This window comes from Dreissena polymorpha, chromosome 6 (assembly GCF_020536995.1).
Source record: "Dreissena polymorpha isolate Duluth1 chromosome 6, UMN_Dpol_1.0, whole genome shotgun sequence".
Taxonomy (NCBI): domain Eukaryota; kingdom Metazoa; phylum Mollusca; class Bivalvia; order Myida; family Dreissenidae; genus Dreissena; species Dreissena polymorpha.
In genome coordinates, this window is record NC_068360.1 from 83,610,509 (window position 1) to 83,682,597 (window position 72,089).

A 72,089-nucleotide genomic window follows, 5' to 3' on the forward strand; every position below is an offset into this window, starting at 1 on the left:
TGGCATGCATGTATATCTCATAGAGCTGCACAATTTGAGTGGTGAAAGATCAAGGTCAAATATATGGGAGACATAGTGTTTCACAAACACATCTTGTTGAACAAGTAATACATGCACATAGCATTTACTTGGTTCTAGTATCCTAGCGCACAGAGCAAGCAACCGTTAGAAATTAGTTTCTATCAATGGATGCGTTAATAGTGTAAACGTACCAAGATATGTTAAATGTCGTGTTAACATTGCGCGAACATTATGTTTATTAAAACAATACACTTAGTATATATACAAGTTTACGCAATTAAAAGCTGTAAAATTTTAAAACGTTACCAATTATTGCACGCCTAATCAGCAATATTTAATACATACGTTATACCTGTTATGTCTAACTTCAGTTGACTTGAATCAAGACTCCTCTATTTCTTTCATCCATGACCTCCGCATTCAAGTGAGCTCAAGTAAGCTCAAGTGCGCTCGATGGCCGCAAGTACTAACTTATGGTTTGCAGTAACTGGACAGTTGCAAAGCGTCGTATATCCAACGTGGTTACATGTTGAATGTAAATAAAGAGCTTTTAAATGGTGAAAGCAAACATAAATTAAACCAAAAAATAACCATAACTTTATTTTGTATTTGTTTGGCAATTATTTAAAAAGGATAAAATCAATTTCGTAGATAAATTTATCAGTCATTTCTTCGTTTCCAACGTAATGTTGAGTGTACCTTTTTGTTGTAAAACCAAACAAGAATAGAACGTTTGAATTTAATGCGGTTATACGCAATACGAACCATACAAAAATTATCTTCTACTTGAAATAAGTACTAACCAACAATTCCGAAATTTGACAAAATTATCAATTTCAAGCAAAAATTTCAAATTAAAAATGTGGTTATTCAAACGGAATCCTAAGCCATCAAGTTTGCATTTCTGGTGAGTACCGTTTTGTCAAATCCAAAACAATGAAATACAGATATTGTAATCGTACCTGAACCAACTGTGCGTTATCAGCTAAAATGCTAAACGGCAATACATCGTACCAGACGTATTATAAAAACATTATTTGTTTGTGTATATATTTAAACAGGATAAAAAAACATCAAAAATTGTATCTTTGTTTAAGAAGAGTAAATGACAAAATACATGTTTTCGGTTATGGTATGTGGTATTTTCACAAGTTGTATAAGATCATATTTAAGAACAAGTGTATTCTTTTTTCAACTTAAATTATCAACTTAAATCAATATGGTTTCAAGATATGAGACACTTGTTATATGATATTCGTATGATACATGTTAGACTTAATCAAGTTGGTCGGAAAATATTGATGATTTGATTACGAAAATGGTATTTGACCGATATCAAAATTCTTGTTTTGTTATAAATCATTCAGCTTAACCTATTAAGCTTCGACACAAATACAACTTATGTTAGCACAATTTATTTTAAGTTAATGATAATATTTGGTAAGTGCGAATATATTATGACAGACAGACAGACAGACATCATACAACAGTACATCGTCTTCAACTCAAATATACACATTATTTTTGTCACGTGAATATATATGACTTAACAAAATAGGAATGGTACAAACCTATTTTTCTTAGTTGAAATACTGTTGGTATGTTTAGAGATGCCTATTTACGAATATGAATCATCTGCATCTGTGATTTGTATTGAGAAAACTCTTTGAAAACATGTTGTCTGTACTTGAAAGATGGTATTTTATTTAGAAATAAGATGTAACTTTTTAATATTGAATATCAGATCGGAAACATGTACGCCGAAGGTGTAATAGTTTAAACTATAATTGAGATAAACATTGAAGCTTGAATGTCAATTTGCTGGATTATTCCAGACAGTATTGATATTGTGTAATTTATTATTTTATATATAATTGCAATATCATACTTCAATTCATGTTAATATATTATAGCTAAGTGTCATGTTTAATTTTGTCAATGTTTATCATGTTTATATATTTAAGTACAACGTGTTGTTCTCATGCACTTTATGTTATGGATAACAACCTCATAATAGTTTTTCTATGATGTGATGTCAATGAACGTATGCGTTGGTGTCATTGACTGCACTTTAGTAGCGGGGAATAACTGATTGCACAATTTATCGCAAAACTAAATATATCATATTTAGTAATTGAAGAGGGCTGTAAAATGAAGATAATTGAGTCGTATGTACAAATCAGCAAGTAAACGACGTTACAATAGTTACGTAGTATACATGCTTTCTTGAAACAATTCTTAGGAACAATTTCAGCACTGAACGATATCGGTGTCAAAAGCATGCGAGAATATTGTCACCATGCGCCAAGTCACCATTCTGTATTCGAGCCGTTTGTGTAGGATTGAAAACATTTGGATTCACTAAAACATTATTGCGATACATTTCAAAAATACCAACTGAAATGCAATGTTTGTAACTGAAATTCACCTGATTAAGACACACTTAATTCAGTTAAAATATCTTCGAGTGTTTTTGTCAATATCTCGAGTCTAGTTTCTCATTGAATACATACCATGTCGTCACTACATTAAGACGTTACTTTCATCTGTATAACAATGCGGAATCACACTTATCAAGTGCATATATACTGCGATATAGTACGCGAAAGAATTAAGCAATAAGTTCGCAGTTTTGTCAATAAATTTTCCTGAAATGGAAGATAAGGCTCTTAACCCATGTCAAGACAAAGAACGGTAATTCGATAAAAATAATAATCACTCACTAACTAACAATTATAATTACTAAAATGTAAATCCTTGTTTTGGTTGTTCTTGAGGTGGTTGACCAGCTCGTTTGTGGAACCATACTAATAACCATAACTAAAAATGTACGTGTATATATAAAAAACTTACAAATGCAACGAATGAAGTTACACAAGGTTAGTTTGATTAATGTTTCTGTAAAACTATTTTACAATGTAGAATTAAAAAAGAGCTTTATTTCGCCATTTAACGTTCACAAAGCCCACAAATACAATAATATTTTAGTTGATAATGAACAAATAAAATACATATTAAATAGCTCAACCACTTACATCAAAACGCTATTATTGCATTAATTCAAACCATCATGTCATTCAATTTCAAATGTATAACTGTGACAACACAATTGAACATATTTTGAAAACTTAAGACTATAATTATAAAATAATAAATTAAGTAATATTGAATCCGAGACCTGGCATATAAATAATTTCATTGAATTCATAAACAACTATTTGCAATTCTCAACTTGCAATTCAGAAAATACTCAAGAAGAAAATGTTCTTAATGTTCAAAAGTTATTTCGTTGCAAAATCATTTATTTTTCGATTGTACATATATATAAAAGGATCTATATTTTATTTTAATGTAACAACGTACTAAAAAAAGAAACGGCTTTTGTCTCTCCTATATACTGCATGGAACACTTCGCTTAACATGTAATGAAGATTAGAACATATTGGTTTTCCGTTCCCTGTGGTGAGTAGATTTAAGTCCGGGCAAGGCAATCAGAAAACTCTGTAGTCCGGCTTTGCATCTAACTTTTAAAAAGCTGTAAACAATTTCTCAAAATTCATGATGAATGTCCCCTTTATTAAAACTAAGCTCAAGCACATAGACAAGAAAATCAATATTTAAGTCCAAACAAAACACATTAATATTCTTATGTCCCCCCGTCTATACTTTGGGATATATTGTTTTTGCCCTGTCTGTTGTTTTTTTGGTTTGTTTGTTTGCATCAAACTTTAGCATTTGCCATTACTTTTGCAATATTGAAGATAACAACTTGATATTTGGCATGCATGTATATCTCATAGAGCTGCACAATTTGAGTGGTGAAAGATCAAGGTCAAATATATGGGAGACATAGTGTTTCACAAACACATCTTGTTGAACAAGTAATACATGCACATAGCAATTACTTGGTTCTAGTATCCTAGCGCACAGAGCAAGCAACCGTTAGAAATTAGTTTCTATCAATGGATGCGATAAATAGTGTAAACGTACCAAGATATGTTAAATGTCGTGTTAACATTGCGCGAACATTATGTTTATTAAAACAATACACTTAGTATATAGTTTTTTAGTATAGTTTACGCAATTAAAAGCTGTAAACTTTTAAAACATTACCAATTATTGCACGCCGAATCAGCAATATTTAATACATACTTTATCCCTGTTATGTCTAACTTCAGTTGACTTGAATCAAGACTCCTCTATTTCTTTCATCCATGACCTCCGCATTCAATTGAGCTCAAGTAAGCTCAAGTGAGCTCGATGGCCGCAAGTACTAACTTATGGTTTGCAGTAACTGGACAGTTGCAAAGCGTCGTATATCCAACGTGGTTACATGTTGAATGTAAATAAAGAGCTTTTAAATGGTGAAAGCAAACATAAATTTAACCAAAGAATAACCATAACTTTATTTTGTATTTGTTTGGCAATTATTTAAAAATGATAAAATCAATTTCGTAGATAAATTTATCAGTCATTTCTTCGTTTCCAACGTAATGTGGAGTGTACCTTTTTGTTGTAAAACCAAACAAGAACAGAACATTTGAATTAAATGCGGTTATACGCAATACGAACCATACACAAATTGTCTTCTACTTGAAATAAGTACTAACCAACAATTCCAAAATTTGACGAAATGATCAATTTCAAGCAAAAATTGCAAATTAAAAATGTGGTTATTCAAACGGAATCCTAAGCCATCAATTTTGCATTTCTGGTGAGTACCGTTTTGTCAAATCCAAAACAATGAAAATACAGATATTGTAATCGTACCTGAACCAACTGTGCGTTATCAGCTAAAATGCTAAACGGCAATACATCGTACCAGACGTATTATAAAAACATTATTTGTTTGTGTATATATTTAAACAGGATAAAAACATCAAATATTTTATCTTTGTTTAAGAAGAGTAAATAACAAAATACATGTTTTCGGTTATGGTATGTGGTATTTTCACAAGTTGTATAAGATCATATTTAAGAACAAGTGTATTCTTTTTTCAACTTAAATTATCAACTTAAATCAATATGGTTTCAAGATATGAGACACTTTTTATATGATATTCGTATGATACATGTTAGACTTAATCAAGTTGGTCGGAAAGTATGGATGATTTGATTACGAAAATGGTATTTGACCGATATCAAAATTCTTGTTTTGTTATAAATCATTCAGCTTAACCTATTAAGCTTCGACACAAATACAACTTATGTTAGCACAATTTATTTTAAGTTTATGATAATATTTGGTAAGTGCGAATATATTATGACAGACAGACAGACAGACAGACAGACATCATACAACAGTGCATCGTCTTCAACTCAAATATACACATTAATTTTTGTCACGTGAATTATGAAAAGTTTAAAATAGCCATTGGCACATAAGACACAACCGAAACAAATGTGAACAATCACACAAATAAAAAAAAAATCAATAAAAACAAATAACAAAAACTTGAAACGACAGATATTAAAAATAATAAAACATTATAATAAGGTTGCACAGCGTTCATCAGAAAGTATACTAGATAACAGAGTAATCGCATGCTGATTTTAACGGATATTTTTATTCAAATGGCATGTCCATTTAGATTTGTGACTTAGGCGTATATGCTATTATGTTTAAGATAAACCATCCTTTTATGCAGTATACAACAAATACTCAAGAATAATTGTTGAATATATAAATACGCATACATTCACACACAATCAGTCGAGCGAACTTCGGAAATGCTTAATTATAATTATGACATCTTCACATAAAACATAACAAAGAATACCACAATAATTAAACAAAATCCTCAAAATTGTTAAAATGATTAACATTATGTTGTCGAATATAGCCCTCATGCATAACATAAAACTCAAAACAAAACAAATTGTGCGTTAAAAACACGTGTTTCAATCGCAGTCTACTCAATTTGTTTTCATATACTTAAATAATAAAATTGCGATTTGTTTCTCTATTATGCATTAAAAGAGTTGTGTCATAAACGTTTATCTTAAAATAGGTGTTGTTTATTTGATAGTGATACAACAAAATGGAATTATTCAAGGTTTCTGTTATTTTTTAACAATGTATAAATCATTTGCACGGTTTCGTTTTATTATTATTACGGAAAACGTCTTGAGAACTACACATATAGACATTTACTAATTGAGCGGTACATGTTTTAATAACAACGGGTAAACATTTAAACATTACTCTCAAAAATAAAACCCATGTCTGCCTCGAAAATAGGCAAATATCTATAAAGAAACAGTCATTATCTATATGATTCGTAGTTATTACCTATCGAGCCATCAGTGTCAATAAACTTCAGCGTGCGTCTGTACATTCAATCTTTAGAACAAGATCCACACCAAATAACACAATCATACATTGCTTTTCAAACACTTTCTTTTAACATATATACATGTACATACATATTTTTTGTATGTGTCTTCTATTGGAACTTGTAATTGCAGTCTAACTTATATTTATATTTATATAAATATTTATAGATATTGTCCAATATATGCCTTTTTATATATCAATACCCTCTGTGAAGGACGTCACATCTAAGAATAGATCTACAAACCTGTATAATCAAACATACCAAAATTTAAAGCTATTTTAGTCTGAATAATTAAACTTTCGGGAAAAATATATATTTCACTCTTTGAACAAATTGTAAGTTATACAAAATGCAAAAATGAGCTGGCAATACGCATTATTTAATCGTTATTTCACTGTTCGCGGCTTCACAGCGATGGTAAGATTGTCGGCTGGGACAGGCATTGGGGCGAACCTTATTTTCGGTCTGTCGTTCCTCAGTTGCCATTCACACTGCTGCACTAGTTCTATTATGAAAATTTTCAGTACAAGCTGGGCAAACGTTTTTCCTATGCATCCGCGCGCTCCATAACTGAACGGCAGAAATTGAAACCGTGCTTTGTTATGGCCGTGGGACGAGGACGCATCGATGTCCGCCCAACGGTCAGGGTCAAAATCAGCCGCGTTTTCGAAGACAGGCGACGTGATGTGCGTGTCACGGATGCCATACATGACAACCCAGCCTTTCGGTATCAGGAACCCCTGCAGTAATACAAATCGGACGTGCATTTACAAACCTTTATTGAATGGAACTACTATTTGATGCAACCATGTGTTTGTTATTACCGCTCGCTATAAATTTATACACCCTTTGTGTCATTTTGTTCTAAATAATTTTTACTAGTTAATATAAAGATAAAACATATGTTGATCAGAAATGTTTGTTAAACCGATATATTTAGACTTGTGGCAAGAGATTGTGGCTTTTTGACAAAAATGGATATTTTACATATGCGCCCAGTGTACCTCATGGCCATCATACTCACACAGATAAAGAGGTACGATGTCCTCTATAAAGAAACGCAGGGTTTCATAATCCCATGAGCTGACATGATAGCTCCGCGAAGTCTGGTTTAGAGCTACTCTGGCCGAATGTAGCATAAAACCCATTTGTGCATGTCTCGTTTCAATTTAACTTAATATGTTTAAAATAATGATATTGTAAAATTGTGTTATTAATGTCTAGGCAGAGTAGGTGCTTTATAAACATGTTTTATTACGAGACGTTTTCATACTCGAAACGCTGTCCTGCTTTGACTACTCGTTATAAAAACTGTTTTAAATGATGCTATTCATGAAACCCACTGGACCATTGACATCACTCCTGTCTTGTCCCAGAAGTAACGACATGTGCATTTTCAATAGTATGAAGCATATATAGGTTCCACTAACCCCCAGCTCGAATGATTTCAGCACTTTCCGGTAGCCGGCCCCTGCAGGCGGCAACAGACGGAGCACCTCGTTGACGACGTTGTTCAAATACTTGAGTTCATTAATCTTCTGAAATGACAGGCTGTCGGTGGCACAATCGTACCCGTCAACGACCATATCGTTCTGTTCATAACACAACTTATGCCTGATTTCGTCCAGTAATTTCTTCACAACGTCTTTTCGTTGCCCTAGAAACATGACGGAGTTCGTAGTCGCACTCGCCAGCGTCTCGTGGCCTGCAAAGAGCAAATCGACCACAACTTCGATCAAACTCTCTTCACGGTCTTCGCCAAGGGCTTCGCTTGATTTAAAGATGGCCGTCATCACTGGAGTAGAAGGCCCCTTTTGTACATCAGCTATTACCTCACGAATAATGGCATGCAGCTGTTTTTTCGCCTTCAATGCCTGTCAGAAAATAATATAATTGTATGCATAAAAAATATTCCACATTATAAAACAAAACGAAAGGGTGTTCTGAAATATATGTACTAGTAATGGTCAGCATTTTGATGAGGACAATAAAAGCCGACACTGACGTAACCATTTTTTCTTAAGTGACTAATACCTTCAAGAGTTTACTGGTTAATGAAAAATCTTCTTTGCATGTCCCCGAAAGGAAGTATAGGGGAATCAGGGGTGGCGAAATGTCCCAATTGCCCGAATCGTTCATTTACTTGTCTGGGCAACTGATTTTTTTCAATTAAGTTGTCCGTGGACAAGCAGTTGGGTCGAAGAATACAAAAAAAATACATTGTATTAAAGCCGTTATTAAGTTTTACAAAACTGGATGTTGACACGCGATTACATTGTCAGTGCTATTTGCGGAGCAATCAAGCTACATGTAAAATACGGGCACACTCCTGCGCAGTGATCTCACTTATTCTATAAAAGACCGGGAGCATGCCGCATTTTCAACATTCGGCACAACTATTAGAAAGTGTACAGGCTGGTTGCCTGGTTGCTTTATTATTACAATCAGACGGAAATAAAAGTATCTAACTAAGATAATCAAAACACGGTCTACATGTACATTGTTATTTCAGACGACTTAAACGTTACAGATGGAACTGATGAGGTTCACATATTGGACTAGTTTAATGTGTTAAGATTACGATCAGAGCTCCAGATAATACTATTATATTTAGATATTTCACTCATGACTTTTTTAGGTGGTAAGTAAAATACAAAATCAAAGACTTTTGCGGGAGAATTCAAAATACTCCAGGAAAAGTCTTTGTGTATTTTATAAAAAAAATTAAACATGAACATCCAGAAAACATGTATTAATAATAAAAATTATCTACTCTTTTTTACATAAACATGAATTTTGAAATGGCTGATAAAATAAACCAGGGCACTGTTGGTCCAACTGATAATTGAACAAAATGCGTATGCCAATTTTTTTTTGATGATTTTTTTCACTCAACAAAAGAATAATTTGTGTAATGCATGTTAAAATAACACTAGCTTTGCAAGATTAAAAGTCTTTATATTGTTTATAATATACTGCTATAATGAATGTACCATGGAAATAAAACTATAACTAAAACAAGCAAATTATACTCATGTTGATATAGTCCACATTATTTTACATTAATCAATAAATGCGTTTACAATTTATATAAACATAAACGGATAGTGTAGTTCAGCAACGGACAAGTTAAATTTCCTAATGATTGTCTGTGAACAAGTATAGTTTATTTTAGATATCGCCACCCATGGAAATCGCATCGTAAGTCCCTTCGTCTATCGGCCTTCCCCCCGTCAGTCGTTTCCGATTATAATGATTATAACTCATCAGGTATTGAAGGGTTCAAATAAAACTTCATATATTAGAATTGCATGTTTTAAACCAGAATTTATAGAAGAGGTAATTGGTTGGTTTTCTGGTGGCAAGTTTGCATTTTTTATCATGATGAAGAGCCACCTACCTGCCGAAACCCAAATCCAGGAAAGTTCACCGGTATAGAAAATATACTTCTGGTAAAGTCCTCAAAAATCTCGTGCATTTCTCCAATCTTATGCTCATTTGGCTTAATGCCAATCAGTGCGCACGCCGAAATCCGAAACGCCATCTGCTTGCATTCTGGGTAGGTGACAATATCTCTTCTGCTTTTCCAATCAGTCAGAACGGAAGTGACACAATCCTGGATAAATGGAATCATCTCTTCAAGCGTCTCCCTACTGAAAAAGTAATTTAAAATGTCAAAGAGAGAGAGAGAGAGAGAGAGAAAGAGAGAGAGAGAGAGAGAGAGAGAGAGAGAGAGAGAGAGAGTGAGGGGGAGGGAGGGAGAGAGGGAGGGAGGGAGAGAAAGGGAGAGAGAGAAAGAGATAGAGAGAGAGAGTGAGTGAGCTTTTAAATGATCAGGCTTTTAAATCATAAAAATATGCATAGAATGGATATTATAGAGCATGGTTAATTTTTAGTATTACTTTTTCCTCTCAAATATCATAACTACGACAAAAACTTGCGAATCTAAAACACTTTTTTTATTTTGTAAATATACCAAAACAAGACCTTCAATTACTACTTTCGATTGAACTGGGGCGTTTTCCAGTTCTTATTCGATCAACAACTTTTAAATAGCCGTTTATAAATAAATCCACAAATGTAAATAAATATCAAGAGAATGTGCAAATTGAACATGTATTTTATATACATGTATTTCCATTTCTAAAATGTATTCATACTGAATAGTTATACAGTTATCAGACTATAAACTGGTGTGTTAATAAATCACATTAATAAAATGCATTAAAATGTGACTAACCAAAGTTCAGTTGTTGTTATTTTCGTTTTTATCAGCGGTTTCATTTAAGACCAATGTGGCATGTAAGTCACCATGTTATGTTGACAGAACAGAACAGAACAGAACAGAATAGTTTATTTTTGACTTAAGCATGTGAAGCTCATCGTCATTAACATACATATAAATAACAGCATGCGTTGAAGTACACACAAAAACACACATCATTTTAAAGAATAAATAATCAAAATAAACACGAAATAAACATAGTTCGTGAACATATTTCGTGAGAATGGTACATGGATGGGTTTAATACACAGTGGTCACACAATGTTATGCATATAGGTTTACAAATATAGGTATAATTACATATTTCTGACCTTATTTTTTTGTAAAAATGTATTTCTATTTAACACTACATATATATGACATTTTCTCTTATTTTAAAGCATGTTAAACAATACATGGCTAGCTTTCTTAATACAGTTTTGTTTGAGCTATTAAGTAGTTTAATAAACTTGAACATATTTGGCTGGATTCTATAATAGTTCGGAATTAATGCATTCCTAACATCATTATAATAAGGACATTTAAGAACAAAGTGAAATTCATCCTCGATTTCATTAAGGTTACATAATATACATTTGCGTTGATCTCTGTCAATATTCTGGTGTCTGCCCGTTTCTATGGATAATTTATGAGAGGACAAACGTAATTTTGCAATAATGTTCCTATGTTTGTTGTTGTCAACAATATCAAGATACGATGATCTTTCAAAAACCGGTTTGAGTTCCTTATATAGGATCATTGAGCTACACGACGTCACACTGACATCCCAGTTGGTAATATACTGGTCTCGTAATCTGTTTTTGAATAACGGGATAAAGTGATCATTGTTAACAGATTCGGGGAATAGCCATACATAGGTGAAACCGGTTTGGTTAAGAATGTCCCGTATTTTCGATGACCAATTGTTAGCATTATTTTTACGTTCAATTTCTAATCTTTGTAAAACTACAACTTGTTTAAGAATACAATTTCCCTGTTTCACAGTATGTAATTTCAAAAAATATTTAACCATCCTGACATATCTGTCGATATGCAAGGGAAATCGACCAACTTCGGCATATAGCGATAGTGAATTTGTTGACATTTTTACGTTCAATAGTCTTTTACAAAAATATTGAATTTCACCCGGCTATTTGCTGTAGGTAAAGCTATTATTTAAATGAAGAGTATATTCTGCTTTTCGTAATCATCCGTTTACGTAAATTTGTTATGAAACCCCTTGTTGTGAATGTTGATTTTACACGTCTTTGTTGTTTAAAACATATTTCTTATCGAACAGTTCAAAGAGTTGCGATTAGAGATGTGACCGAATATCCGAATATTCGAATATTCGAAAATCGGCCAAATAATCGAATCCACAATTCATAATCGAATATTCTATTTTATGCAAAGATACTTCCAACACAGTACATGTACAAAGTCGCAGTTTTGGTCTCCATTATAAGTCATTGCTTTGATATCATCTTCCATCAATGAACAAGATGATAATGGCAGATTGGATGGTATAAGGAGAGGGACCAATCGTCGATTTACTATCAATTTCGAGTTATGCAATGTGTACAAACTATTTTCTGAAAATCAGTCGAAAATGAAAGTAAATTTATGTAAAACATTAACGTTATTGATAAACATTAAATAATTGTGTTTTGACAGATTTTTAAAACTCAGCGTCAGCTGTATAAACAGTGGTTCATATTAACTTAAGTAACTTTATTAACGCAGTTATTTGCATGGTTATGTTACCGCAAGATAATTGTATTTGTATAAACGATGGTTACTTCGTTCTTAGAGAACCATTGCTATTTGTTAACTTACCACAGTAAAATTACCAACAATGCAACCCTAAAAATGACGTCGTATTCGCGCAATTTGTCAGACGAACAGTATGGCCTCTGACTCTGTCACAAAAGAAATAAGCGAAACACGGACTAAACCAATTAGTAACCGAGTGGTGGATTTGTTTAAGAATTTTAAATTAATGAAAGAAAATCTTCATAAACTCAAAGCAAACCAAAGCGGTCACGCGTTACCTAATAAGTAATGGACACAATGCTCGTTGTAGTCAGAAACTTGGTACAAGACATTATTTAAAGCCCCATTAACACTCAAAATCAATGAATATTTCGTAAAATATTTCATAAAATAAAGTTAACCTATACAAAAGAATTGTTCCTTACAGCAATAGAGCAATAGCCAAAATGTGAACGCTAGATGTGGATTGGTAACGTAGATTTAACAAGATGCATTGTTACAAGACCACATCTAGCGTTGAAATTATGGCTATTATATTCGGAACACAGATGTTGTATGGGTTAACTTTATTTTACGAAATAATTAACTAAATATTCGTTAATTTTGAGTGTTAACGGGGCTTTTAAAGGATCTGTCTGGTTATGAACGCATTGAATCGCAAAACTCATTAATTTATCGGGATGATATAACTATTGTGGTTAGTCTACATTAGCGACACGGTAATTCCCATGGACCGAAGTAGGATGCAACGAAGCAAAACAACAAAAAGAACACATACTTTTTTAAATATGTTGTCACAAGATTTATTATCGAATCCCGGTTTAATACATTTGCACGCTTTTGAACATAATTTCACAAAATGATGATCGAATTCAAGCTGTATAAAGTTTAAAGCAATACAAGTGTGCGTTTTGCAACAATGCGTTTTGCAAGATAGAATCTATATTTGAAATATGACATGAGTAAATAGACATCAAAATATTTTTTTGGAACAAAATCGTTTGCATTGAGTATCAAATTAATTGAAGTTTGTATTTAAATAGCTAATAGTTATTTTATGTTCATGCCATTAAGCATAAATATTGGAGACTTAATATGATAACTTCATGCGTTTCAAGTGACCGAATTAATATACGTAAGATCATTAAAATTATGTTTCAATTAAGCTTTATTTTATTTAATTCTTACATAGTTGATAAGTCTACTTCTTGCTTTGTTCACTTAACTTACTGTCTCTTATACATATTGAAGACTACGGAAAACAGAATATTGTTTAAGCTTTGAAAATGCTGATTTTTTCTCGCGATTAGTTAACCTTAAATCTTAAATGCAGTATAACAGAGCTGTCTACGCCTAACATACCGGTAATGTTGCACTCGAGAAGTAGAAGTTGGTTGTCAACAGGGGGCAATAAAGGGATAAACGATGGTAACTTTTAGCCAGACAGAGCTTGAATAGCGAATGTTAATGTGAATTTATAGAACGTTTTAACAAATATCTGGACAAATTGTCTCATATCGAAACGCCGGAACAATCACCAAACTGGCGGAACTGTCCCGTCGAAATCTGTCATGTATGTTTTAATTCCGTTATCCATATATCAAATCAATGATTATCTAATCAGAATTTAGTTTCTCAAATCTAAACACATTAAATCGTTCTTAAATGGTTCTTTATTCCAGAAAAATAGCGAAACCAAAAGCATAAATATTATCGATAAAAAGTAATCTAAATCAATTAAAAGTATTACAATAAATTAGAATTAGGAGAATGTTAATTCCTGAAGTATCTTAATTTTAATGAAACTAAACAGTATTTATTTAAAAAAGAGTATATAAATAAAGGTGCTTAAAAAACTCTATCCTGTTTTTCAGAGCCGCACATAAAATACGATTTTTAGTGGCATTTGTGGCAATCAGGAACAGAAATTTGCTCCGGACGGTCATAATTTCGAACATTTTAATATAAGGTTAAACATTCGAATATTCAAATTTATTCGAATACTGGCAAACGAATATTCGAATATCGTTTCCAGTATTCGTTTTCATCCCAAGTTGCGATATAGGTAACCTATTCTAGCTGGAATTATTATTTCGTGACGGGTCGTGATAAACAGACATAACACTTAAGTTATTAGTATGTTAATCAGTTAGTGTGCTTTGCAAGACCAACCCGTAATCAAAATCCGAGCCTAAGAGTAAACAGACTAAATAACATCATTGCATTGACATAAATTGATAATTTATTTAAAAAATGATGTAGAACTTATTATTTCTATTTTGAATCAGCTTACGTAAATGAGCTTTTAGTTGCGCCAGACATTAACTACTGAAGTAAAACAAAATCCGGTACAAGAATATTGTTTGGTTTGATAATGGACAGTGTATGGGCTCAATACATGATAAGGCGATTGGTCAATTATGCAAATATGATTAAATATCATATGCGTTTATAAAAGGCCTCTGTTTAAATAAGCGTCGTCTACGAACACATAATACAGACAAATTTAATATTGAGTCTAACCTTAACGCGTGCATGACGTTTCTTCTTTTTATTTTGTGGACGTAACCGGAAGTCTGCGAGATGGCTCCCTCGCCGATCAACAGCCGGACACTTTGCGGCCAGTATGCCGTCACGATTGTGTTTTCTCCCATCAGAATTTTCTTCACGTTGTCTGCACCGACGACCCGGATGATTGGATTGAGAAATAAGTGACTCTTGTATATGCTGCCATAGCGACGCATTTTCTCGTTGCAAAAGCCTTCTTCCTGTACAATTTAAACGGCAAATATATAATTTGGTTACGGGGTCTCTGATTTAGAAATAGGCCGTGGGGTTCCCACTTTAAACACATGTATATCCATACCCTTTTTTACCCGATATAAACACGAAATAAGGTATATAGGGGGACCTTATATATTATTATATATAAATACGTCATTTATTTAACGTGTTATACAAGGAAATATAAAGCGAAATTAATTGCGAGATATATAAAATTTCAATTTCAGACGTGATTGTGGTTTTAGATTTAAGACCTTATTGTGACATTTGATTGCATTACCTCCCCTACACCCCCTCATAGTAATTAAAGGTGCCTAGAACGCGGGGTTGTATACAGACCCCGTTTTTTATACTGACCTCGTAAGTATACTCTGAAAACTACCGAGACCGCGTAACTGGCACTATGTATTAGTTTAAATAAATAAATTAATACATAAATAAATAAATAAATAAATTAAAAAAAAAAATATATATATATATATATATATATATAATAACAGGTTATTGTCCAATCGTTTTGAAATATATCAGGCGAGGCTTAGAATAATATAACGGCGAGGTTTGCCTAGCCGTTATTTTATTCGTGCCTAGCCTGATATATTACAAGACGATGGGACAGTAACATGTTTTTCTGTTTATCATACCACATTTTCCTACAAATCTGCAAAACAATCCATTTTTTAATATGTAAAATGTACGGATCCCCGCTGATTGTGCTGATCCGGCTTTTACACGTTGACATACAAGTAGCAACGGCGTTCGAAAAGACGACACGAATAATCGCTTATTTTAAACATCGTATAAAGAAAAACAGTTGTTTGCACTACGAATGGGAAGAGTACTCCCGCTTTAATTATAAACGTCTTGAATTGGATATCAGGAATAGACTGCAGCGACATATTGAATCGAAGAACACACTTCACCGAATAGATTGGAGACGCCATTTTGAAGATGTGTATTGAAATTGACATTTTGATGATGGTGTCAATATTGACATAAGCGTGTTAAATCGTTTGTTTAAATAGTTGAGGATTAGCATACACATATCATTTGGCTTGACTTTCTGTGCAACACTTGCGAGTGCAATGACTATATCGATATTTAAGATGTATTGTCCCATTGATGACGTCATTTAACTTCTGGAGTGCGGGCTGTATGTGATTTTTTTTTAAATAAACGTTTTTGCGATTTATGACAAATTGTTTGTTTTGTTCAATCTGATTCATGTTGATACAAATAGTTGACTATTAAAATCCCACGTAACTCCAAACTTTGACTGATATAAGAACTTCCTGTTGATCATGATATCAAAATATATCAGGCAACGTTATATCAGGCTGATATCAATGCGGTGGTATAAAAAATATATATATGAAACCGTGTAACGAAAATAACAAGTATAATGATAGATATTCTTTTCGTGCACTTAAGTCATGTTTAAACATAAATCCCTATTTCTAAGATGAATTGTTTACAAAACGTGTTTCTCACAATAATCTCCTAATAAAGATCTCATAAACAGTAAACGTAATACGAAAAATCGCGAATACCAACAGGAACAAAACGACGACGCCAATTAAATATCTATCAATGTTAATCTGCTTACATCGTTCAAAAAGTCCATGGTCTCTCCGATGAAGGGGAAACCCATGTCTCCAGGGGGAAGGTCAAGGTCGGGCAGCTCCTCACGTGCTACCCTAACGACGATGTACCATCGCCATAGCAATCGTATGATGCTGAGCATTGAGTTCATGCATGTAGAAACGGCATGTGATAACGTCATTAATACCATCATGGATACGGCCATTACGCCTGTACGCTTGGAAGTGCAAAGTTCTGTATTCATGTTTCTGTAAGAGAAGGCGACATATAACGTCAACATATATGCCGAATTAATATGATTTCAACAACCATACCGATGTTGCATAATTGGCGCAGCAATTTTGAAGAACTGCAAAATGCGTCTGGGGAAAAAGTCTTAACTCTTTCACTGCTGGAACGGAATTTTGAAGGCCTTTGCAAACAGTTTGGATCCAAATGAGACGCAATAGAACGTGGCGTCTCTTCAGGATCCAAACTATTTGCTATTCTGATAGTATTCTTTGTAAAAAAACGAAGAAAATGCTAATTTTAGAAATTCAGCAGACGACATTTTAACAGACGACAAATTTCCCAGCATGCAAAGGATTATTCGGCTCGCGTACCTCAAGCAAGCACAGCCTGTGTAATCGCGTAGTCGGGTAAGAAGATTCGCTGTCCGCTATAACGTCACGCAAGGTTTCCTGGTCTCAATAGCCATTAACATTCCAAACACTTTTCCAAATCAATCTGCAATATAAGTATATGTATACAGAAATATAATTATTTTACAAAGATATTTTATAGATTTCTGTCACAAAACAATTTTTGTATTAAACATTGGAACATAACTTGAGTGTAGTAACAAAATAAAGTAGACACAAAATTAACAATTTCTGGGTCAAGATTGTCTGTTGTTTCTTTTCTTCGCTTTACGCGAATACGCATCCGAAAGCGGCTACCCCAACTGATAATCCATTTCTCGGAAAGTTGCTTAGTAATCATTACGTATGTAATTGCTATCTTTTAAATTGCCAGGTACAGTTAAACTTGTAAAAACAAAATGAAATCCGAGACGCGAGATATCACGCGACTAGCCGCTATCGCGTTTCTTAATTTGCCATTGTGATTGTCTCACAGGCATTTACAATATACAGGTAAAGGAAAAAGTTAAGATAAAAGATAAAAAGTTTAACCGAATATTTTTTTACGAACAAGTTTTATGGGTTTCCCTGCTTGTACCGGTGCTATCGCGCTGTAATGTTACACTAAGGACTGCACTATTCAGAAACAGACAAAACAGTTCTGGGTTCAGCTTGGATGAAATACAGGCGCGTTACAAGTGCGTATAATCACACGGGTGCTGGTTGACATGTCTCATTTATTTAGTGCCATGTTAAGCTGTTAATTAAAAACGAAATGCAATAATTTAGCGTCATTGTCCCCTCTTTAGAATGTTTTAGCATTAAACAGGGCATGGGTCAGAGTAAGGTGAAGATTGATGTCACGTCCTTTAAAAATAATATAAATTTAGTTCGAAATAATTGACTATAGGACGATAACTACGTAAATATTGTACTTATAGTAATATACCATGTACTCTGCTTTTCTGTTTTACATTTTCAACAAATCGTGAGGTTTTCTTCTAAATAAACTTTATTGTAAATGGGGTTATGGTCCGCAATAGAAAGTTCAATAGCTCTGTTTAAAGATTTTTTTTTTCGGTAATCCGGGCATACTGAATGTACGTTAAGTATCGGTCGACTACTAAGGGCCGACACTCTCCGAATAGAATGGGTTCTCGTGTAGAAGAGACTTCCTTAGAACGAACTATCCCGTTAAAGCCGAAAATATCGTAAAGCCAGCTAGTAAACTAATCATTATTATAGTGCTCTGCTCGTCCTCTTAACGGCTGTATCAATGTAAATGTGTGGTAATATTGCATTATATACAGACAGCGAGCAGTGATGTTTGGCTGATCGCAGCTCCTGTGTAAATTGCCTTTTATTATAGGAAATAGTGATAGTACATAGTGAAATTCGGTATTAGGCAGTAGGTAATTGTGTCAATAATACATGGAATAAACTACTGAGTTCATAAAGTGGACGTAAATGGTGATTTTTAGTGAAATTGTGGAATCTTCTGTGTCGTCAAATTGGATTTTTTAGTGCATTTGTAGTGCATTGAGAAGACCCCTGGTCATATTGAAGCTATTGAACCTATTCAACAAACAAAATAACTAATCGGATTAACATCTTTACCTGTAGACAGTGAACCGTTTAATAAAAGCAATACTGACTGTGTAACCTTCTACACTGATTGGATATTAAATTACTACAATCTGCAATACAGTGACAATATAACAATATCCATTAACTATGAGTAGTAACGGTAAATTTGAGCAAACAAAACTTAATTTCAAAGGAAAAAAGCCCGAGACAAAACCAGCTAACAAAAAACAACGCGCTGACTCAAGCAATAGTACCAATACAAGCATGGACGACCTGTCCAATATAAATACGCTGCTCGAGAACATGACTGAGGGGTTAGCGGAATTGAGGGAAAATTTCAAAAGTATGCTAAAGCGGGAAGAGATAGAAGATCTTATAAAGAAAACAGTTTCCACCATCATGAACAAAATCGAAGTTACAATGATTAAAACAATCGAAACCGAAGTCACAAATAGGACCAACACATTAAATGAAAACTTAACAGGTTTGGAATTCGAAAATGAACAATTGAAGCAAAAGGTGTCCGATCTTGAGAAAAATATCACCAAGTCAATTACTGAGCAACAAATACAAATTGAGAAACATTATGAAACAAGCAGAGAAGCCCTAAAACTTGCAAACTACAACGAACAATACTCAAGAAAGAACAATGTTAAAATCATGAACATCAAGGAAACATCCGATGAATCTGAAACCAAACTCATTCAAACAGTCTCAAACATATTGAAAACAACAGCCGACGTTGACCTGAAACACGAGGACATAATGGCCATACATCGCATACCATCTAAGATGGGGACAACCAGGCCAGTACTCATTAAACTTAAAAACAACAATGCGAAGTCAGCCATCATGAAGAAACGCACTCCAATGAAATCAAAAGGGTACAAACTTGTAGACGATGTGACGAAACGAAACCAAGGACTAATAAGCAGGTTATTTCTTCATCCCGATATCAAAAACGCCTGGTTTTTTAATGGTGCAGTATTCGGGCAAACCGCCTCGGAACAAAGAATCAAGTTTGATATATTTGACAATATAAATGACACAATCAGTGACTTCCGAAACAGGAGTAGGAAGTTTTAGACGGCAATCGGTGTTTTTGGAATGATGGCATTATGTTCTCATAAGAGTATCCTACAAACGTTGGAAATTTAACTTGTCTACCTTTTAATCGGTATGTAATTTTGTTCTTATCCAACTGTCTACTATACTGTCTTTTACAATAGAATTAAATATTGTTTCGCTCCTTACGTAAAATAAACTTATTTACCGTTCTTTTATATAGTAGAACTAACTTGAATTGTTGTATGCAATTTGTAACATATTTTCTTTACAAACCCAATATAGAAAATACAAACATTGTTTTTGTTCCTAATTAAAAACAATACTTCATTATATATCTCGTAACCATCTATGACCGTTCGATAAAATTTGCATTGTATCTTCTTTTCTCTAAAAATCATACTAATGTAGACAATAAATGTACAGACACTCAGTCTTTTACGTAAGAGCTTGTATTTAATGTGTCGCATATTATATTGCATGTTCGTCAAAAAGTCATTTGTTGTTAAAACTATTGCCGACTCTAACCTTTAATCTTGACTTATATATCTAATTGAAATGTAAATCATGCAAATTGACGAGAAATTCATGGCACACGGCGATTGTTTTTGCACAACCTTCTGATTTATCAAAACATTATATTCTTTAGGTGTTAATCCCAACTGTTATAAACTAAATGACTTGCTAATCTTGCACTCATATACAGTATACTTCCTAATTTTCCCCGTGGTTCCCGTGAATAGCTTGTCAGTTGAGATACTGTTAAATTATGGCTGTTTTACACGATTTTTACTTAACAAGCTCGTAGTTTCAATAATTATAAAATACAAAAACGTCTAGATCATTACAATACATACTATATTATTAATTATTTCCTAGCTAGACAACATCATATATCGGTTGTTAAAAAATACATTATCAAATCGTGATATTTGATTATCTCCAATCATGTTGTATCCGTGTATGTTTTCTCAACGAATTACAAAATGGAACACCTCATCAATTACCACAATTTACAATAACGGTAAAAATATTGAGCGGGAAATCAATAGTCTGCGCTGTTCAATTAGTTTTACTTGTTTTTCAACTTCAATGCTAGAGCGCCTTTCCGATATCTTTGGACTTCTTCTCTATTTATCTATTGTCTAATTTATCTGAATAATTTTTCTAAATAATTATTGAAATTATATAGCCTATATGGTATTCATACCAAACGCTTTATTGACAACAAATTACAATAATTATTAGAATAAGAATAGATAATTTCTACACGAAAGCGTTTTTTTTCTTATCTCCGAAAAACAGAGTCGAGATCGGTGCGAAGTATACTAATTTTCCTTAATTGAGGTAAAAATACATGCCCACCTGAATATTATAGCCTGTTCCAACTAGTTGAAAGCAAATATCACCTATTAATAGTATGTGATACGTGTATACATGTTGTTGTTTGATATATAGATTAGTAATGATTTGAGGTAAAACTACATGCCCACCTGAATATTATAGCCTGTTCCAACTAGTTGAAAGCAAATATCACCTATTAATAGTATGCGGTACGTGTATACATGTTGTTGTTTGATGTATAGATTAGTAATGATTTCATACATGCCTTTTTGTCGCTAGTCTTTTGGCATACATAAGCATTCGTTCTATCTGTGTTACTTTTTTACTTCTGATGTTAACAAAAAGCTGACTTTGACTAAAAAGCTATTTTTAGGATTAATGTTTACCATAAAAGCGTGAAATTATTGATCTATAAAATAATGGTAGTGATATTTTACGTTTTGTTAAAACTAAGCACTTTTGAAACAAATCATTTTATGCTCACAGCATATGATATATACACAGTGTACAATAATATTGTAGTGAACTAATACTTGTAAAACAGTATCTGAAATACCATAAAATGTAATTGTATTGCTTAATTGTTTAACGTGTCTGTTGTTTACAACACTTACGTTGATATTATTTTATTTTTTTTGACCAACACTTGTTAAACATACTCCTGTATATCACCAACTGTATTTGTATTGTTTTCATGCTTAAACTTTTACGTTTACAAAACTAACAGTGGTAAGGTTTTCATAAATACTTGTTTATCAGAACCCGGCTTATCATCAAAGGTACTTGTTATATGTATTTTTAACTACTCTGTAATGAATATAGCATAAATATGTATATTCAATTTATGTATAATTCCTTATATATGCTATATAGCTCAAGCATAGAATAAACATATTACATCTTTATGTATACAAAATTAACATTGATATTGTGCTTATCAATATTTGTTAATGGAACCAAGCTTACCACCAAATGTACTTGTATTGTATTTTTTAACTCTTCTGCAATGGATATAGTACACATACGTATATACAATTTATGTATACCACAGTATAACCATATTACGTTTTATATGTATGCAACATTGACATTGATATTATGTTTATCAATATTTGGAAATCGGAACCCTGCTTACCACCCAATATACTTGTATTGTGTGTGTTTTTTTTAAACTTTATATGTATACAATATTGACATTGATATTGTGTTCATCAATGTTTGGTAATCGGAACCCGGCTTACCACCTAATATACTTGTATCGTGTGTGTTTTTTTTTTAACTCTTCTGTAATGGATATAGTACAAATACGTATAAACAATTTATGTTTAAATCCTTAATTATGCTCTTTTGTTAAAACTTATAATAAACATATTACAGTGTGACATTTAATATGAATATGCATAAACCTCAAACATATTTATTTTTTTATTTATATATATATATTTTTTCTAAATCTTACATACCGGACAGTAACGTCTTATACTTAGTAACTTAATTACTTAAACTTAAAAAAATACATACTCAAGTGAAATTCTTATTATTACTCATACCCACCTTTTTAAACTTCCGTTTTGAGAACATTAGATACCGATAATTTATGTCTTATATTTAGGGCAATTTACCTTGCATAAGCACATTTGCTTGTTTTTGTGTGTTCATATGTTTTATTTTATTCTTTTTTTTCTATGTCTCTACTAGGGACAAGTCTTTTATTGAGTTTTATTCTTACTTTTGTGATTATCTCTTTTTACTTTTTCTCTTTTTACTTCTTCAAGTCTATGGAATATTCATCTTTTTGTATTCCTAATTTTTGTTTTCTATTTTTGTTTGTATGTATGGACATCTTATGTCCTATAATAGAAACAAACTGGACATGTTTTAAGATAGAAACTAACTGGACAAGCACATACAATTACCATTTACACACCCTCCACCTACTTAAATGATTAAATTATGTACTTTAAATGTTAAAGGATTAAACAATAAAGACAAACGAATAAAAATCTTCAAATGGTTAGACGAAAAAAAATATAGTATATGCCTTTTACAAGAATGTCATTGGACACCTACTTTAGCACAAACCTTAAAAGATGAATGGGACGGAGAAATCTATCTCAGTGGAGAACATACTAATAAACAAGGCATTGCCTTTCTGATAAAAAATAATATAGGGGTCACAGTCGATAACTTTAAGGAAATAATAATTGGTAGACAAGCAAGTATAGATATCAAAATACACGAAACACAAATAACACTAATCAACGTCTACGGCCCTAACATAGACGATTCCACATTTTACGAAACATTACAATCCTTTATAATTAATAACCAAGATAAAAATATTATAATCGGTGGTGATTTCAATACTGTCCTGAACCCATTATTGGATAAAAAGAATGGAAACCTTTATACTCATACTAAAAATAGAAACATTTTAAATACCATAATTGTAACCTACAATATGATAGATATCTGGCGTACAGTATACCCAAACGAAAGCAAATTCACCTGGCACTCAAACACAAAGCCAACAATATTTTGTAGATTAGACTATTTTTTAATATCTGAATCTCTTTGCAACATTATTGACACATGTAACATAAAACCAGGATTTATGACTGACCACTCTCTAGTTGAACTTAAACTCCACAATATACAACCTGAAAGAGGCCCAGGATACTTTAAAATCAACAACAGCATTTTATTAGATACACAATATCAAACACAAATAAAACAGGAAATATTAAATACAGTTCAAAATAATAAAGATGCAAACCCAAACACCTTATGGGAAGTAATTAAAGGAAATATACGTAACACAACAATTAGATACACATCATTTAAACAAAAAGAAACACACAAACTTGAAACTGACACCATCAAAACCATTGAAACACTTGAAAAACAATTGCATCAAACAAACACAAATGATACCACCGACATTGAAAATGAAATAACATTAAAAAAACAAATATTAGATGGAATCTATCATACACATCTCAATGGAATAATACTAAGAGCGCGTGCACAGCATGTTGAACACAATGAGAAAAATACATAATATTTCGCAAACATTGAAAAACGTAGAAGTGAACAAAAAACTGTACACAAATTAGTAGTCAATGGCAAAGATATAACAAACAGAACTCAAATACTAGAAGAACAACGTTTATTTTTCGAAACCCTCTATAAAAGAAAAAAATGTTGAAAATAACACCCTTTTTAAAAATACACATCACGCTTTAAACCAGGAGGAAAAACAACTGTGCGACGGATTGCTTAATGAATATGAATGTGGATTAGCCCTAAAAGAAATGCAAAATAACAAAAGCCCAGGATCTGATGGCATCACAATCGAATTTTATAAAATATTCTGGAATGATATAAAAACACATCTAATTAATTCACTTAACTATTCATTTAACAACGAAAACTTAACTACGCTACAAAAACAAGGTATTATATCACTTATTCCAAAACCTGGAAAAAACTTAGAATCATTATCAAACTGGCGCCCGATAAGTTTACTTAACAATGATTATAAAATTGCAACTAAAAGTATAGCAAACAGAATAAAAAAAATATTACCATCAATCATTTCAAAATCTCAATCTGGTTTCATAAAAGGACGTTACATTGGTGAAAACGTTCGTCTTATCCAAGAATGCATAAACTATTTCAACAATTCAAATAATCCTGGTCTAATATTCTTTGCAGACTTTGAAAAGGCATTCGATTCGCTTGATCATTCATTTATGTTCTCTTGCTTAGAAAATATTAACTTTGGTGAAAGTCTCATTCAATGGGTCAAACTATTCTATACCGATATTAACAGTATAATCATTAACAATGGCTTCTTTTCAAACAGTTTTAACATCGAACGAGGGGTTCGACAAGGATGTCCACTCTCATCATCCCTATTTATTATTTGCATCGAGCATCTATCACATCACATCCAATCAAATAAACACATAAAAGGCATATCACTAGAACCTGACGAAGAAATCAAACAATCCCTATTTGCTGACGATGCAACTTATTTTTTAAATGACAATTACGATTCTTTCCATAACCTTATAGAGTCGCTAACCCTTTACGGAATGACATCGGGTCTTAAACTAAACAAAAGTAAATGTACTGTGCTACGAGTAGGTAAATTAAAACAAAGTAATGTTCAATATAATAAAGAAATGAAATTTAATTGGACATCCGATGAAGCCACAACGTTAGGAATTACTTTCACAAATAATGAAAAGGATACAGTTCTAAAAACATACTACCTAAGTTACAGAATTTTAAAAACTGCTTAAAATCATGGCATCATCGTAAACTTACACTTATTGGAAAAAACACAGTATTGAAAACGTTTGCACTTCCTACGTTAATATATGTATTTACAGTTCTCCCAAATCCACCAATTGATGTTATTAACGATATAAAATCAGCAATATTTAATTTCATATGGGACGGTAAGCCTGATAAAATAAAAAGAACTCAGCTAATTCAATCTGTAGAAAATGGAGGTATCCAATTAACGAACATTGACTCATTCTTGAATGCAATCAAATGCAGCTGGGTTAAAAGATACCTAGATAGTACCAATACGAGTAAATGGAAATTATTCTACCAGAAAATCCTAAAAAAATATAGTGACTCCTTACTCTTTGAATGTAACATCAGCAATACTATCTTACATGAAATTGCAAACGAAAACATATTTCTGTCTGATGTTCTATCAGCGTGGAGTGATGTCACTCATAATTTAGAAACCCAAACCAGCAGTAAAACAATAATATGGAATAATAAAGACATAACGTCAAACAATAAGACGTTTTTCTATAAAGACTGGTTTGAACGAAGCATTAAATATGTCGACCAACTATATGACTACAGAATTAAGGATTTCTACTCTTTTGATAATATATGCTACATATACGGAATACCTTCAAATAATTTTCTGAAGTACTACACACTAATCAAAAGCATACCCATACATATTAAATCTGAAATCAATACAAATAATACACCATGTACTCAAACAACATTTGTAGAAAACATACTTGGGAGAAAAAACAAAACAAATAAAATATTTTACACACTACAAATTAAAAACCCTACAGAAAACCCCAAAATCAAAAATAAATGGCAAGTCCTTTTTGGAGAAAATGAACTAAATTGGAAACACATATTTACCATGCCATATAAAGCAACAATTGAAAGCACACTGAGAAATTTTCAATATAAATACATCCATAGAATTATAGCTACAAATAAATATCTCTATAAATGCAAATTATCTAACTCAAATCTGTGTGACTTCTGCAGTGAAAACATTGAAACTATAGAACATCTTTTTTGGGAGTGCAAACACATCCAGCCTATTTGGAATCAATTAATATCTTTTCTTGAACAACATCAACTAAACATTAAACTATCTTTCTTAGATGTAAGTTTCGGAATTAACTCATTGAAATCAATAGACTGTAATAATATTGTGAATTTTATGGTTATATTGATGAAATATTTTATCTTAAACATGAAGTACAAAAAACAAGTACCAAATTTTAATTGTTTTGTCCATAGTCTTAAACTAAAAATCCAGATTGAGAAAGAAATAGCCCTCAGTAATGACACATTACAAATCTTTGAACAAAAATGGAATCGGATTAAATTCTCATAATGTTTTGTCCACTAATATACATTTCACTCTAATGTTAATTTATCCCTCTAAAATAGTTTTGTTTATTTTTTTTTCTCAATCGGACAAGATCATTGTGAATATACAACAAAACACACAAGTCCAGTATGCTTTCTTCAGACTTTATACAACTCATCATTGTTCATAACTATTTCTCTGTTGTTCTTTTCTTTTCTCTCTAAAAAATATATATATATATAGTAGCATATCTTGTATAACATGTCTGAACTTTATTGCTTTGTACAATCACTGTGTTGTATGCTCATATACATGTTTACATTGTATGTATGATATTGAATAAAAAAAATTAAAAAATATTGCATTATTGTTGATCGGATAGTCTATACAAAAGTGTGTAGTTATCCGTACAATACGATTGTTACTTAACACCAAAAAAATAAATGTCGAGGCAATATGGCCAATCATGGTTTGCGCTTTCTCGTACACATAGATAAGACATGTCATCCTAATGTCGTGTGATTTATTAACGATCTTGGCCAATGCGCATTCAGTTATGTTGTCATCTGTTAACAGGATTGCACAAATCACACTACCTACAGAATGGTATAACAGCTCGAGTTTTGCTGCGATACCCTTTATTTGTATGTTATTGCACGTGACATTACTGCTCTGAACCGTCTCAAAGCCTACTATGAGTTCGTGGCTTCTAATTGGCTGAACTATTTTGGAATGTGAAGTGCTTTTACTGTAAAGTTGTTTGTGCCAGGACTGTAATGGATGGCTGAAAAACAATGACCTTGTCTTCGTTAAATCAATATGCATTAATTTTTGGAATAAAATATTTCATATATTCACAGTCTGTTTTTTTTTTTCGTGCACGTTTTTCACAAGTTTAATAAGACTGGTAAATAAATATATTCATGCTTAAATAGCATGGCCTGGTTAATATCGGCGAGCTATAAAATTAGCAAAAGTCATTTCAAACATACTATATCAGAATGTTTAATGTTTAATAAGCCTCACACACAAAAGATGGTTCGTTCAACGTTATGGTTTCGTGCATCTCTACAGTGTGCACATTACGTAATAGTAATAACGTTTGCTCATGGACAGGACAGATAAAGACTGTTTGTTTATAAATTTAAAATAGAATATCACTGTATAAGCTGCTTTGATAACCGTCATTGGAAACATAGTTTATGCTGAAATTAACTTTTTCGTAGTTTTTTAGATAATCTTCACTGTTCTCATATCGTTCAGGAACAGAACAGAACAGAATATTAATTTTGACTTAAGCATAACAACCTTATCGTCACATACAAGTGCATGATTCTTTTACAGACATGCGTGCTGAATATAAATAATTACAATGTTCAAATTACATTCATCAATTAATAACTCACTTATCACTGGAGAGTGAGAATGTTCTAAATTACAAGTTATACGGGCAAAAGCCCGCGAAGCGGGCGTTGACCGTTTATTTGTATCACTTTTATGAAATACAAAGAGACATTACCTTATAGGCTATCAAGTCAAATAATTCCTGCCGTCACCTATTTTCGCGATGGAAAATCAAAGACCGCTGGAGCACATAGACACTTCGACAAACGTTATATGACACGCAGATGCATTTCTCATGAAATAATACGACATGGCAGTAATTATTAAGTAGCGAATCGTACTCTATGTTATTGTATTATATGTTTTTGACCGCCAAATGCAATTTTTTGTTTTTCTTCCGGTTTGCCTGTTTACCGGCCTTAAGCCGTAACGGGCAACAAGTCATATTCCACAGACTGCTATTCTAAATTTCGCGTTCACTTTTTCCAAACATAATGTTCAGAAATATAACCCGTCTAAAATGTATTGCCTAAATCCCGACGCATTTAATCGAATAAGATTAGTCTCGAATTTATTTTATTCGTTCAATTCTGCACCTTATTTTATTATTATCCTCATAAATTAATAAAAAATATATATTTAAAAAGCCTTTTATTTAAATAATTAACCCCAGCGTTGTTTTGAGGTCTTAGATTTAAAGGGAGGTCACCACTGCCAAAATAACAATAACGAAATCCAGCATCCGGTGTGTATTCCCTAATTCCGGTCGCGAGCGGTGCATTTTTGGTATTCGTCTGCAGCAAATATTGAGGGAAGAACTGTCCTGTTGAGAACTCCTGGTCTTGGTATATTTTATTAAATAAAAAAGGTATATTTATGAATTATACGGGCAAAAGCCCGCGAAGCGGGCGTTGACCGTTTATTTGTATCAATTTTCTGAAATACAGAGAGACATAACCTTATAGGCTATCAAGTCAAATAATTCCTGCCGTCATCTATTTTCGCGATGGAAAATCAAAGACCGCTGGAGCAACATAGGCACTTCGACAAACGCTACATGACACATAGAAGCATTCCTCAAGAAATAATACGACAAGAAATTTATTATTTTGTAGGTAATGGTACTCTATCTCCTTGCATTATATGATTTTCTACGATCAAAATACGTCTGTTTGCCTCCCTGTGTGAAACTTCCTGTTTCCCATAATGCATTGCAAATTGAAAATTGCTCTAGATGTTGTTAACAAAATCTTAAAAAAGATAACCCGTCTAAATTATTTGCGTACTTCCGGTTTACAATATCGAATACGATTAGTTTCGAATTAACTTCTTCAATGAACCCAATATTCTATAGTTAATATTATCCCTTTACATTTATAAACAATTGTTTAAAAGTTTAATTTGTTCACAACATGAACGGCCGCGTTTCTTTCGTCGACAACTATGCATGTCTGTGTGACGTCACTGCTTTCGTCAATACGTCATTAAGAAGTGAAAATTGAAACTGACATACTCTGGTGGATGTTTACATTGTTGAAATTTAATAAATTAATGGAATGCACTCGAATGGTAAGTAATTATTCAATGAAAATATTGCGTTCGGTTACATAAAACATCAATCTATAATTATATTGCTAAAGATTACCTTTGATAACATGGGAACTGTTTTCGGCATATACAAAATTTCGCCGATTTAAAATTTAAGGTCAAACTAATGGAACATGAAAGTTATCATTTTATTTAGTTTTGGAGTTATTTTTTTAGTATAGTCTACGTGATTATTCTAAAAACCCTTTCTTTTGTGATGTATTAAGTTACGTTGTGATTGTAAATAATATTGCATCTCCGACTCATACTCGATCATTTTCGTACCAAACTGTTTCAAACTGTAAAAAATCAAACGGTGCTTAAATACACATTGGAAATAGACTAATTCATATGTACATTTTATGGATTCTCTTTGATTTTCTTTAAGAAGCTGCTCTGCCAAATGCTGGACTTCACACATTCCATGCAGCATTCTGCTGAGCAAAACTGACTGCGTGCTTTGTACTCAACAACAGAAGCAATTCTGGACCTATAAAGATTGACCGGGACTGAAACATTAGCAATTGTGACTCTGTAATATTCAACGTTAGTGGACTGTAAAGAAACTGCAATTATTGTGAAGAGACTTTGTATGTCTGTAAGCAAAAAGAATATACAGCATAACATATATCAGGTGTGAAAACAATGTGAAAGAATAGTGAAATTAACAATTTGCAATCAGGCATGTCAAATGAACTGTTGATATTAAAAATGATAGTTCCCAGGCAGCTCTAGACGTTTTTTTCTGTATTTCTATTACTAGTATTAATTCATAAAATGTATGCCACAATAAAAAAGCACACTCTGTTTAGAGACCATTGTATTGTCTCATTGTGTGATGATGACTTTGAGTAATACATTGTACATTAAACAATATCTACTAAGTTGTTTTTAAGTATCAGATTTCTTGTTTATTATATAAATGAATGTTAATTTTTGCTTAAATATAAATGTGCATAATGCAGTGTCAGTAGCACACTTTGCAATATTTTTATTACAAAAGAGTGTGTTGTACACAAAAACTTATACCTATAATTAATAATCCTTGCATAAAAATTCATTTGACACACCTGAGACCATGTTGTGTATTACCATTATTATTTTGCACATTATGCTGACATTTTGAAAAAATTGCAAATAAGCGAAAAGCAGAAGTTTAGTCTTGTCAACTGTCTTTGATTATTTTTTTGAAGACCATATAAGAAGCGAAAGTGTAGGATACGGTATTCATTTTTTTTTATGACTGCTTGTTATTATTTCTTCATAGAAGGCGTACTGGATGAGTGGAGTATTTTTTTTGGTTCTACATCTTTGATGAAGTCAACTCATTGACATTTAGTGCCATGACTGAGCGTGTTTTTTAACTAACAAACGCGTGGTAGGAACTTACCGAATATATGCAAACTCATAACAGTCTGTCTAATACTACATGTGTTGAGTGCACAGAAACAAGGGCGAGAAGATAAGGGTATAAATGAACATACTGAATGTGTTATTTTGTTTATGAGCTTGAACATTCAAAAACTTGACTTTAATCAATAGGGATGTACATGCAGTTTAATAATCGGGTTGTTATTTTATAATTATATTCATGTGGAAACTGCCTCATTCACATGCAATACCCAGCTGCTGTCTATATGTTTAATGCCACATTTCATAATGACTGAATATCTTTACTTTCAAAACATGAAAATGATTTAAATGCAATGAAAATAAACGAAATAATGATATTAAATTCAGGTGAAAAATATTTGATTATATTTTATTTAAATATGGTTTGGTAAATTATTTACTGGTAAAACAATTCTTGTTGATAACAGTAAATTCGTGATAATAAGTATGTTGTTGTTTATTTTTTTGTCTCACACATAAAGTGACAGGTACACTCATATATTTAGCGTTAAGCTTATGATGTGGGTCTTCATCATAAATCTAATTTTTTGCTACTCGTATTTTCTCCTTAGCACCAACCTAGTAATGTTCAATCTGTGTATGCCATAAGCGATAGTTTTTACCAATTGTTAATTCCTGAGGATTCAGAAAAATACAATAAGTTTACCACATTTTATGACATAAGCTCTAACAAAGCGGAAGATATGCAAAGAGTATTGTGTCCAAAGCCAAAGGTGATATTTCTGGTCTGTGTAATTTTGCGCAGAGAATGAGGTCTATGCACTTCTTTCAAGGTAGATGCAAACACTCCTGCAAGCATTGTTGCATTTATATGTTTATTAACATTAATTAAGTACAAAAAGTTTTTCATTTACATATGCAGGGGATACATTTACGATGTCGATGATTTAGACATGGGACTAAATAATGAGGTACGGCACTTTTCTTTTTTATGCTCAAGTTAAATAAAATCGTTTTAGAAATAATCTCGCCCTAAAACATAAATGGCATCCCTGCATATGGAAAACATCAATAAAACACAGTTTCGCGAGATTTTTTTGATTTTTTGTTTAAAATTCTAACATTGTTTTTAAAAGTAAACTAAAATCTAAAATTGAAATACATGTTTAAGAGTTTAAAAACAGAACAAGGGGTTACTATACATAAAGCATAGCTTCATAAACTTGTTTAAGATTAAAACAAATTATATTTTTTGCTTTGCTAAATAACATATTGTTTTGTAAAGAAATTGAATGTTTTGTTGCATGATAATGTGCAAACATATATTACCCGTGTTATCTTTAACAAACATCAAATACGCTTTTGCCCGTAAATTAGGTAGCACCTATTATCATATTATTCATCCCCTTTATGATCTAAAACTTTAAATGTTTACTTTTTAATCAGTAAAAGATATTGTTAGTCAGCGTCTTTGAAAGTGACCGCAATGTAAAGTTCAGGCGCGAACTATTTTTCGTCTGTAAGCTAGGTCTTGGCGTCTGATCAGTATTAACATTATTGTTTTTATAATTTAACAATAATCCTTTGAGAGTATTTGGATGTTTCGCCGAGATACAGCCTAGTCATTTGTTGCATTATATTATAAATGTACATATGGAAATTTAGACCATAAAATTACATAAGAATACCATAGAGGGATGCGTCTCCAAAATATTTGCCACGCGACATATATTTTCGCGATGCTATTTATGACCTTTAACAAATCAAAAACACTTTGACATATGCTAAATCACATGTTAATACATACCTCAGGAAAAATTATATCAATGACATCATAATTGTGTAGCGAATTGCACTAAATATTATCGCATTATTTGTTTGTCTTCGCAAACGTTCCAGAATTAGGTCATTACTCAATTGACTCCCCTGAATCCTCTCCTTCAGTGGGTACAAGCCGAAGACTGGTTCACTACATATAGTGACAGTCTTTACCAAACACAATTTAGGGGAACATAACCCGTCTTTAATAAATTGCCTAATCTCAGATTTCTGTCGAATTTATTTGCTTTGATCTTTTCGATATCTAATTGTTATTATTATCCTGACAAATCACAAACGCTTGTTAAAAAAATATTGTTTTAAACATTATAGTGGGCATCTCTATTCTTCCAGTATTCTCGCGGTATTTCAATAACGACACCCTACTGTTTATTTGTTAGAATTTGTGACGCATTTTCCATTCGCTCTCAGAAAGAAGTTTTACGTGTGATCATTCAGCAATATTCTGGTAAGTTGTCGTTGTTTTCCACCAGAAACACATTTATTCACAAAATTTGAAGATATTCCGATCTAACTTTTTAGTCTTTTAGCTTTAATTTTCAACGTATTAACACCTCGTCTGCTCGCACTTTACCGATATCCCGTCAGGTTACATATCACTATAATTAGTTTAGGCCTAAAACCACAAAATCCGATACCGTTGGAGTTTCGTACCACAATCTTGCGTACAAAATCTTCCAGATTCGAAATCAACAAAAAACAAAACATTTACAAATTGTCTGCATTATTGATAAATTTTTAGATATTTGTTGGTTTTCCGTTTTTAGAAGCTGTTCTACCAAGGCAAGACCTGGGCATCATACAAGCCATTCTATCCAGCAAAACTGACAGTTTTGGTTTTCAGAAATCAACAAAGGAGGGATTCCTGCACTATCGAAATTTCCAAGTTATACACACAGTTAATATCTGTGGTGATCTTTATTGCTTCTGTTAGTTTACTTGGATGAAACATGTGTGAACTTTTATAGAACTTTGATAAGTCTATATATGTCTATCTATAAACAAAAATCAGCTATGGTATAATAAGATCAGATGTGCAAACAATGTCAAAGGGTTGTTAAATTGACAATTTGAAGGCAATTATGCTGAAAAAATATGAAAGTTCCCATGCAAATATTCTCTGTATATCGACAAGTGTCTGCCGATAATTGTCAAACTAGTAATACAAAACTTACCACAAGTATGTAAAAGCTCTAAGTACCTGTTGTGATCATTTTTAGCAACATAGTGTAATTCTAAATGGTAGCAAATAGCTTGTTTAGTAAATGCATAATGCAATTAATATGATTTCCGTTATATTGTGTAATTAATAAATTGGTTGTTACTTGTTAATCCATGATAAACGTTTTATGGCTAATACAAAACCAGCAATGTTAATTTTTATAATTTCATATACGTAAATATTCTTGAAATGTAGGTTGATGACAGTGTTTTAGTTTAACTTATTTTGTAACTATTATTTTGTGTGCAAATAAATGATGTGAGGTGTTTTGTATCTCCACACAATACCACATACATTTTATATATGTACTGTGTTATGTGTTATTTGAATTTTTAAATAAAAAAATATGGATGATATAACATGATGCATAATAATATTTGCATTCAAATTGTAACTATTGAGCTAAGTGTATGCAGTTTAGACAGTGATTCTAGAATTGCTACAAAATGGCTAGTTTTTAAATGGCGACAAAATTTAAACTATTCAACAATAGTTTGCGAAAGAAAATTAGAAACCTGCAAGATACCTGTATTTATTAAATATTTTAATTGCGAAAAAGTATGTTGTTATGCTGTTACACATAATTATAAATTGATAATAAATAAGAAGACAATTGAAGTGGTGAAGTGGTGTTAACGTTTCCCAACAGTAGAAATTATTCTTCTGATGATGTCAGTGATATACAGACGAAAGCTCCAGGTATGGCTTTCAATACGTAGTGCTTGTTATTTGACAGTCTAAAACGTATTGGATTAAAAAAAATCCTGTCAAATTTGTCAATCAAAATTGATTTGACACATCACATGATTTTGATTATGTTAAATCAGTGTACTGTATGCTTAATGCAGCTGCTTAAGCAAGCTGTCAAGTTGAATTGAGACATTTGATGATACAAACTGTTTCCTGGGTAGGACCAGTACTTAGTGTCTATATGACGAACCATGACGTCGAAAGTCTACAAGAACTACTAGGTAGAACGAGAAATGTACTTCGACGTACAATTTTCACCGACCCTTGAGTGTTAGCCAATCAGCAGACACCTTACGTCTGTTGCTTTTAGAGATATTTGACATTTAACATAATATTATTATTATTTATACCGAATTATGCGACTATCGACCGCTTACTCATAGATATTGTGCGTATTTATTAAACATTATTATTATTATAATTTATACCAAATTATGCGACTATCGACCGCTAACTCATAGATATTGTGCGTGTTTATTGACCTGGCGTGGCGGAATTAACCTCTGACTTATGCAAGTTATGGTTATCACAAAATACGACCAACGGGGAGGTTATAATACATTATTTATCCCGTTAATGATTGGTTACTGTTTGGTTACCGTTGGGAATTTCCTGCACAGTATTGCGCTTGACGGTCGTAATACTCCGCCCCGCATGATCAATAAATACTCACAATACGCTGAATAATTTTAATTTTAAAAAAGGTAACAATTTAATCTTCTTCAAATTTGTATATAATCTATTTCAATGCATTAAATACTTGAAACTTCTATGTGCTTTTTTGCCATTCTGATATTTTTATTCATTTTGTCCTCAATTAAAAAAAAGATTTTAAACATTTATTATGAATAAATCTGAAGGAAAAGCGGCTCAAGAGACAAGTGTTTTGATTGGTTGTTCAGAAAATGTGTACGTAGAAGTACAAACATGTATGTCGAAGTACAAATTGTACTTTGACGTACACATATATACTTTGAAGTGTATTTTATATTTATGTCGACGTACAATTATTGTACTTCGACGTACATTTCTCTTTTTAACTTGTAGGTCTCCTAGACTTTCAACCCAAATGGTACGCCAAAGTATGTCTTTAGGGTTATCTAAAGAATGCTCCCACTTAAGGGATCAATACATAGACCTCACAGTGACTAAGCCATTTAGCAGACACCCCATCCATTATACTACAGACACCGAACCAGCTATAAATTCCTGTGGCTAGAAAACAAAAAAAATAAGATGCTAGATCTTTAAGCTTGAAACATGTAACTCGTTTTAAGATTGATTTTATTTGGATGCATTACTTAATTATTGCAACAATTATAATATTTTGAACACACTCATGTCCATATATTTATTAAAAATACATGGTTATCAAAAAAACTTAAAAAGCTTTTGCCCGTAAATTAGGAAGCACCTATAATCATATTAATGTGACATGGAATACATATATAGGTCCAATACATTTGATACATCCATGGTTAACAAACAACATGTAACAAGCATAGTATACTCAATTATTAGTTAAAATAATCGTTCTTCTTTACATTTAATGTGATAATAAACAAATTGTTATCTCTTTTTTGAAACATGTTATACAATAGATTGCTAATTTTCTAAGTGTCGATTTCTTACTACTATTTAGGAGTTTAATAAATTTGAACATAATAGAACGCTTGTAATATAATTTTGGAATATATTTAATTCTTTTCTAGGTATTGCGGACATATTAGTATGAAATGGTACGCATCTTCGATATCGTTACAGTTACACATGGAGCCTATTCTTCCGTCCCTGTCAATATAATGATGTCTGCCTGTTTTAATTAACAATTTAAGGGATGATAGACGTATTTTGGCAATAATCCGTCTATGTTTTTTTTTTTGTTTTCAATTATATCTAAATGCGGCGACTTTTCGAATGTAGGTTTTAATTCCTTATACATATTTAACGATTTTGAAGAATCTATGTAAGTCCTCCATTCAGCTACATATTGATCTCGCAATCTTATATTTAATAAAGGATGAATTTGTAGATATTAATAAATTCAGGGAATAACCCTTCATCTCCAAATCCTGAGTGGTTAAGTATATCGCGAACTTTTGATGACCAATTCACTGTATTATTTTTTTTAGCAATATCTGTTCTTTGCATATTTAAAACAGTGTGTAGTATACAGTTACTTTGCTTTGTTTGAGAAATGGAGTCTAGCAGAAGCCTTAATATGTTATTTTGAACAAAGGGCAATGACTCCTAAAAATATGCTGACCAACTGAATCAATTCCCCTATTTTCAAGACGATTGGTTGTGGGTGGCTTATGTACGAGATAAAATAATGTTTATCAGCCCTTTTCAGTAATATTTGAATAATTTTGTTTAACTTGTATATTACTGTCTTTTCAAATGATGCAGGTTAGTGGGCTATAATAAGGAATTCAAAAAGAGCGGAGGAATTAAATACAATGCCCATTCATGGACCTCATGAGTTTAAATGTAGAATATGCCAGAAAAGAACCTGCAACAGAGCCGGACTTAAACAGCAATTAAAAACACACGAACCAAACAAAACATGTACAGCTGATGTTTGTAGTTTTTATTTTTATTTGATTAGGTCTACTTAGAAACGTCTGATATATGATTGCTATAAGTGCTACGTAATTACACGTTTCGTTCCGTACATGTCATGATGCTTGTTTCTCACGTTCTTGTTTACTTGTGTTACGTAATTTCTTCCCGATATGTCTCGGCATACATTTTAAAGTGTATTTAGCACTTGCATACATGATTCAAACTTCCGTTGGGACGGAATGTATACGATATACATATGACATATTAACATAAGTTAAGATTAGAAGGCAATGTTAAGAACAAACGAAATTAATTTTCTAAGTGAACCAATGCTTTTTTCCTCAATACAACAGTCTAAAATAATTAAATTCACATAAGTATAAAAGAGAAAACAAAATTACATATTGATCACTACTACTGAAATCAAATCATGTAATGCATTATCACAAAAATATATGTTATCAGAGATAAAACGGCGTCGGGAAGATGGAATAATCGTGATTGTAGTTATACATTTATATACACGCGCGACAATACTGTGAATTATAAGAGAACATGGTATGTGTACGTCCTTTGTCTCGAAAGTCATGTAAGTAGACAACATATTTGTTGATTGTTTCCTTCGATAGCTTTTTTTTATCCCGACGTCTACGCTCTTGAAAAAAACGAGGGAAGCACAAAGACGGTAGAGCCGAAACGGCGTTTTTCATTTAAAAGAAATATACATATAAACATTTAAAAGAAATATACATATAAAATTGCTTACCAAGTAAAACATCCGCTACTCAATCACACAAAAAAACTAAATAACCTCACTTGAACACTCTAAGCTCAATGCTGCAATGCCCCCCCCCCCAGTTACGTTCTTAATCAAATCACAAAGAGATATGACATAACCTTACAACATTTGCCTAAACATGTCACTGTCCGCAATTTGGATCTCGGCCAAGGTCTGATAAAGTGATTATACAGCAGCTAAGTTATACAAGATAGGTCGTCCTGCATTCGAGGTGCATTATGAAAAAAAGGAGTGAATTAAAGCTAACTCGACGGAACGACTTACTAACTAGTGGGAACGGGTAAGCTCTGCCGTGGGAACGACTTACTAACTAGTGGGAACGGGTAAGCTCTGTCGTGGGAACGACTTACTAACTAGTGGGAACGGGTAAGCTCTGTCGTGGGAACGACTTACTAACTAGTGGGAACGGGTAAGCTCTGTCGTGGGAACGACTTACTAACTAGTGGGAACGGGTAAGCTCTGTCGTGGGAACGACTTACTCAATCGAGGGAACGAAATAGAAAAAAGAGGAGAGCACAGCTCAATACAAGAGGAGTGCAATTAAAAAGATCGATGCAGAGATTGTTAAATGCACTCTTCCTGTATTTACTGTGCTGCTCATTTTTGCATTGCACTCCTCATGTATTTGGTTGTGCACTCCTCATTTTTCTATCTCGTTCCCTCGACTAAGTAATTCGTTCCCACGACATAGCTTACTCATTATTACGAGTTAGTGAGTCATTCCTTCGAGTTAGTATATCATGGGAACGATAACGGAAAAAAGAGGATTGCAATTAATAAAGAAGGGTTATTTAAATTAAGAGGAGTGAATGCCACCTCTATGCCACCGTAAATCTGAATTACAACTGAGATTACTGGTCCAACACATACTTTTATGAAAAATATACAGTTCAGTTACCTTTGGTTGCGTTGAGAGTATAAAGATAAACTAGAGGCGTATCAATATTTATTTTGACCGAAAACGTATAGCGCAAATTATCATTCGCCAAGCGTGTGGATAAACGTTATAGTTTATTTACTATAAACATCGTATAATGGCGAATCTATAAATTGCGGGGTTGACTTTAAAGTCAATATTCAACTTAAATGTCATGTTCATTTAAAATACCGATAATCCGATTTGCACTTGTTCTGTTCTCTTTTAACTATGCAGCATATGAAAATCGCAAAACTTACCATGATACAAAAACAATTGATACTACCTGGGGTTAATTTATATCTTAAAGACGTTTTAATTAAGAATGCATTATTCATGAAGTATTTACAAGCATTATGTTTTTTTAAGATATTCGGCGTATCATGACTTTAAAATAAAGGTAGGAGTTATTAATAAAGTTATTAAATTAAAAACAAAGGTTAATGTATTATTGTATCATTTTTTCACCTAAAAGTCACATATCCACCGCATGTTTGTCATGAAGTGCTAGTATATAAAACCACATAATAGTGTTGGTAAATAAACATTTAATTACGTGCGATCACATCATATATGTCCCAACTTGGCTTATTATGACTTGATTTCTTCGTCATCGAAACATTTGATATTTGATTAAGACGCATTTACTTTTAACACATTCAAATAACAATGTTAAATCCGAGTCATGCGATATTGGTCGTATGGCATATGCGACCAGCGGAACTCAATCCAAGCCTGCGCACTTGCGCAGTCTAGTCGGGGCCTGTCTGTTCCGCTGTAAAAAAAAGCACGCAATGTTTGGTGTTATCTCCTAAGTATCATCTTCAGATTGCATATCCGGACAAGACTGCGCGAACTGGAACTACGCTGGCAACATATTTAATACATTTTTTTTTGCATGACGTCGGTCTTTAAAAATTCCATTGCGTCTTCTAAAAAAAAAACATCAAACCTCGATGCATTCCGATAGAAAATTGAAGTCACACTGTGTTATTTATAGTAAACTGGCAAATATCAGTAGCTTATTCTGGAGTGCAGGAAAGATTTACTCACAGACTTGCTGCGTACGTCACAAGTCTGTGGCTAGAGAATTTAACAATTTCCCTCCATACCTTATGGACACTATACTAGTTTGGTAGTTTTACCCCACGATTCAAGACTAATGGCATTAACCGATATGTTTTCATTAATTAATTTGCCTGAAATTCGTTTTATTTGATATTTTGAAAGCAATGCCGTGTTATCAACATAAGGCGAGTATTACTAGTACATTCCATCTTCCCCTGACAATTTACTGACCCAGAACTGATCCTGAAAGTCTTGTGAATGGAATGTACCAGTGCTTCCTAATTGTATCTGTGTCAAAATTAACATGCAGAGAGTAGTCCGCATTTCCCTCTACTGATTAGTTTAACATCCTATACAACAATAACGCGGTGATTTGCCAATTTTCGTGAGGATTATGCTCAAATCAGCCGATGGAATGAATGGAGTGTATTCATTCGAGTCTGCTGGCGTTATGTAAAGGTCATTTAAGATGTACAGCTTGGTTAAACAGCTGTGCCGAAAAACAGTCAACAAAAGTTATATTGTAAAAAAAGTAAATAGATCAGCTCAAACCCATGATATTCAATTTATTTAACAGCAACACTTTAAGTCAATGCGCCGCCACAGTAAGGGATAATAAATATGCCGCTGGTTGGCGAACATGTATGGGCCGGTTTGAATATATCGTATAATAAGATTTAAATCAGAATGAAATATTTACAAGTAAGTAGTAATTAAGCAACTTACATTTGTACTAAATTCCGTGTTTTGTATATTTGTCTTCCGTGCGCTTTAAGTTGATTTAACACTACCTGAAGCAGACAATCATTCACTATGGTTAATTTTGTCTTTACACTTTAAAATTGTCATAAACGATGTTCACGTGCTCTTATCAAATGAAGATTGAGCATATGCGCATCAGTGAAAAATGGTTTTCGTTTAGCCTGTTATAGCTATCTCAGTAGCTCAGTTTATGTGATGTGATAACGTGTTTACGTGTCGTGTCAGCCATGACCTGATGTTTGCCCTGTCGGTCATGCATCGTTGTCTATAACCCTCTCGTGCAGAATAGAGCGAGTACGAACTATCTATTATCATTAAGCTGCAGTAAATTCACTTAATACAAACCTTGGACGTGATCAGAATTGCGAACAGTGACACGTGTAGGCGAATGCTGTAAGGTTGTGTCATAACACTCTCTTTGTGATTTTCAAATGAGCTGATAAACATTATATTATCTCGAACATCAGCCATCCTACACACCATCTTCTTGAAAAAGGTTGATTTGACTAAGTTGGTCGGCAGGCTTTTTGTACAGCATTATTATAATTCTACAGTATGTAACGTAATTAAGACAACACTTATATTGCACCACGTAACATGCTATAGAACTATTCTATTGAAGTATACATACAAACTTTATAAACGATGGGTAGGTACTTCGTGCCAAGCTCTTTTACATACGAAAGAGTTGTTTGTCACTTTGAAGTCAGGTAAAAATGTGCTTTTAAAGAAGTCAGTTACACAAAGGGATTATACCTTTTTTATGGCCATAAATAAGAGTTGAAAAGGCGCCGGAAAAATGAAATACAATGTAATCACGATGTATGTTATATTCTACTGTACACGTGCGTCAATACTATGTTTTTATAAAAGAAAGGGATAGTTGTACATTTAGGTTCTCGAATCTCGTTCCGAAACGTGGATTATCGGATGGTCTTGACCCCAAAAGTGTTCTTCATTGTTTGCACTTCATCTTCAAAAGATAGAATATGAAGATTGGCCAAGCATTATCAGTTATTTTCTTTACTACGTTGAAGTTATTATCCAATTTTTAATACGACAAAAATCTTTTAAGTCTCTTTGTTAAATAATAAATTTCTGTATACATATAAATATGTTGCAGATTTCTTTGGAAGATTTTTGGAATGTTAAAGGCTAATGAGACCAGGAAACCTTGCATGACTTTATAGCGGACAGCGTATCTCCTCACAAGACTTCGCGATTGCACAGGCTGTGCTTGCTGGAGCTACGCTGGCGGAATAAGACATTTTCCTCATACCCATTTTTGTATAAAGACCCTCAGGGCATTTTGCAATTCTTCAAACTTGCTGCGCCACTTAGTATTATGCAACATTGTTATGGTTGTTGCGATTAAAGCTAGTTTCAATATGGCTCTGAGTAAGCTGAAATTAGCGTCAAACTATAGTTTACTTTTTCAGTCGGGAGATACTTGAAGACATGATTCCATTTATTCAGGATTGCGACACTTGCGTTTGGAATGAATGGAAGAGCAGAAAAGATAGAATCATCCATCCAGAATGCACGCAGATCGCATTTCGGATTTCGGAATGCGCACTTTTTTGCATTAAGCTAACTGAAAATAGGATTGGAACAATGCACGAGATTGCTGAGGACTACCAAAATAGTATTATCTATACCGGTGAACTTTCCTTGATTTTGGTTTAGGAAGGTAGGTGGCTCTTTATGTTGATTAAAAGTGCAAACTTTCAATCAGAAAACCAATCGATTACCACTTCACGAAATTCTCGTTTAAAAAAAAGCAATTCCTATATCTCAGCGTAAGTGTTCCTTTCAAAACAATGTTAGCTAGCTTGCCAAGTGTTGGTCGTTCCATTGTTTACAATTAAATTAACACGAAAAGTACAAAAAAAAATATGTTACAAGTGGTGTCACTAATTGCCTAAGTAAATCCCTGAATTTGTATGTTGAAACACCAATTTGATATTTACCCCCAAAGTTGGGAAAAAGATAAGGTTCATTTATGTATTAAAAATGTCCATCATACGTAATTTAATTGATAGTTTTAAAGCTTTTGATCGTTGTAAACATCATTATTTATGGGTAAGCTTATAAGTAAAGGGGTCGAAGAAAACAACCTTCTGTTAGGTGTATTTAAATCTATGTACAGACAGCTTGGCTCATGTGTAAAATTGTCAATACTCCTCACTGGATATTTTGGTTGTTACATCGGAACAAAACAATGATGCGTCAGTTTGAGCGCAATTTTGAGCCCTTTATAAATGGCCTTGTCACTCACCAGAAGCATAATTGCGGACGTGGAATCGTTATATCGAACAACGTAGATAGATGATGCAATGATGTTTGCAGACAGCATTGCAGAAGCTGCCGAGACGGACAGCAAACTGCATATAGAGAGAATTCAAATTATGGAATTTTGCGAGTTCACGGGTATGCCGCTTATTTTGTATGAATCGAAAGTTATGGTGTTTAGAAACTGTGGTCAAATTTGACGATATTATCAATGGTTCTTTAACAATACGACTATTGAAGTCGGGTCGTTTTACAGGTAACTAAGGTCCATCTTTACACCTGAATTATGGTGGGTGAAAACCAATAATACGTTTTCCATGCAAGCGAAAAAGGCAACCGACTCAATGTTTTGGTACCAAACATATGCTAGTTATATAAGTTATATTCATCACCATGAAGCTTTTGAATTTCGATTCAATCGTCAAACCTTTATTGCTATACTCGGCGTTATTATAGGGACATCAAATATGTGATTAAAAAGAAAGAGTACACATTATGTTTTGCAAGAGATTAGCATGTTTGAATAAAAACGTTACACACAGTTTTACATTAGCAGAATAAGGATGACTCCCACTAAACGTTGACTATATGTTCAAGTGTGCCAAATACTCTGACACATATGGCTACTACGAGATGCCCTAAGAACTGTTAGTTAATGTTATGGTGCTAAGACGACGTTGGTCGAGTAATGTGGGCAACGCATGTCAAACATTTACTATTTTTGTTTGGGTTAAGTCACGCATGGATGACTAATGAACTTGGAAACAGTGTTGACTTCTTAAACCTATTCAATGCCAAACAAGCAATGTCTTTTAGCGGAAAAATAATATAAAATAATCGTGCAAAAGACATACTATAAATTGTTTAAATGCTTAACTGAGCCAGGGCGCTACTGATCTACACCATTGTCATAATATTATTGTTTAAAGCACTGTTTATCGAACTTTCGTTGTTCTGTTAACCACTTTATGATAGAAATGGGTCGCTGTATCGGCATTGACATTGAATATAGACTATGTTCGTGTGTCTTCATAGGACTGTGTATAGTATTGAAAATGAGTATCACATTTTATTAGTCTGCCCTGTTTATGGTCAATATGATCTCTTATGTTTATAATAGAACAATATTTAATAGATAACTGGTAGGAATGTTCTATATTAGAACATTTATTTGTGCTTAGTAAGTTCGACACTAGGCAAGACGCAATTTCTGCATTTGGTACGAACGAGTAAACTGTAACTTAAGTCAAACGTGCATATTGTTTTTATTATATGCGATACGTTTTCTATCGTAACTATGCCACTAAATCATTTAATAACATCCACCTCATATTGGTACAACTACATTAAAGTAACGCTTTAATGTTTGACTATACGTGCATATCTATACGTATTATTCTTTTTTACTTAACACGTCTCACCATTTATGCTGTTTAATATTGTATACAATGTCACAGTCACTACTCATGAATAATGCATGTATGTTTGTATTTTTGGGCTTGCGGCCTTTCAGTACAAATAGACTAAGTGTCCTTGAAACATAGTGTCACCTTGAAAAAAGAGTTATAGTACTTTGAGTAACACGTCTTCTTACAGCTCTTTACCGATAAATGAAGTTTCATTTGAAGCCATAACAAATACTTTTAGTTATGCTTTGCAAAAGAAAATAACTAAAGTAATGTTCTGTACACAAAAAAAAACAAATAATCAAATAGCAATGACACCAACGAAAAGACAGAGATAAACATACTATAGAAAGAGTATAATTCTTGAACCCTGAACCCTGTACTTTCTATAAATGTTATCTCTTAATATATGAAGTTTTATTTTTATCCCTTCAATACTTTTTTAATCATTCTTGGTCCATGAAAACTGAACAAATGGCTATACGTATACGTAAGAGATAGCAAAGGTTCTTGTACTCAACGTGCTGACTCAAATCCGTCCATGTTTATACAAAAGTTAATTTAAATATTTTTTTATATTTACAGTATTTTGCTTCACACAAGAAACAGAAAATACAGACATTTGCAATGAACAGTAAATCCAAAATACTCATAAAATATTTTGTTCTTGTACTCCACACTCCCTAACAAATTCTTCTATTACTTAACCCATTTATGCCTAGTGGACTCTCCCATCCTTCTAAATTGGATAAATTTATTTCCAAAATTAGGGATGTCTAGTATATTAATTTCTATATTTAAAATATTTCTTACAGAAATTCCTTCACGCAAACAGCAGACCCTGATGAGACGCCGTATCATGCAGCGTCTCATCTGGGTCTACGCTGTTTGCTAAGGCCTTTTTCTAGACGCTAGGCATAAATGGGTTAAATCACTTCAAAACTAAGGAAATTATGAGACGCACAAGAAAAATAACTTAAAAGAAACGATTGCTTATATCCTGAAGAGAGAGTGCGTTTTCTTATAGTCTCTTATTTACCTTTAATCATTCTATTATGATATAAAGTTGTATTTGAACCCTTCAATACTTTATTAGTTTATTAATCTGCATTATAATCGGGAAGGACTGACGGGAGGAAGGCCGATAGACGAAGGGACCTACGATGCGATTTCTCTATGCCTCCCGTCGGGGACATACAAAGAAGATTGTTCATGAACCATTAAACACTTGAACGTATTTGTCACTTAAGAAATAATGTATACGGCAGTGTCGGCTTTTATTGTCCTCATCAAAATGCTGACCATAAATACTACAAATTTCATTACAAATTTCCGTTTTGTTTGATAATTTGGAATATATTCTGCAGTATTGTCATATTTATTTCCAGGCATAAAATTATATCATTGTCTGACAGGGTTTAAGGCGAAATACCCGTTGCCCTCCATTCTCCATGAGTTTATAGCGGATGTACGAAAGGGCCTTCTACTTCAGTGATGACGTCTACATTTTATGATTTACGTACATTAAAACAATTGAAATACGTGTTTGTAATGCACGTGTTTGTACGTGTTCTTAATGCACGTGTTTGAACGTGTCTTTCATGCACGTGTTTGTTACATGTTTGTAATGCACACTTTGTTGAAACCAAACTTCACGTGCAAAACGCTAAATCCGATGTAAAGTTGCATATGGCACATCGTGTAGGCCGATACTAGCCAAATAAAGTGCGCCCCATTGTCGCCAAATTCGCGTATTACCCAGACAAGGTGAATGTCCGAAAGGAGTCAAAGCAGCTTTAAGGTACCCCTTTTAAAATATCCGAACAATATCCAAAGGAGGTAATGGATGTTCGTCGAAGGCTGATACCAATTATGAATAAGACACGAGCCGAAGGCAAGGAGGCGTTCCTTAAAATTGACAAACTTTACATTAACAAACAAGTGTATGTGGAATAGGACGGTCGTGAGAATGTCGTTACGATTGTCACGTGGAATGTGGAAGGACTAAGTGCACTTAAATGTTCCAATAGTAACTTGACATCTTTTCTTTCCTATCATGACATTATATGTTTAACTGAAACCTGGACAAATAAAGATTCTACAATAGATTTAAAAGGCTACAGCAAACCAATTCATTTTTGTAGACGATTGCAACACCGTAGAGCGAAGCGCTCAAGTGGTGGTATTATTATTTATATTAAATATTCTATTCGTAAAGGTGTCATATTAGTTAAAAATGATATTGATTGCATTGTTTGGCTAAAATTAGATAAGCTGTTTTTAATATTGAATTTGATGTATATCTATGTGTTGTATATATTGCAACAGAAAATTCCCCTGTTCAGTCTTTGTATACCTATGATATTTTTGAAACGATTGAATGTGATATTATTTTTTATCAAACTAAAGGTAGTGTTTTTAACGGAAGATACGAATATAACATGCTGTACACATAATGGTGAAAGCGCAGTAGATTATTTATTAACTGCGCGTACAAATTTCAGTGATATTTTAGATTTTACCGTTAACAATTTCACGGAATTATTTAATCATGCGCCGCTAACATTTAATCTCCGCACGCATAACGCGGTTTTAACAAGTAATAGTAATCCGATTGTTTATTTTTAATGGAAACCAGAGAACAAATGCGATTTTGTGCGTGATGTATCGTGCGATGTACAGAATCTGGAACAAACTTTATTATCGCAAATTGATTCAAACGCTGACCCTGATATTTTAGTGGGGGAATTCTCAAAATATTTAAATTTAAAGGGGGGGGGGGCAATATTTTAAGCGCATTATAACACCTGAAAATAACCGATTTTTATATTATGATAAAAATGAACAAAAATGGTTTAATGAAGAGTGTAAAAACAAACAATCTCAGCTAACAAGAGCTTTATACGAGTACAATCTAAACAAAAATGAACGTACGCGAGAAAAGATCATTTCTATGAAGAAGGATTTCAAGAATGCATGAATTTTGGAAACTGATCAAGCGAAAACCTTCATCACAAATCTCAGACACGATACCGTAAAGCGAATTTAGTGATTATTTCAGTAAATTAGCCGACGAAAGCAGTGTAAATATAAATTCTTTTGACGCCGAAACTTTCTTAGATGAATTTGAAAATAGGCATAATACACACCTGTCGTACCCCGAACTAGATAATCCCATATCGATAGAAGAAATAATAAAGGCAACAAAACGATTGAAACACAATAAAGCGCATGCGCATGGCAATATAATATATGAATATTTTACTGAAACAATAAATGTGATTTCAAAGCCGTTAGAAATATTATTTAATTACATAATGGATAAAAAGTGTTTTCCACGCAGCTGGGCTTCCGGAGTTATTATACCAATACATTAACGTGGCGACATTAAATTTACATGGAATTTAACAGTTAACATTGACAAAACAAAGGTCATGGTATTCCCAAAAGGGGTTCAATCAGTAAAGCATTCAAATGGACTTATATGGGTCAAGAACTAGAAATTTTGAACAATTTTAATTACCTTGGAACCGTGATGTCAAGTGGCGGATCGTTCGTGCCCGCAACAAATACACTATATGGCAAAGCATTAAAAGCAATGCATTCTTTGTTCAACCTAACGAAACATATGAACGTACCCATAAATATCATGTTTAATTTCTTTGACGCATATGTATCATCCATTTTAAAATATTACTACGAAGTTTGGGGATCCATCAAAGCGGAAAATATTGAACGCGTTCACCGTAAATTTTGTAAAAGACTATTGAACGTAAAAATGTCAACAGATTTACTATCGCTATATGCCGAAGTTGGTCGGTTTCCCTTGCATATCGACAGATATGTCAGAATGGTTAAATATTTGTTGAAATTACATACTGTAAACAGTGAAATTGTATTCTTAAACAAGTTGTAGTTTTACAAAGATTAGAAATTGAACGTAAAGCTAATGCTTACAATTGGTCATCGAAAATACGGGACATTCTTAACCAAACCGGTTTCACCGATGTATGGCTATTCCCTGAATCTGTTAACAATGATCACTTTATCCCTTTAGTCAAAAACAGATTACGAGACCAGCTTATTACCAACTGTAATGTCAGTGTGACGTCGTGTAGCAAAATAATCCTATATAAGGAACTCAAACCGGTTTTTGAAAGATCATCGTATCTTGATATTGTTGACGACAACAAACATAGGAACATCATTGCAAAATAACGTTTGTCCTCTCACAAATTATCCATAGAAACGGACAGACACCAGAATATTGGCAGAGATCAACGCAAATGTATATTATGTAACCTAAATGACATCGAGGATGAATTTCACTTTGTTCTTAAATGTCCTTATTATATTGATGTTAGGAATGCATTAATTCCGAAATGTTATAGAATCCGGCCAAATATGTTCAAGTGTATTAAACTACTCAATAGCTCAAACAAAACTGTATTAAGAAAGCTAGCCATGTATTGTAAAACATGCTTTAAAATAAGAAAAATGTCATATATATGTAGTGTTTAATAGAAATACACTTTTTACAAAAAGATAAGGTCAGAAATATGTAATTATACCTATATTTGTAAACCTATATGCATAACATTGTGTGACTACTGTGTATTAAATCCATCAATGTACCATTCTCACGAAATATGTTCACGAAATATGTTTATTTCGTGTTTATTTAGATTATTTATTCTTTAAAATGATGTATGTTTTTGTGTGTTCTTCAACGCATGCTAATATTTATATGTATGATAATGACGATGAGCTTCACATGCTTAAGTCAAAAATAAACTATTCTGTTCTGTTCTGTTTGTTTTGTTTTGAGTATAAAGTTATGCATGAGGGAAATGTTCGAAAAAAATATTTTACCAATGTTTGAGTATTTTGTTTTGCATTATTAATAATGTAATTATTTTGTTAAATTATACATGCGAAGATGTCGAACTTAAAATTAAGCCTTTTTGAACAATATTCCCGACTGATTGTGTATGAATGTATGTGTGTTTATATATTCTTAAGTTATGTTTAACTAATATTCTAAACTTATAATTGTATTGTGAACCCTATTATAGGCTGGTTTATCTTTAATGAAATAATATATAAGCCTTAGTCTCAAATATAACTGTCAATTGAATCAAAATATCCGTAACAATAAGCACGCGATGACCCTGTTAATTAAAATACTTTGCTTTTATGAAACATACCGGTGAACGTTGGTCAGCCTTATTATAATGTTTGATGGGCATGTTTAAGTTTTCAAAAATATTAACGTATTTTCATTGGCATAAAATATTAATTTTCTTTTCTATGTTTGAGCTTATTTCTAATAAAGGGACGTTCATGCATTGTAAGAAATCGTTTACAGTTTTTTTTAAGTTAATTAGAAAAGCAACTTCACAAACTTCACAAACGACTTCGACTTCGCAACTTCACAAACGACTCCAATACAGAACGGTGGCTTGGCGCATGGTGGCAATATACTTGCAAGCTTTTAACTTTAAAATCGTTCAGTGCTGAAATAGTAGCTGAGATTTGTTTTAAGAAAACATGTTTACTGCATAACTATCTTAACTTCAGTTACTTACCGATTTGTACATACGACTCAATTATCTTCATTTTATAGTCCGGTTTAATACGTGATAGGATGTATTTAGTTATTGCGACAAAGTGTGCTTTCAGTTATTTCCCGCTTATAAAGCGCAGTCAAAAATACCAATGCATACGTTCATTGGCATCATACGAGAACATAGTATGAAGTTGATGTTCACAACATAAATTTGCATCAGAACAACTCTTTCAACTTAAATATATAAACATGCATGCACATGGAAAACATTAAAAATGACACTTCGCTAAAACATATAAGCATACATTGAAATATGATTTTACAATTATAAATAGAATAATAAATAAAATATATCACATGAACTAATATGTATAGAAATAATCTTCGTTTACGGCAAATGTAAAATAGTACTTAATATATTTTCAATTATTGAAAAGTGATCGATATTAAACGGTTTTATTGATAAATTTATACCGTAAACATGTTTACTGTTAACATTAATAATAACTTAAGATATGTTACATAGGTGAACGAAAACAAAACTCTTAAATCGATACGTCACGCAAAACATTAATACTGATTGGAATGATCAAGCAAATTGACATTCAAGCTTCAATGTATACCACAACCATTAATAATATTAAACTTTCGGCGTGAATGTAACCAAGTCTCCGATATCATATTCAATATTAAAAAGTTACATAGTGGTAAATCGATTTTTTCAATGAAATGCCAACTTTCAAGAACAGAAAAACAAAGATTTTTCTCAATAAAAATAACAGATATAGATGATTTATATTCGTATATTTTAACATACCAACAACATTTCAATTAAGAATAAATAGGTTTGTGTCTATTCATAAGAATTTTTAAGTCATATGTGAAAATAAAATCAAAATATTCACTAATTTCATTACAAATATCTGCTCATATTATACATGCTGTTAAAAACAGATGTTAATGACAGATTTACAGAAAAAAATATCATATTAAATAATACATGTCGATTGTGTATACACATAAATAAAACAGTCAAGTTATACATTTTAGATCGCATAATATATTCTATGAGTTTATATATATATTATATGATGCATGACTTTCAAATTTTAACCATTTAAACAAGAGTCTACTGGTAAATGGTACTTATTTTCAACAAACAATACAAATATATTACGTATCTCATCGATTAGGTTTTAATATTCATTTGATAAGTTGTATTCTATCAACTATTTCGGATACACCTGGGGATCATGGAATATAACGAATATTACCGGATGTTCAAATGGTTGACAGCGCTATCAAACAATACTGGAATGCCATTTAATATCGTTTTCTGGGCAAGGAAGCTCATTCCATTGGCTCCGGTGGTATATTCGCCAGTTAATACATTGTTAAAGACCTTGTTCGGCCACAGCGTATCTATCCGAGTACTTGAAAGACATTTTCGTACACTGTCGCTACAAGTAGACCCTTAATCTACTCACTCGCATCAGTTTAAAATAGCCTCGATTTGTAATTGTAACAAGTATGCATTCTTTAATAAAAATGGTTAATTTTCATTTACATATTCACCATCAAGAAAGTGTATATGCGTATATGGTAACACTAGCTTGGATAATTGTTACATTTTGATCAGGGTTCAATATTGTCATATATTGCGGTAAAAAGGTATGCTGATGAAAACGTGAATTCCTCGCCTGTTTCTGAATTTTAATTATCACAAAACCAGGTTTTCAATGTGAAAAATAAGATAAAGGGAGACAATTCAAAATGTGCATTGTCACTGCTTTTTCTTAGTTACCTCCCTTGTTTAAAATTCAATCTATTTTTAGTCGAGGCGACCTTGACCTTGGAGATATCGACGTAATTCTTTTGCATGACACACCGTTCAATGATTGTGAACAAATGTACATAGTAATTTTACAATCTCACACTGAATGGCATAGTTATGGCGCGGACAAGATCATTTATGGCCATTTTTTACCTTTGAACTCAAAGTGTGACCTTGACATTGCATATATCGACGTAATTATTTAGCATGACACATCGTCCAATGATAGGTGAACATATGTTCCAAATGATTTTAGAATCTCACAATGAACGACATAGTTAATGTCCGGACAAGTTTGTTCCGCCCGCCCGCCAGCTCGCCCGCCGACATTCACCAATATAATAAGCAGTTTTTTCCTTCGAAAAACCTGGTTAAAAATGTCATCAAGGTACTTGTGAGTTAATATACGTTTGATTTATTATCTTTGACGTGTGTATTCTAAATTATACAAACAATCACACTGAAAAAAAAAGTTTTCATTCAAACAGAATTGAACTACGAACTCGAGATAAAACCTGAAACAATAGAAGCATACAATGTGTGCCTCAACATCAAAATAATCACTAGGAATTCCAGGAAATATGCTGGTTCTCATCGTTGTTGGACAAAATCGCCTCTCAAGTACGACGGACTGGATCATTTTGTTCATTGCGTCATGTGACCACCTGTCGTCGTTGTTTAACGTTCACCTCTACGTATCAACTACGAACATGATGTGGATCAAGTACATAACGAACTTAATTTGCTAACTACATATGTTTTAGTCACTCAATAATAGAATCATTTGTGGCTGGGAACAGGTGTTTTGATTATTCTGATCAAAAAATACTTTTTCGGTTAAGCATATATTTTAAAAGTGTTATGTCTTAGTAATCAAAATACGAAATGTGATTATCCAAATCCTTAAAATGAAAAAGTTATGCAATGTTTGTGTATCATGTCACAAACCCTCAATAGCGCTGTTTTGTATGAAATGACGTTTCAATTCAATTAGTATCATTACATGTTATACTGATCAGTTTGTATTGTTACTAACTTCATTGTTCGCGTATGTCGATGAACATAATTGATATCTAATTACAGAATTAATTGCAGTAGTATAAATCATTAAATACTCATGTTTGCCATGGAAACAAAGCAGCTTTTTTTCATCTTTTCATCCACAGCAAAATCAACATAATAAATTCATAACAGATGTGGAATATGGTAAACATATTCATAATATTAAAAATGTATGCACATTTAACGAAATAGGCATGTATTTAAAAATAGAACATTTTGTATTGCTTCAAACTTGACACAAAACAGAATAAATGCTCATGATACAATTTGTGTTGTGCATCTATACTGCCAAATATATTGTATATATTTTTTAAGCAATTATATTTTTTTTGTTTAACGATTGATCAAATGAATGAGGCAAGATTCGTTACGTTAACAGTTGCTATTGAAACAGTATATTGTCAATTGCATATATGTGTTATCAACAATGTATTTATAGTCAATATATTATCAAACCAAGCATAAGTGTAGATAGAAAACTAAATTCACTAATTGCACTCGAAGGGGTTCAAAAATATGCTTTTCAATTAAAACAAAATTAAAGCAATAAGCACTTCATATTTAATTTAAGATTGAAATTAACACAACAGAATGTTTGTTTACTGGTAAAAAAATAATAATATACATAAGAGGAACACATACATTTGCATATCAATATAAATACAACGGTATTAGTGATATTTTTAGAACACATACCAGGCATGCAAAACAGTGTATTTTGTATGATGTAAATACTATTTTATAAATAATATCACTATGACAGAGTTAATTATCATTAATCATAAAATAGATTTAATGTGTCTGACGATTTTTACAGAATAAACAAAAATGTATTTAATATAGATTATATTTCAATATGAGTAACTGTAACATACTATGTTTTCTTATGGATTACAAAGTGATTTAAAAAACGACACAAGATACGCATAGTTGATTTTATGTACTACACAATGATGCTTATCAATCAACATGTATTTGTGTTATTCCTTGATGAAAAATGACCTGTTAAGTCTGGAATAAAAAATATCTGTAAAAAAAGAGTCAATCACAACACACTTTGAACACAATATATTGTCTCTTTATATCATCCACACAATGTCAAAACTGACAATAAGATGTAAACTTGGTAAGCTGAAGTTGCACCAGAATTGGCAAAATTCATATTTGAAGATCTGCAATAATAAACAATTTATAAATGACTGATTCCTTATAAGCAATCTTCTACAAACACGTACACAATACATTACACAATGGAGACCACCTACTTACCCACAATTTATTGCAATTACAATCAATATAATATGCAATCTTTTTTCCATTGATATTTTTCTTTTCAAACTTGATAAGTGTGAACATAACACAAAAACAATATTAATCAATTTATATTTTCAATTAAAATATTATTGTTCCGTTCAGAATTCACTCTGAACCCTCCAGATATGCACACAGAACAGACCATAGTAAATGTTCTAAATTAAAACATTAATATAAAGTATAATGCTTTTTAATAACTTGATCATACATGTATTGAATACATGCATTTTATCAACTATGTAATTAATACAATTATATATGAAATTATTAATTATACTGTTAATTGTTGTCACCATATTATTGAAAACAAGGATTAACTAAGCTGGTTACATGCTAATCTCTTCCTTTGCATTACTACTTCATCAAGAGCATAAACTGTTGTCCGTCCTGTATCATACACTATTTTTCTTTAAATATGTAATTCTGTGTTTTTAACAAAACATTCTCATAACTTTGCATTCTTTCATTCATATTTTTTAATTACAGTATGCTAAACACATATTAGGTAAAACATGCAGGGTGTAAGTCATATGAAACCTTATAATTATGAGCACTTGTTTTGGTGTTCGCACTTTTCGGTTTTGCTCGATCTGTGTTTTGAGCATGACCGATAGGATGCAGCTTAAAAAACAATTAAAATATGTTCTATTTCATCATGAGCACAGCCATTAATATGGACATCAACAACTTAAAATTCTGACAAGAACAGAAACATTAAAATGTATACGTATAAACATAATTCAAATAGAATTAATCACCTCAATGTGTTGTCACTACGAATGGCAATGTTATTGCTTACATGACATCAAGGGATTGTTTAGAAATTTGCAAAAGAAAGTTCATTATGCATAGCGTGAAAATCGAATGGAAAGAAGAAAACATGCAAAAAACATTCTCAACGAAATATAATTACAGTCATTACAGGATAGTTCAACAACAAAAGATCAAATAAGAAGTTTGTTACATTTTGACAATTTTCGCACAGTTTCGGGTAAAACAGACAAAGAAATATCGTCTTAAATCTTCTTTTTGACAGCCAAAACGACTCATACAGACATCGTTATTGGTTCAATAAATTCATTTTACATTAAATTCCATCAATACAGACAAACTTTTATATTGGTTGAACAAATATCACTGACAATCAAAGAAAAACCTACCTTAACATAACGCAGGACTTTTATCCGAAAATTAGCAATTGCCAAGTCAGCCCTTCGGTATTCATTGTTATATAAGCTGAGATTAATTTAAACCATAGAAAAATCAATAGAAAAACGGTAAATTTTAATTCCCCGAACTTAAAAATCTTGCTGTAGGTTCTGCTTGAAAATTAAACTATGGTTTATGTCTAAAAAACGACGTCAGCGCCGGAATAGTGAAAATCGCGTTCCCAGCTAAATTTTCAATGTGAGGTCTTGCGACGTATCACTATTGTATTATGTATTTTGTTAAGTTAGTTTAAACATATTTATTTCAAGCAATACAATTTGTTATTACATAGCATTACATGTAACATTTATACAATGAACATGTTTGAATAGGATTAGAACGAAAGACAATGTCTTATATAGTTCTTCTCCCTATACTAATACAATTACATGTATTCAGGCGAACATGATCGGATTTTGATCATTAAACAATAATAACAGTTAAAGAAAGAGACAAACTCCGTGTATAGTGTTTGAATTGTAAAAATTAAATTTTAAGTTGACATATGGAGGTGAAGGAAAGTGTGGTAGGGTTCTGGGAAGAAGATAAAGGTAGTTTTAAAATATTAGATAAGGGAAAAGAAGAGAAAAGGGTTGTGAGTCGTTCTATAGCTTATTACGAATCAAATCGCTTACTATTAACTATACATTTGTGAACAGCATCAGCTTTTCTAATATTGGTAAGGTAGTCACGCGTGTTGTCTCCAAATAGAATTGTTTCAATGCAGGGGACGGAATAAACGGATATTGTGTTAAGAAGTTCGCCGCGGGCATGTGCATACTGAGTACATTCGAGAAAATAATGTGACGTCGTTTCCTGAAGTCCGCATACACATAATGGGGATGTAACAATATTACGTCTAAAAAGATGGTCATTTAAGGTTTTGTTAAGTTATACATTTACATGTTACTTCAATGTTATGTATTTCTCAATTTCAAATACATTGTCACAATTGTTTTAAATATTTATGTTCAAAATGTATTTTAGAGAAAATAAGTATGGTTTGGCATACACAGATCAACTTATATTAGACTTGCATTACTACGAGAAAGTTATTACAGTGCTTATTATGGCAAAAGCAGAGCATCTATAAATAGCGATATTTTTACAAAACCTTTCGTGTATTACGTGCTAAGTATTCTGTTAATTCAATGTCCTTTGAGATATAGGTTAAAAGCTACCGTAACAAAACACTTTCAAAAATGTGTCTCGTTAATGGATCATTGATTGATCTGTCTTGGTACTTATCTAAAACAAAATGTTTTGACATTTCCAGTAAAACCGATCGATTGATTATGCTACTCTGTTGATGTCATATTATCATTATTAAATTAATGTTTATAAGGTTGACATTTTTGTCATTGAATAAGACGCCATTCTTATCAAAAAAGGTTTATGCTTTGGTAAAAAACCATTAAACCAATTTAAAGAACATCGTGTTGTTTGCACGACAGTGTCGACAAACTGGCTTCAGAAAGAAAGATTCTTCAGTACCGTCATGGCAGCGGGTCACGTGATAGCCAATATGGCGGTCAATTTATCGATTTTGGGATTGTCTATTATGTAAGCAAATTGCTTAAACATAAAGGCAACAAATATCATCAGTAACGTAAACATGCTTAAAATATACGCCTACGTAGAGTAAACCAAACCTCGTGGGAAATCGAATGTACTTAATTCAATTAACGTTGATCTAAGACTTGTATAAAATAATACATATTATTAATCCATATTAAGCAATCGCAAATGTTACTTATATATTAATGCCTAACGTAGCATCAGTAAAAAAAAACTATTATGTTTTCCCTATTCCTAAAGGGGAAATCGATATAAAGAAATGCCGCCGGAACAAGATATACGTTTACAAAATATTATAACAACGAGCGTATGGTCAAATATATATGCATGGGTTTCTGTGGATAACTTGTTTCCCAATGATTTTTCGCTGGTTTATTATAACACAAAATCGATTGTGCACGCTTTTTCAGAACCTTTCTCTTTCAAATTAATCCAGTGTTGTAAATTATTTATTTTATGTTTGGTATTAATATAAATATTACACTTTATGAACAATTTGGCTTTAGTTTAGTTGAACTCTTGCTCATCAAAAGTCTTGTCCTTTGATGAATAAGCGTTCACTCATATTGGAAAAAACAGCATCCCTTCTTTTCCGCAACGTTGATTTAGCTGACCAGTTACAATTACGGAATCAGATCATGTGAATTGCAATACTTGTCACAAAAGCTTGTCTCAGTAGAGGTATTGGAAGTGGATTGCTTTATTCCCCAGCCACAGGTTATAGAAGCGCTGTTGTTCATTTTGCTCTCTTATGAAGTCAGCAATCATTGTTTGACGTGACGTCTCAAAAACTGAACAGATTTGTTTAATCGGCATATAAACGTGAAAGTTGGAACAAAGAAGAATTGTAAGTAGATATTATTTTCATTTATATAAATGTTTATACTTATAGCACTGCTTCATGATATCTGATAGCATGCTGTTATTTATTTTAATATTAAATATATATTTATTTGTAATTTAAAAACATTTTTATTTTCTACATATTTACAAATCTTGTGAAACTTATTTAACATTAGCAAAAAGACGGTCAATAAATTCAATCTATATATACACAATATACGGTTTATACGTCTGCTTAACTTCATTCGTTTTTTGTTCTAATATTCGTTTGGATTTCATCCGATAATTATATGCAGCGGGGACATTGACTAAAAATATAATTGTTTACATTTCCATGTTTTAAGTAAACTTACAAACACAGTTTACTGAATAACAATACCTGTTGGACATAAAAAGTGAACATAATTATTTTGAGAAGCATCATTGTTTATAATGAAGAGCTTTTATTAATTCAAATTAATTATACATACAATATTTGTTTTGCCTTTACAGCCAAACGGTCAAAAGATTATATATATTTGGTGCAATCGTTACGATGAAGTTAACTACGCGAAGATTGTGCATGCGCGTAATTCCTATCTAGTACGGTCTCGTACTAGATTGGTTATTGGTTTATAAAAAAATAAGAAATTATAATTTGGTAGATGTGTTGCTATTTTTCAAATTAATAGGATAAAAAAAACAAAAGAGCAAATTTCATAGACCTTATATTGCCTACAATGATTATTTACAAATGATTGCACGTCGAAACTTCTTCCAAACCTGCCAATGATTTCTAACTTACGGATAAATACCTACTAAAACAGATGTTGTTTTCTTTGATTAGTAAGCGATTGTGCTTTTATACAAGCATTCGGTCAGTGTGTGTATTACTTTTAGTGACTTTTTATGTGTGTGTGTGTGTGTGTGCGTGCGTGCGTGTGTGCGTGCGTGCGTGCGTGCGTGCGTGCATGCGTGCGTGCATGCGTGCGTGTGTGTGTGTGTTATTTTTATATGTTTCTTGAAACTCGTGATGCTTTGCTATGCCGCACTGTTTGTCTATTGTCCTTTACCTTAAATAATGGACTACGTGAAACACTATGGTGCAAATCGTTTAATGTGTTAATGGGTTTAAAGCACCAAACATGAATACAACCATTCCAATACGAACGAGGTGTATTATCTATTGTTTAAGATACCTAGTTCCAAATTGATTTTGCTGGTATAAACTTATAGATATGAACACTTTCTACTTCTTTCTGGCAATATATTGTTGTGTTGGATTTGCAATAGTACTCATTAAACAATTTACCAAAGGGTAGTACTATGGCTATTTACACTCACGAAAACATATATTATTGTTACGGATTTTGTAAACAAGTGGGTTATGTTGAAGCCTACATCGTAGGTTCGAGAATTCTCTTTATCAGCTAGACAGCTAAAGTTCGTCATTTGAGAAAACGCCTTAACAATCATATTTATCAGGCAGCTTAATGCTCAGTACAATAATGGCATCAGTATTAATTTCAACACCCAGTGTTATTTTTAAGACATTTCGTGTTAAAGATGCACTAGTTTGTTTTACTACAACACATTTTATAACAATACCGCAAACAAAATCATATACAAATACATTTGCAACGCATATAAAGCCATGCGTTGTCTGTATATTTATAGACATACAAAGCGATGGGCATAGTAAAGTGGAACATTTCCCACTTTAACAATACCAGAAAGACGGATTTAAACATAATACCCACAATTCAAATCTAATGCAAAATGCGTTGGTACATGCTTTTATTTGTTTTAAGTTGTCGAACTTTTCTACAAAAAGCATATGCATATCTGAAGGGTGGAAATATTTGTTTTGTTGATAAATAAGAGTAACAGTCAGTTTTATGTCTTAGTGAAAGATTACATAGCATATCATAACAAGGAAACAAAGCTTCGTCTCATACGACATTTACATTTTACAAACCTATTGCAAACTGAAAAGAATGCTTTATTTCTAAACATGAGGATCTCCTTTACATCATAGAATCAGGCTGCAAGTATAAGACAGTAGAATGAAATTTAGTACTGGAAAAAAGAATAAAGAAGTTTTTATGAAGAAATAAATTAAAACAGACATTGTCCAGTATCAATACATAATCATTTAACGTATGTATAAATTGTAATAAGCAAAGAGTATGCATATTCAGGGGAAAAACACGCTACACTTGTTGTTTTTTTCACTTTAAACGAATATACTTTGGTTATTTTAAGGATTCATTTTAAATAAAATTTGATTCTGCATTAAATATCAAGCGAAGAAAGATGTACTCTTGACGGTGAACCTATTTTGTATTTTATGTTACAAATAATGAAATTATGTACAAAACGTCTATACATATTTATAGACTGCATTCGCATTTCCCATTTCATAGAAGCTACAAACCATGATTTCTTTTTACAAAATAAATCTTTGAAAATAGCTCAAGTTTTATTTTATTTCCAGATATTCAGACCATTCGCCAAGACATGGAAGCAAAAAATATAACCGTCTCCGAAATAGCAAACGTGTCTAATCAAGCGATGACAAGCTTTGCCCCAATAATATCAAAAGAAATATTCGACGCCTACAATATTTTCCTCTACACCATAATCGCACTCGGCGTTCCTGGCAATCTTCTTGTCCTGATTGTGTTCATGAAACATCGCCCTTCAAAAACAACGGACTGGTTCATTGTGTTTATAACGACGTTTGATTTCTTGTCATCTCTATTTAACGTACCCGTCTACGTTACCTTTACTAACACAATGTGGCAGCGTTACGGAACAGACATCATTTGCAAACTGCACATGTATTTAAGCCAGTCGATTGTTCTTTCATCGTCGTTTCTTATTTGTGGCCTTGCGCTTGATAGATACATAAAGGTGTGCCGACCGAACGCAACCTTTTTAACAAAGGTACGTGCTCGTAATGGATGTATTGCGATTACAGTCGCCACAAGTTTACTGTCTATTCCGTGCTTATTCCTATATGCGAATTTAAACGGACGATGTATAAATGTCGCTATGAACTCTTACCTGTTTTCATACTATCTTATGGTGTTTCTGGTATTTTGCACGGCGACAGTAACTGTAGTTGTTGCGTATACTCAAGTGTCAAACGCCATAAGAAAGAGCGAGTTAAATATGAAAAGGCATCAATCCGAAAACTTCAATGAAATACATCCCGAATATGAACCCCAAAACTGGTATCGTAATTTGTGTCTATGGGTGTGCCTTAGCATACCTCATGGTAACAAAGTTGCTCCGTCAATGAAAGATTTCAGCGAATCGAACAACATGACTCCAAGCAGAGTTACTCTCGCAAATAAGACCATGAAAAACAATGAAACACAACACACTTTAACAATTAATGTACGGTCAAAGAGTTCGGCAAGAACCTCAATGGGAAATCATGAAGGCTCAGGCCCGATCACGCCATCTAGAGCCACCATCTCGACGGTTTCCTTTGCACCGATCACCAATTCAAGAGAAGCAAAGAACTCCTCAATCAAGAGGGGTCCATCTAGACCAAAGGTAATAAAGAATGCTAGCATTCGGACGACGCGAATCGCATTTCTGGTGTGCGCCGTGTTCATTATATCTTGGCTCCCGCCGTGGATATGCTTTTTCTTGGCAACGAATCCAACATTTCTGGCGAATCCGACGGTCGTGCGATTTATGCTTTTCGGAAAAATGACCTACCTACTCAACACTGTTGTCAATCCTTTCGTCTACACCTGGTTTAACAGAATGTTTAGACAGCAACTAAATGGACTTTTCAGGTGTTGTAAAATATGAACGCTTATGTACCAAAACGAACTGTAGATATATAAACTAAACATTAAAGCGAATACATAATACTCGTCGATTTGTCGGCAAAACTTTTGGTACGTATTTATATTCTAAGAAGAGTGGGTCGTGAAAAAAGGTTATGTATGCCTGTAAATATTGAGCAACTGAATTCATTTCTGTGTTGATTCATATGCCACAATCACGGTTTCTATAAATAAAAGATATACGTCCTTACAACTAAATCTTCATTTAGTATGATTGTGATTTTTTGCAAAATTATCGAATATAACACTAAATTTATTGTGTTTTAATGTATTATTACAATGTTATGTATGAACCCATCAATTATCTGTACATAAAATACTCTGTATGGTGAAAATAAACATTAATCTTCGTGATACTGTTTAATCCGATTCAATCCCTAAGCACCAATCACTAACCTTCGTATATTAGTAACAACCATTAACTATCAAACATTTGTATAGTTTATTATTAAAAATCAAATAGTACACATCAAACGAAAACTTTATGCTCTGATCGTATCATTGATAATTGGAAATCAGTCTCAAGGCGTCAACATGTGAGCTAATATAATACACTCCCATCAAATTAAATGTGCAGTTCAGAACCATCAGTGTATGGTATGTTGAGCTTTATATCCAAACATTATGTGTTTGAATTGCAAATAAGTTGTGATGAATCGTTCGTTTATATTATATACTATATGCAAAGCTATCAGGATGCGATTATTGTTTATAACTACTAATGAGTGAGCGGCAAATATTGGGCGAACTCTCAAAAATATTTCTTAGAAGTGTTCCATTTAACATGGTGCTGCCATATGCGATCGGCCAAAGTAGTAACAAAACAATATAAATTGTTTAGTGCAATACATTGCCTTATTAATAGTAGTACAACGAATGGCATGAAAATAGGCATTTTTGAAAATGGCTATTTTATTTCACCATTTTTGTATTTCAATAAATAGCTTGTTTTACGCAAACTCGATCAGCACATGTCTTCGGTGATTATGTGAACATACATTTCCTAAGTATTGTTCATAAATGCAAGCATCGGGATTAATACGTTTTCGGAATGTATTCATTAATATCGAGTTTACTGTTATACATATGCCGAACGCTTAATACGTGTGCTATTAATGCCCTGGTCATTATAACCGTTATATTCAGTATACATACTATTGCATCAGTTCAAACGAACGTCCGTGACTTTGCTGAACGGAAAAATATATGGTTTGCTTAGTGTAATTAATAATGTTGACTCAGAGAAACATTTTGTTAAATATTACGCACTTTTTTCTATCACATGCCAAACCCTGTTTCCCATGTAATATAACCATAACGAATAGTTTTATCTTACACATGCGTAATATTCTTTTTAAGCGTTTTCATCGGCTTAGTTTTCGTTCGATTGACCAATCGAATTATGTTATTTTGCTGAAATGACGTTGCAACGTCAAATGACGTCACGAAATGTAAACAACATGCAGGATTTTTCGTTATGTTTGCGTAAATATTGATTTAATTTGCTCATTTAAAATCATGTGATAAAAAAGATCTGACACTCGTTGTCATTTTATACCATATTTTGTTAAACTCGCCAAAGGCTCGCTTACTTACAAAATTCCTGAACTAGTTTAATAAAATACGGTATGATATGACAACTCGTGCCAGATCCTATATCTATAAAATAGTTTCAAAATGTTTTAGTACAGATATAACGTTTTTCAAATAATAAAAAACAATTCAAGATAAACCATTACGAAAGGTAATTTTTGTACGTAATTAAGATTTGTCATTAATGTTTTGGTCAGTGAATTGTTGTTTTAGTTTAACACAAACTACACAAAAAGGTATATTGTCCGTCCTTTTAAGGTCAATATAATAAAATATTGGCCATTTTAACCGATTTGAAGAGAATCGTAATCACAATGAGCGCATATTTTTTCAAAAAAAAGTTAAGTGTATTTAAGAAAATGCATTGCATTATAAGTTTTCGAAAGCAACATTACATGAGAATATATTCGAGTCTGCTACTCAATTATCGCATGAAAGGTAAAATACAGCATAAGCATGTTTTGTTATAAACAGGATGACATTAAGAAAAGAAGTGGAAACTTAATAACGTTTTAATTAACGATTGATGTGACGTCATTATATTGATCTGACTTTTCCTTAGATGAACTAATTTGACCGATCGCCAGTAATTATTACGCGTGATATGGTTACATTGGCGAGTACATTCAGCAGTAATGATTTGGATTGCTTTATGGTGTGGATTTTCAAACCTGGCACAACGATTGCAGATTTTTAAAGTTTCAGAAAGATGCGCATTTTACAAAGGTCTAGGTAGACGTGAAATGTATGAAAATTAAGCAATTGTTTCGACTTATAAACGTTAATATCATAATATGCAAGCAAATGATTCTATATACATTTCGTTGATCTAGCAACATGATCCTGAGAAGAAAGAACTTAAACGATAGTAAAATAAAAACATGACCCAATACTATATATAATTTTTCTTTTTTGATAGCGTGTTTGTTTAATCGAGCGCCCACTCAAAAAGGGCCTGTAATTGTTAAAGCCATTTTATTATAATCTTGCTTGAAACTTCAAACCGATAAACAGTGTACTTAGTTTAAAACTGTGCGACCTGAAGAATGTGGGGTCTTCTTTATGTTAAAATAATCAATGTTACGCAGATGAACAGTATGTTTTGCTTAATGTACATATGAATGCAAAGGCCAGCGTACGTAAACGAAATCCGCACATTCACTGAATATATACGTTTCGTAAATTAGTACGCGTATCACTGAAAAATATGAATAACGTCTTTGGTTCCAGCTAACAAGAGGAAAAAAACAGATTGAAAACTTTGATAACTGTGAATAAAACCTGATTGCTGTTTTGTGGCGCCTATTGTAGCTACATTAGGGTTGCTTGTTAAACGGAACATTTATGATCGGAAACTCTAAATGCACAAATTCTCTCATTGACTTATTAACGAAAATAATGATAGCGAGTTTGCATATTAGAGATAATCATAACGAGTTTATATATCACATATTACTTTAAAACAAGTATTCATGTAAAGGAGTTTTGTGTTATGCAATTTAAATTGTATGTTCAACCATTCTGAATATATTATCTTTGAATAAATTGATGTTTGAAGGCGGAAGTCATGGGGCGAACTGCCTACAAAGAGTAAAATTATTCGTTTTTTGGTTATAATTGTATTATATTGATATTTAATTTTATCTACATTTTAATATTGTGATACAATCGAGACCAGTCTGTGGTTAAGAATGCCTCCAAGCTTATAGTAAACCCCGATAGCTGTTTAAATGCAATAACATGAGTTTTAAACATAGTGTATCCAATCACAAAAAAATAGTCCCAGATAAAAAACAGTATATAGTGAAACCGTTACTCAATAGGAACGTAAGGGACTGATGAAAATATACATAAAATAAAATTGTAACTGTTCCACGACATGAAATTAGACACGGTGCTGTTGGCTTTATTATATTTTACGAGTTTATATTCCAGACATTCTGATAATGTTACGAGATAGAGCAAGGTAATTGGTTTTAGATTCATTTAAATTATGATTTACTAGTGTTGGTGAACACAAATGAAATATTTTTTCATAATGCTAGTCCAAAAGTGTGTATCACCACTTTATATTCATTTATACAGCGTTTTGCGTAAATTATCAAATACCGTATAGGGAAGTAAATGGCCTATCATTATTAAAAACAATACAAAAACGTCCGAAAGCATAATTATGTGATACGCTATAAATATCAATCTGTAAATGAAATATATATACGTGTTTACAAAAATACTGCTTTATAATAAACATATATTTATGACCAGCTGATTTTACATCGCAACAAAATAAATTTTAAAATAAACAAGGCGGATGGCTGTTTATAATTGTACAATACCACGGGGTATGTGATATTGATTGTCTGTGGCTGTAAAATAAGCTTATTGAGTTATTAAGTGCAACCAATCCCCTTTTTGTTATATGTAGATGGCCCTACCTTGAACGGTAAAATGAGACGATGTATTAGATATGTCGTTGATCGCTCCCATTGTACCTATTGACACGTTTGTGTAAAAAGATTATACAGATAGCACTTTTCTCAATAGTAGTATGTAGAGGTTTGACTTGACATTAACAACGCCAAATATTTAATCAAACAATGTAATAAAGAACACAAACGGGACAAATACCATCTCTCTCTCTCTCTCTCTCTCTCTCTCTCTCCTCTCTCTCTCTCTCTCTCTCTCTCTCTCTCTCTCTCTCTCTCTCTCTCTCTCTCTCTCTCTCTCTCTCTCTCTCTCTCTCTCTCTCTCTCTCTCTCTCTCTCTCTCTCTCTCTCTCTCCTCTCTCTCTCTCTCTCTCTCTCTCTCTCTCTCTCTCACTCTCGGATATAAATATTGATAAATATTGATATATAAAACTTAAAACTTGAAACTTGCTAATTTGATGAAACGCCTATTTATATTATTATATTCAATGGCGTTGTACAAAACATATATATGTACATAAAATTTATAAAAAAATAAGAGGTATTGCTAATATTATGCAGCATTAATTAAAGGATTAATGATCTTACAATGTGTGATATAAATAAGAATGCTGTAAGGAACTTAAGCAATAAAACAATACCGGCTACACTATTAAAAACACAGTAAAAGTAAAAATTATGTAATAAATTGATATAACTAGAGTTAAGACAATAATTATAATGATAATATGAGCAAATATTTGGCAACATAAAGACACTGTTATCATTAACTAAAAGGATACGAAAAAGGATATTTCTGCACTCTGGCTGTCGGATCCCACAGCTACCGGTTACCTGTCATACTTAAGGACACTTCTTTTGGGTTTTAACCTTATTTGAACTATCGTTACTACAAGTCACAAATAGACTGACCAAGTGTGACTACAAGACACAACTTGAAGGTTCAAATTACAGTGTGACTATAAGACACAACTAGAAGGCCTAAGCATGACTAAAAGACAGCTGGTTGATGTAATTCAATCATTGAGCAAAGAAGCCCTAATGATTCCTGGTTACCAGTCACTTGTACAATAAATATCATTTTCGAGCAAAGAAGCCCGCACAATTCTTTAATTGCTTGGTCCTATGAGTCCTAGTGACAAAAAAGCCCTTACAACTGAGTTTCGATTATTTTTTTAAATCACAGGTATTCAAATTAAAATAGGTTGTAAAAGTCTCTGAAGAGAACTGTTTTCAAATTCCTTTTGAAAACGTTTATTGATGCGGAAGTCCGGATGCTTGATGGAAGGTCCAACAACTCCGAAACTCCTGTCAATGAAAGTTTTTCTCTTTGTGCGTTTCACATAATAACATCCGTCATACGAGACGGTAGATCGTAGGTTACGTGCTGGTACTTTTTGTTTTAAAAGTTCTGTAAGGTATTTTGGCGCGTTACCAACAGAACAATTATACATGAAGTTCAGTAATTTGAATGTTATCCTAGCCTTTACTGGTAGCCAGTGTAGTTTATACAAGGCATCTTTTGAACTGTCATATTTCTGTCGGCCGAGTACCAATTTGGCACACATGTTTTGGATACGTTGCATTTTATTTATTTCACATTGAGCTGTTCCATACAAGATGAGATTACAATAATCTAGATGGGATATTCCCAAAGACAAAACGAGTATTTCTGTTGCTTCTTTTGTTAAGTATTTCCTTATGTTTTTGATTTTAAGGTAGTTGTACATGGCTGTACGGTACTTAATTTTGATGTGTTCTTTAAAATTAAGTGTTTCGTCTAGATATGCACCCAAATACCGTATGCATTTTTCTGCTTTAACAGTGTCACCAGCAATATCTATTTCTTTAGATTGACATTTATTTAATTGTGGTCTACTATCGAACATTATGAATTCCGTTTTTGATGCGTTCATTTTCAGTTAATTCTCGTTCATCCAGTTGTTAATAAAGAGTGCACAACTTTCAAGTTCTTTGAATGGCAGTCCCTTCAACAGAAAAAGATGTAGGTTTGAATCGCTTGTTTGCGGTGTGGTCGTCTGCAAAACCGTAGACTGTGATGGAGGGAGGAACGAAATCAAACAGTGTTCCAGCGTACGTCAGGTAGAGCCATGGACCAAGACAACTACCCTGGGGGACATTACACTCCAAAGAACGTGCCGCCGAAAAAGCTGAATTAACACTTATGCGACAGCTTCTTGGAAGAAGATACGAGTCTATCCAGTTTAGTGCCGTACCACATGCACCGTATTGTTTTTGCAACACGTCTGGTAGAATGTCATGATCGACTGTATCGAAGGCAGCACTCAAAACAATGGCGATAAGTGCTGTAACCTCCTTATTATGCCATATCTTCGAGTATATCATTGACTAGTCTAAGTAAAGCAGATTCACAAGAATGGAATTGTCTGTAGGCTGACTGCTTTTTTGGAAGGAGATTGTTTTCATTTACGTGTATATTGAGTCTAAACAGAGCAGCCTTTTCAATCACTTTCGATAGAAATGATAAGTTGCTCACTGGTCTATAGTTGGCATAACTCGGGTCTAGTCCAATTTTCTTAAGAAGTGGTCCTACTATTACCTGTTTAAATTTTGAAGGAAAAACTCATTGACTCAGAGAGAGATTAGCCAATTTTGTCACGAACGGTAGTCACTCGTTTAAAAATGATTTTGGTACTCTTGTTGGCAATGCATCTAGTTCGCATGATTTTGTTTGAAGATGATTGATGATCTTTTTCACTTCATCTTGGGTTAGCTCCTCGGACATACCGAAACATAACACTTCCTTGTGATCGGGTGTGAATTTTTCGAAACTTGCAAGGGCATCTCGAATTTTGTTAATTTTATCCAGGAAGTGATTGGCAAAATTTTCAGCTATCGCAGTGTCGCTTTCACCTTCCGTCATAGGGCTATCAGTATTTTGTCCTGTTAATTCTGATACAAACGTGTAGAGTTTTTTAGAATCTCCGTGAAAATCAATTACTTTTTGACTATGCGATCGTTGCTTCTCTGCATTCAACTCGAAAGTGTATTTATTTCTGGCATTTTGAAAAGTTCATATTGGTCCGGTTGTTTGTATTTTCTCCACATGCGTTCCAGTTTGCGTGTTTTACGTTTTAGTTCAAGAATGTTTTCATTAAACCATGGTTTTGATGCACGATATATTTTGTTTTTCTCAATGTATGGAGCGTGTTTATCAAGAATTCTACAGAGTTCATCTTCAAATTGCTCTACACAAGTGTCTACTTTGTCTGCTGTAATTGACATTTCATTGAGGTTGTTAGTAAATGCTGAGTGGTCTATGTTTTTAAAATTTCGAAATTTTATTAATTGACTCTTGATATTTTCTTTTTGTACTTTGGTAACGACATTAACTACACAATAGTCCGAAAAGAAAGGGCCTGGTTCACACGAATTGATTTCAATACCAATTGTAGCCTCAGATATTACTAGGTCGAATGTATTTCCCTCTGTGTGTGTGCTGAAATTAACATGTTGTTCCAAACCCATTGCTACAAGAGAATTCTTAAATTCAGTCACAATACTGTTAGTTTTTTTGACATGCAAATTGACGTCTCCAAGAATCATAAGATTTGAATAGTTGGGAACAATGTCCTCCATGAATTCGAAAAATTCTATCTAAAATTGATGTTCAGTCCCTAATGATTGTGGTCTGTAAACGCCAATTACATTAATTGTAATGTTTTTGAGAATCAGTTGCCATATACCATGTTCAAATGTCCGGGCATTACTATTTGACAATTTTCGTACAGTAACCCCAGTCCGACAAGTTAAAGCCACTCCGCCGCCTGTTCTATTTCAACGATTTACAGTATTCATTGTATAACCATTTTGATTTAAGTCTGATGTATCTATTTGGTGTTGCTATTCATGTGAGAAGCAGGTTTCTGTGAATACGGAAAAGTCGATTTTTTCTTCTCTTAGATATTGACCAATCAACACATTTTTGTTTCTGACAACAGAATGACAGTTCAATGTAAGGCAAGATATTTTTTCGTTTAGACCATTTAGTGTATTACATTTCTTGGGGTATGAGAGGTTGTTTAAGTTTGCATCTAAAATGTTTTGTGTGCTGTGTCTTTTCAAAGATGTTACAGTTGGAATTTGTGATGATAAACTTTGTAGATTATTTAAATTTACTCCACTATTTGTGTCCCATACACGTAACTCTTGATCTCTACCGCCTCGGGTACCTCTATATTTCAAAAGATTGTATTGCTTTAAAATGGTAAACGTTCCTTTGTTTGGTATTGTATGATTTCTCGACACTGCAGATAAATCTAATAAGTGGTCCCTATTATATCTAATCAGACACATTGTGATTGCAAGTATGTTAATCCGTTTAGAAAGTGATCACCACAGGTAAAATAATAATCCGTTGAGAAAGTGTTCACCACAGGAAAAATATTAATCCGTTGATAAAATATTCCAAAAATATAAACACAGAGCATATAGTTTCTACTAATATTCTACTTTTAGCATATCTTTGTTTAACGATAAATTAAGTTCTGCATCCGTCAAACATTAATGAATATCACTGACAAAAATCACATTTTTCCTGTCACTGGTATTCTCAAAATAATCCGAAATATGAGAGCACACATTTTGGCAGCCTACACGTTTGCGCCCACAGTTTATTGATATTGTTATAATTAAGACGTAGCAAAATAAATATTGGCAAAATGATATACGGCACTTACTCACAAGCCACTCGCAATCAATCAAATTCAAGAAAAACAGTTTGAAGAATGCCTGTAACCATCACTTACACTGAACACAATTTGATGGCGGTTCCTGTGTTTAAGAAATAAGTGATTAATGGAGGATAAAACACTAAAATTCACGGACGTTTGACTTGTAAGACGTCATATAAACTCGTTTTTCTACTAAAGAAAATATTTAAGGCGCAAGAACATGTTCTTGATAATGATACCGAGTAAATATCGTACATCAACTCCATAATGTAAAAGCGTTTTCTCTTAGACCACTTAATTTACACTTTAAGTCCGATGCATTTTCAAACTCTTTGTCTATGTTATCCGTAACGAATAAAGGATGTATCGATTTCGATGTTTAAATACGTATCTTTGTTCTGTATTGCAATGTTTACCTGTATCTATATTACTACATGTTGCGCTTTAATCCAGATACAAAAAGAGGTCCAGCATACCTTTAAACCAATTTAAATTGTGTGGTTCCAATTCGATTGATTTAATAAATGCTTCGGTAGTTATTCACTTGATAAAAAAAGAAAGTTATTAAGAAATACAATAAGACGTTTTCTTTCTGAAGAACTTGTGTTGTTTCATTTGTCATATAAACTTAAATGTTATCTTAATTATCAACTATTTGGCATGTTGTTTATTTTATTTTAAATTGATTGTGAAACGTCGTTGTTGGATAAGGTTCTTATAAGGTTCAAGACATGTGTTTACATGAGCATTCCACCGTATCACGATACTCATTAAGGAGTTGATTTCTTAGTCCGCTAAGTGTAACACATAACTCATTTAGCTAATTGCAAAATTATGTCGCTCAACATTGATAAAAGATAATTCTGTATTCTGCGTATAATAGTGGTTCAACATCCTATACACCCATTCCGATGAAAAACTGCGCACGATAAACATCTTATTGGTTATAGTCAACACATTAGATCTAGTTAGCACAAAAGTAGGCAAAAGATAGAAACGTTTTTACTTGAAAATCGTTATAACTACATGTAATCTCAAACACATGTGAAGCGTTTTTGAAAAAAAAATAATTTATTTTTCAGTTCCCGGAGGACAAAATGTGAAAAATATTAAACAGTTTGGAAATACTAAGTACGGTAAT

At 32.7% G+C, this 72,089-nt stretch overlaps 1 protein-coding gene across 3 annotated transcripts; it reads right to left on the minus strand.

The window, feature by feature from the left end:
- Window positions 1-6,516: 6,516 nt before the first annotated feature.
- On the minus strand, window positions 6,517-41,432 carry LOC127833835 (cytochrome P450 26A1-like). 3 transcript variants are annotated; one of them, XM_052359319.1, is made up of 7 exons: window positions 41,224-41,432; window positions 17,385-17,508; window positions 16,787-17,030; window positions 14,920-15,164; window positions 9,760-10,012; window positions 7,790-8,233; window positions 6,517-7,099 (listed from the first exon to the last, which is right to left on the minus strand). In XM_052359319.1, exons 3-7 carry the CDS (start codon window positions 17,024-17,026, stop codon window positions 6,746-6,748), a joined length of 1,536 nt encoding a protein of 511 aa, XP_052215279.1. In that variant the 5' UTR covers window positions 17,027-17,030; window positions 17,385-17,508; window positions 41,224-41,432; the 3' UTR covers window positions 6,517-6,745. The 3 variants fall into 3 exon arrangements, with proteins under 3 accessions (XP_052215279.1, XP_052215280.1, XP_052215281.1); XM_052359320.1 differs by lacking the exon at window positions 41,224-41,432 and adding an exon at window positions 38,481-38,618; XM_052359321.1 differs by lacking the exon at window positions 17,385-17,508.
- Window positions 41,433-72,089: the final 30,657 nt, after the last annotated feature.

What these genes read in the sequence shown, in the direction of transcription:
- LOC127833835 (XM_052359321.1), bottom strand. Translation starts at nt 17,026, where the DNA reads ATGAATACAGAACTTTGCACTTCCAAGCGTACAGGCGTAATGGCCGTA. An exon ending in CCATGGACTTTTTGAACGAT is followed by an intron (nt 15,165 to 16,786) that starts GTAAGCAGATTA and finishes TAAATTGTACAG; the next exon opens with GAAGAAGGCTTTTGCAACGA. An exon ending in CTGGATTTGGGTTTCGGCAG is followed by an intron (nt 8,234 to 9,759) that starts GTAGGTGGCTCT and finishes ATTTTCTGACAG; the next exon opens with GCATTGAAGGCGAAAAAACA.